Here is a 72,089-nt window from a genome sequence, read left to right as displayed (position 1 = left end):
GTCATAGTTTCTTCGTTACAACTCCGTTTTCGTTGGTTCAACTTACCACTTCCTTGGATCGAGTCCCTCTTTAAGAATATGAACTGTAAATACCTTAGTTTGTATTCGAAATCACAGGTCATAGGTCAAATTTTGGTGAAACTTATGAAGTTAATCATTTTCCATCATGTAAACAACCTTAAATGATTATGTTTCTAAAAATACTTATACTTTGAGTGAAATCATGAAATTTTTATGTGTTAACATATTCATAAGAAATATCATTTTTCCAGAATATAAACCTCCAATTCAAAGTTCAAGATGGTTTTTAATTATCCAACCCAAAACAGCCCCCGGTTGCACTCCGACGTCGTAAATTCAGTTTTTAAGGTGTTCTTTGAAAAACCAAGTTTTACCTTGTTAAGTTAGCATATATTTATGATATATTACAGGTCTTGTAGTATTTTAAAAGTTAAGTTAGAAGGATCTATTTAGTTTGCAAACAAGTTTGAAATCATTCAAACTATGTTCTTGTTGTTAAAATTGTATACCATAAAATAAGATAGCTATATATATATGAATCGAATAAGGTTATGAACAAAGTTACTACCTCAAGTTACTTGGACAAGATTGCTGTAAAAGAGGAGTAAAAACCTAGAACCAAAAGAGTGGTGGAGTTGGATGAAAGATTGGAAGTAAACTTGTGTTCTTGGAAGGATTCTTGAAGTGTTTTTGTAAGGGTTTTCTTATGGTGTTTAAGTGATGTTCTTGAAGCTAGATTTTCATGGTGATAGGCTGAGATGGTTAAGGTGTTTAAGGGTTATGAAAGGGTGTTCCTAACTAGTAAAATGATGTAGCAAAGTTGAAGATGGATGGAGTACTTAAGGTGGTGGTGGTGGCGTGAATGATGAGGAACAAATACATGATCTTTGTTGTATTTTTGTATAATAATTCATGCATGCATCCAAACTCTAATTACCTCTCATCTAGGGCAGTAATAATGGCTAGTTAGGTGGTGATTTGATGTGTATATTCTAATAGTAAATACGTATAGAAGCTAGGTATGATACGAGTACATATACTCTAGATATACGTATAGAAATCTTGTGAAAAATGGAATGAGAATTCAAATATAGCTATCTTTTGTGAATACACTTATATTGTTTTATGTATTTAAGTCCTTAAAAAGTGATTAAATACATTATATATACGATATATGTATAAACATTATAGGTCATAAGTATTTATATCAAAAAAACGTTACGTATGGTTATTGTTTTGAAAACTTAAGTTAGTAGTTTCAAAATATACTTATAACTTATTGTTATTAATACAAAATGAGATATTAAAACATCCATAAATCATGTTAAATATGTATATATACATATATATACACAAACGTATAATTATCATATATTATATAGTTCGTGATATCATCGGTCAAACTAGACGGTCAAACGTTGTGTAAAACTCTTTTCGAAAACATAAGTTTCGACAATTTGGATTGCTTATCATGTTGGTAAGGTTTAATTTATGTAAATATTAATCTTATAAGTATAGATTGATCGAAAAAGTCCGGGTCATTACACATATCTTGACAAGTTTGTCATTGTTTTCATCGATGACATACTTATTTACTCAAAGAATGATCAAGAGCACGAAGAACATTTGAGAAAAGTGCTAGAAGTATTGAGGAAATAAAAACTGTACGCTAAGTTTTCAAAGTGTGCATTTTTGTTGGAAGAAGTTCAATTCCTCGGTCACATAGTGAACAAAGAAGGTATCCAGGTGGACCCGGCAAAGATCGAAACCGTTGAAAAGTGGGAAACCCCAAAAACTCAGAAGCATATACGTCAATTTTTAGGATTGGCTGGTTACTACAGAAGATTCATCCAAGATTTCTCCAAAATAGCAAAACCCTTGACTGCATTAACGCATAAAGGGAAGAAATTTGAATGGAAGGATGAACAAGAGAAGGCGTTTCAATTATTGAAGAAAAAGCTAACTACGGCACCTATATTGTCATTGCCTGAAGGGAATGATGATTTTGTGATTTATTGTGACGCATCAAAGCAAGGTCTCGGTTGTATATTAATGCAACGGATGAAGGTGATTGCTTATGCGTCTAGACAATTGAAGATTCACGAGCAAAATTATACGACGCATGATTTGGAATTAGGCGCGGTTGTTTTTGCATTAAAGACTTGGAGGCACTACTTATATGGGGTCAAAAGTATTATATATACCGACCACAAAAGTCTTCAACACATATTTAATCAGAAACAACTGAATATGAGGCAGCGTAGGTGGATTGAATTGTTGAATGATTACGACTTTGAGATTCGTTACCACCCGGGGAAGGCAAATGTGGTAGCCGACGCCTTGAGCAGAAAGGACAGAGAACCCAATCGAGTAAAATCTATGAATATAATGATTCACACTAACCTTACTACTCAAATAAAGGAGGCGCAACAAGGAGTTTTAAAAGAGGGAAATTTAAAGGATGAAATACCCAAAGGATCGGAGAAGCATTTTAATATTCGGGAAGACGGAACCCGGTATAGGGCTGAAAGAATTTGGGTACCAAAACTTGGAGATATGAGAGAAATGGTACTTAGAGAAGCTCATAAAACCAGATACTCAATACATCCTGGAATGGGGAAGATGTACAAGGATCTTAAGAAACATTTTTGGTGGCCAGGTATGAAAGCTGATATTGCTAAATATGTAGGAGAATGTTTGACGTGTTCTAAGGTCAAAGCTGAACATCAGAAACCATCAGGTCTACTACAACAACCTGAAATCCCGGAATGAAAATGGGAAAACATTACCATGGATTTCATTACTAAATTGCCAAGGACTGCAAGTGGTTATGATACTATTTGGGTAATAGTTGATCGTCTCACCAAGTCAGCACACTTCCTGCCAATAAGAGAAGATGACAAGATGGAGAAGTTAGCACGACTGTATTTGAAGGAAGTCGTCTCCAGACATGGAATACCAATCTCTATTATCTCTGATAGGGATGGCAGATTTATTTCAAGATTCTGGCAGACATTACAGCAAGCATTCGGAACTCGTCTAGACATGAGTACTGCCTATCATCCACAAACTGATGGTGAAATGTCCCGTTCTTATTGATTAAAAACGTTCCATATTAATTGATTTCGTTGCGAGGTTATGACCTCTATATGAGACGTTTTTCAAAGACTGCATTCATTTTTAAAACAAACCATAACCTTTATTTCATAAATAAAGGTTTAAAAAGCTTTACGTAGATTATCAAATAATGATAATCTAAAATATCTTGTTTACACACGACCATTACATAATGGTTTACAATACAAATATGTTACATCGAAATCAATTTTTTTGAATGCAGTTTTTACACAATATCATACAAACATGGACTCCAAATCTTGTCCTTATTTTAGTATGCAACAGCGGAAGCTCTTAGTATTTACCTGAGAATAAACATGCTTTAAACGTCAACAAAAATGTTGGTGAGTTATAGGTTTAACCTATATATATCAAATCGTAACAATAGACCACAAGATTTCATATTTCAATACACATCCCATACATAGAGATAAAAATCATTCATATGGTGAACACCTGGTAACCGACATTAACAAGATGCACATATATAAGAATATCCCCATCATTCCGGGATACCCTTCGGATATGATATAAATTTCGAAGTACTAAAGCATCCGGTACTTTGGATGTGGTTTGTTAGGCCCAATAGATCTATCTTTAGGATTCGCGTCAATTAGGGTGTCTGTTCCCTAATTCTTAGATTACCAGACTTAATAAAAAGGGGCATATTCGATTTCGATAATTCAACCATAGAATGTAGTTTCACGTAACTTGTGTCTATTTTGTAAATCATTTATAAAATCTGCATGTATTCTCATCCCAAAAATATTAGATTTTAAAAGTGGGACTATAACTCACTTTCACAGATTTTTACTTCGTCGGGAAGTAAGACTTGGCCACTGGTTGATTCACGAACCTATAACAATATATACATATATATCAAAGTATGTTTAAAATATATTTACAACACTTTTAATATATTTTGATGTTTTAAGTTTATTAAGTCAGCTGTCCTCGTTAGTAACCTACAACTAGTTGTCCACAGTTAGATGTACAGAAATAAATCGATAAATATTATCTTGAATCAATCCACGACCCAGTGTATATGTATCTCAGTATTGATCACAACTCAAACTATATATATTTTGGAATCAACCTCAACCCCGTATAGCTAACTCCAACATTCACATATAGAGTGTCTATGGTTGTTTCGAAATATATATAGATGTGTCGACATGATAGGTCGAAACATTGTATACGTGTCTATGGTATCTCAAGATTACATAATATACAATACAAGTTGATTAAGTTATGGTTGGAATAGATTTGTTACCAATTTTCACGTAGCTAAAATGAGAAAAATTATCCAATCTTGTTTTACCCATAACTTCTTCATTTTAAATCCGTTTTGAGTGAATCAAATTGCTATGGTTTCATATTGAACTCTATTTTATGAATCTAAACAGAAAAGTATAGGTTTATAGTCAGAAAAATAAGTTACAAGTCGTTTTTGTAAAGGTAGTCATTTCAGTCGAAAGAACGACGTCTAGATGACCATTTTAGAAAACATACTTCCACTTTGAGTTTAACCATAATTTTTGGATATAGTTTCATGTTCATAATAAAAATCATTTTCTCAGAATAACAACTTTTAAATCAAAGTTTATCATAGTTTTTAATTAACTAACCCAAAACAGCCCGCGGTGTTACTACGACGGCGTAAATCCGGTTTTACGGTGTTTTTCGTGTTTCCAGGTTTTAAATCATTAAGTTAGCATATCATATAGATATAGAACATGTGTGTAGTTAATTTTAAAAGTCAAGTTAGAAGGATTAACTTTTGTTTGCGAACAAGTTTAGAATTAACTAAACTATGTTCTAGTGATTACGAGTTTAAACCTTCGAATAAGATAGTTTTATATATATGAATCGAATGATGTTATGAACATCATTAATACCTCAAGTTTAGTAGGTAAACCTACTGGAAGTTACAAGAAATGATCTAGCTTCAAAGGATCTTGGATGGCTTGAAAGTTCTTGAAGTAGGATCATGACACAAAAACAAGTTCAAGTAAGATTTTTACTCGAATTAAGATAGTTTATAGTTATAGAAATTGAATCAAAGTTTGAATATGAATATTACCTTGAATAAGAAAGATAACCTACTGTATATAACAAAGGTTTCTTGATCTTAGATGATTACTTGGAATGGATTAGAAAGCTTGGAAGTAAATTAGTAAACTTGAAGGGATTTTTGAAGTGTTCTTGAAGTGTTCTTCCTATGATGATTATAGCTTGATTCTTGAAGTGATTTTTGATGAAGATGATGATTAACTACTGGAAAAATACGTTCATAATAGTATGTGTGTGTTGAGAGAGAATTAGAAAGAGAATTGGAAGTGAAATGAGTGAATGATGTGTGGTAATTGGTGAGTGGTGAGTGGGGTTAAAAGGAGTTCTAGTTAGTTGACTAGCTCATGGTAGAAGTTAAAATTGATTAGTCATACATGACATAATCAAGAGTGGAATCCCATGCTAGTTCCTATTGGTATATACTCATAGTAAGTACGTTTTGAAGCTGTGTATAATACGGGTAAGAATAGGACTAGAATTCTTGATGAAAGAAAAGAATGGAAAAGTAATTGTAACCATTTTCGTTAAGTATGAGTATTTTGATATATGTCTTGAAGTCTTCCAAAAGTATTTTAATACATCTACATACACTACATGTATATACATTTTAACTGAGTCGTTAAGTCATCGTTAGTCGTTACATGTAAGTGTTGTTTTGAAACCTTTAAGTTAACGATCTCAATTAATGTTGTTAACCCATTGTTTATTATATCTAATGAGATGTTAAATTATTATATTATCATGATATTATGATATATTAATATATCTTAATTTGATATATATATACATTTAAATGTCGTTACAATGATAATCGTTACATATATGTCTCGTTTCGAAATCCTTAATTAGTAGTCTTGTTTATATGTATATAACTCATTGTTAATATACTTATGGAGATACTTACTTATCATAATCTCATGTTAACCATATGTATATCCATATATATATAGTCATGTCGTTTTTACAAGTTTTAACGTTCGTGAATCGCCGGTCAACTTGGGTGGTCAATTGTCTATATGAAACATATTTCAATTAATCAAGTCTTAACAAGTTTGATTGCTTAACATGTTGGAAACATTTAATCATGTAAATATCAATCTCAATTAATATATATAAACATGGAAAAGTTCGGGTCACTACAGTACCTACCTGTTAAATAAATTTCGTCCCGAAATTTTAAGCTGTTGAAGGTGTTGACGAATCTTCTGGAAATAGATGCGGATATTTCTTCTTCATCTAATCTTCATGCTCCCAGGTGAACTCGGGTCCTCTACGAGCATTCCATCGAACCTTAACAATTGGTATCTTGTTTTGCTTAAGTCTTTAACCTCACGATCCATTATTTCGACGGGTTCTTCGATGAATTGGAGTTTTTCGTTGATTTGGATTTCATCTAACGGAATAGTGAGATCTTCTTTAGCAAAACATTTCTTCAAATTCGAGACGTGGAAAGTGTTATGTACAGCAGCGAGTTGTTGAGGTAACTCAAGTCGGTAAGCTACTGGTCCGACACGATCAATAATCTTGAATGGTCCAATATACCTTGGATTTAATTTCCCTCGTTTACCAAATAGAACAACGCCTTTCCAAGGTGCAACTTTAAGCATGACCATCTCTCCAATTTCAAATTCTATATCTTTTCTTTTAATGTCAGCGTAGCTCTTTTGTCAACTTTGGGCGGTTTTCAACCGTTGTTGAATTTGGATGATCTTCTCGGCAGTTTCTTGTATAATCTCCGGACCCGTAATCTGTCTATCCCCCACTTCACTCCAACAAATTGGAGACCTGCACTTTCTACCATAAAGTGCTTCAAACGGCGCCATCTCAATGCTTGAATGGTAGCTGTTGTTGTAGGAAAATTCTGCTAATGGTAGATGTCGATCCCAACTGTTTCCGAAATCAATAACACATGCTCGTAGCATGTCTTCAAGCATTTGTATCGTCCTTTCGCTCTGCCCATCAGTTTGTGGATGATAGGCAGTACTCATGTCTAGACGAGTTCCTAATGCTTGCTGTAATGTCTGCCAGAATCTTGAAATAAATCTGCCATCCCTATCAGAGATAATAGAGATTGGTATTCCATGTCGGGAGACGACTTCCTTCAAATACAGTCGTGCTAACTTCTCCATCTTGTCATCTTCTCTTATTGGCAGGAAATGTGCTGATTTGGTGAGACGATCAACTATTACCCAAATAGTATCAAAACCACTTGCAGTCCTTGGCAATTTAGTGATGAAATCCATGGTAATGTTTTTCCATTTCCATTCCGGGATTTCGGGTTGTTGAAGTAGACCTGATGGTTTCTGATGCTCAGCTTTGACCTTAGAACACGTCAAACATTCTCCTACGTATTTAGTAACATCGGCTTTCATACCCGGCCACCAAAAATATTTCCTGAGGTCCTTGTACATCTTCCCCGTTCCAGGATGTATTGAGTATCTGGTTTTATGAGCTTCTCTAAGTACCATTTCTCTCATATCTCCAAATTTTGGTACCCACATCCTTTCAGCCCTATACCGGGTTCCGTCTTCCCGAATATTAAGATGTTTCTCCGATCCTTTGGGTATTTCATCCTTTAAATTTCCCTCTTTTAAAACTCCTTGTTGCGCCTCCTTTATTTGAGTAGTAAGGTTATTATGAATCATTATATTCATAGATTTTACTCGAATGGGTTCTCTGTCCTTCCTGCTCAAGGCATCGGCTACCACATTTGCCTTCCCCGGGTGGTAACGAATCTCAAAGTCGTAATCATTCAATAATTCAATCCACCTACGCTGCCTCATATTCCGTTGTTTCTGATTAAATATGTGTTGAAGACTTTTGTGGTCGGTATATATAATACTTTTGACCCCATATAAGTAGTGCCTCCAAGTCTTTAATGCAAAAACAACCGCGCCTAATTCCAAATCATGCGTCGTATAATTTTGTTCGTGAATCTTCAATTGTCTAGACGCATAAGCAATCACCTTCGTTCGTTGCATTAATACACAACCGAGACCTTGCTTTGATGCGTCACAATAAATCACAAAATCATCATTCCCTTCAGGCAATGACAATATAGGTGCCATAGTTAGGTTTTTCTTCAATAACTGAAACGCTTTCTCTTGTTCATCATTCCATTCAAATTTCTTCCCTTTATGCGTTAATGCAGTCAAGGGTTTTGCTATTCTGGAAAAATCTTGGATGAACCTTCTGTAGTAACCAGCTAGTCCTAAAAACTGGCGTATGTGTTTCGGAGTTTTCGGGGTTTCCCACTTTTCAACAGTTTCTATCTTTGCCGGATCCACCTTAATACCTTCTTTGTTCACTATGTGACCGAGGAATTGAACTTCTTCCAACCAAAATGCACACTTTGAAAACTTAGCATACAATTCTTCCTTCCTCAATACTTCTAACACCTTTCTCAAATGTTCACCGTGTTCTTGGTCATTCTTTGAGTAAATAAGTATGTCATCAATGAAAACAATGACAAACTTGTCAAGGTATGGTCCACACACTCGGTTCATAAGGTCCATGAACACAGCTGGTGCATTAGTTAAACCAAACGGCATGACCATAAACTCGTAATGACCGTAACGTGTTCTGAAAGCAGTCTTTGGAATATCATCTTCTTTCACCCGCATTTGATGATACCCGGAACGTAAGTCAATCTTTGAATAAACAGACGAGCCTTGTAGTTGATCAAATAAGTCGTCGATTCTCGGTAGTGGGTAGCGGTTCTTGATGGTAAGTTTGTTCAACTCTCGGTAGTCGATACACAACCTGAATGTACCATCTTTCTTCTTGACAAACAAAACAGGAGCTCCCCACGGTGATGTGCTTGGTCGAATGAAACCATGCTCTAAAAGTTCTTGTAATTGGATTTGCAGTTCTTTCATCTCGCTGGGTGCGAGTCTGTAAGGAGCACGAGCTATTGGTGCAGCTCTTGGTACAAGATCTATTTGAAATTCAACGGATCGCTGTGGGGGTAATCCCGGTAATTCTTTCGGAAATACATCGGGAAATTCTTTTGCAATGGGAACATCATTGATGCTCTTTTCTTCAGTTTGTACTTTCTCGACGTGTGCTAGAACAGCATAGCAACCTTTTCTTATTAGTTTTTGTGCCTTCAAATTACTAATAATATGTAGCTTCGTGTTGCCCTTTTCTCCGTACACCATTAAGGGTTTTCCATTTTCTCGTATAATGCGAATTGCATTTTTGTAACAAACGATCTCTGCTTTCACTTCTTTCAACCAGTCCATACCGATTATCACATCAAAACTCCCTAACTCTACTGGTATCAAATCAATCTTAAATGTTTCGCTAACCAGTTTAATTTCTCGATTCCGACATATATTATCTGCTGAAATTAATTTACCATTTGCTAATTCGAGTAAAAATTTACTATCCAAAGGCGTCAATGGACAACTTAATTTAGCACAAAAATCTCTACTCATATAGCTTCTATCCGCACCCGAATCAAATAAAACGTAAGCATATTTATTGTCAATAAGAAACGTACCCGTAACAAGCTCCGAGTCTTCCTGTGCCTCTGCCGCATTAATATTGAAAACTCTTCTGCAGCCTTGTCCATTCGTGTTCTCCTGGTTCGGGCAATTTCTAATAATGTGGCCCGGTTTTCCACATTTATAACAAACTACATTGGCATAACTTGCTCCGACACTACTTGCTCCGCCATTACTCGTTCCGACACCATTTGTTCCTTTCGTTCTATTAACCCCTGGTCCGTAGACCTCACACTTCGCCGCGCTATGACCATTTCTTTTACACTTGTTGCAAAATTTGGTGCAGAACCTCGAGTGATACTTTTCACACCTTTGGCATAGCTGCTTCTGATTGTTGTTGTTGTTGCTGTTATTATTGTTGTTGGGATGATTGTTGTAGTTGCTGTTGTTATTGTTGTTGTTGTTGGGCCGTTTGTTGTAGTTGCGATTGATGTTGCGATTGTTGGGATAATTGTTGCGATTATTGTTGTAATTGCTGTTGTTGTTGTATTGGTGATTCTTATCACCGTTTTCCTCCCACTTTCTTTTGACTTGCTTCACATTGGCCTCTTCAATAGTATGTTCTTTAATTCTTTCTTCAATCTGGTTCACTAGTTTGGGAGCCATTCTACATGCCTGTTGTATGGAGGCGGGCTCGTGTGAACTTATATCTTCTTGGATTCTTTCCGGTAATCCTTTCACAAACGCGTCGATCTTCTCTTCCTCATCTTCGAATGCTCCCGGACACAATAGGCACAATTCTGTGAATCGTCTTTCGTACGTGGTAATATCAAATCCTTGGGTTTGTAACCCTCTAAGTTCTATCTTGAGCTTATTGACCTCGGTTCTGGGACGGTACTTCTCATTCATCAAGTGCTTGAATGCTGACCACGGTAGTGCGTACGCATCATCTTGTCCCACTTGCTCTAGATAGGTATTCCACCAAGTTAACGCAGAACCTGTGAAGGTATGCGTAGCGTACTTCACTTTGTCCTCTTCAGTACACTTACTTATGGCAAACACCGATTCAACCTTCTCGGTCCACCGTTTCAATCCGATCGGTCCTTCGATTCCATCAAATTCCAAAGGTTTGCAGGCAGTGAATTCTTTGTAGGTGCATCCTACACGATTTCCTGTACTGCCAGATCCAAGGTTATTGTTGGTATGTAGCGCAGCCTGTACTGCGGCTATGTTTGAAGCTAGAAAAGTACGGAATTCCTCTTCATTCATATTCACGGTGTGTCGAGTAGTCGGTGCCATTTCCTTCAAAATAGTCAAATGGAACAAGTTAATCATACAGAATATTAAGAGTAGTTAATAGTATTTCGTAGCATAATATGAACTCATTTATAAAAGCTTTTTCTTCATATTAGCGTTTTATAAGTTTAAATTCGGGTAGTACCTACCCGTTAAGTTCATACTTAGTAGCTAATATACAATTCAACTACTACAATTCTATATGAAAAACTGATTGTAATAATATTTCGCGTTCAAACTTTTATACAATATTTTACAAACTTACAATACCGCTTATTTTACATAAAGCATGAAATATAGCACACAATAACTTTGATACAAGATAGTTTTGAAGATAATTCTAGCTAGTACACAAGTCGTTCAGCAAAGGCAATAAAGACACGTAATTCATACGTCCAGAAACAAGTCATGCATTCTGGTTTTACTAGGACTACTTCCCATCCTTGGTCTTGTGGAACATAACCGTTATGGCCGTTGATAAGACAGCGTGTTGTAACGTCGTCAAAGGGACGAGGGTTACGTAATGACCAACAGTCTCGTAATAACCTAAAAACCTCATTTCTTACCCCAATTATCGACTCCGTCACTTGTGGGAACGTTTTGTTTAATAGTTGTAGCCCGATGTTCTTGTTCTCACTTTGGTGAGAAGCGAACATTACTAACCCGTAAGCATAACATGCTTCTTTATGTTGCATGTTAGCCGCTTTTTCTAAATCACGAAGTCCTATATTCGGATATACTGAGTCAAAATAATTTCTTAACCCGTTGCGTAAAATAGCATTTGGGTTCCCCGCAATATATGCGTCAAAGTAAACACATCGTAACTTATGGATTTCCCAATGTGATATCCCCCATCTTTCGAACAAAAGCCTTTTATAAACCAAGGCATTCTTGGAATGTTCTTCGAATGTCTTACAAACTGATCTCGCCTTAAATAGTTGTGCCGAGGAATTCTGACCGACTCTAGACAAGATTTCATCAATCATGTCTCCGGGTAGGTCTCTTAAAATATTGGGTTGTCTATCCATTTTTTGTTTTTATACTGTAAAATAGACAAGAGTTAGATTTATAAAAAAATACTTATTAATACAAGCAATTTTTACATATATCATAAAGCATAAGCACACTATATTACATATATTACACCACACGAATACAACTATCTTATTCCGACTCGCTCGTTTCTTCTTGTTCGGTTTTGGTTTGTTTTGCCAAGTTTCTAGATATATATGATGTTCCCCTAATACGAGCCGTCGTTGTCCACATTGGTTTAGAAAAACCTGGTGGTTTAGAGGTTCCCGGGTCATTGTTACAACTTAAGGACTTCGGGGGTTGACGATACATATAAAGTTCATCGGGGTTGGAATTAGATTTCTCTATTTTTATGCCCTTTCCCTTATTATTTTCTTTTGCCTTTTTAAATTCAGTTGGGGTAATTTCTATAACATCATCGGAATTCTCGTCGGAATCCGATTCATCGGAGAATTGGTAATCCTCCCAATATTTTGCTTCCTTGGCGGAAACACCATTGACCATAATTAACCTTGGTCGGTTGGTTGAGGATTCTCTTTTACTTAACCGTTTTATTATTTCCCCCACCGGTTCTATTTCTTCTTCCGGTTCCGATTCTTCTTCCGGTTCCGATTCTTCTTCCGGTTCCGATTCTTCTTCCGGTTCCGACTCTTCTTCCGGTTCCTCTTCGGGAACTTGTGAATCAGTCCACGAATCATTCCAATTTACATTTGACTCTTCATTATTATTAGGTGAGTCAATGGGACTTGTTCTAGAGGTAGACATCTATCACATAATATCAAACACGTTAAGAGATTAATATATCACATAATATTCATATGTTAAAAATATATAGTTTCCAACAAAATGTTAAGCAATCATTTTTAAAGAAAACACGGTCGAAGTCCAGACTCACTAATGCATCCTAACAAACTCGATAAGACACACTAATGAAAATTTTCTGGTTCTGTAAGACCAATGCTCGGATACCAACTGAAATGTCCCGTTCTTATTGATTAAAAACGTTCCATATTAATTGATTTCGTTGCAAGGTTTTGACCTCTATATGAGACGTTTTTCAAAGACTGCATTCATTTTTAAAACAAACCATAACCTTTATTTCATAAATAAAGGTTTAAAAAGCTTTACGTAGATTATCAAATAATGATAATCTAAAATATCTTGTTTACACACGACCATTACATAATGGTTTACAATACAAATATGTTACATCGAAATCAGTTTTTTTGAATGCAGTTTTTACACAATATCATACAAACATGGACTCCAAATCTTGTCCTTATTTTAGTATGCAATAGCGGAAGCTCTTAGTATTCACCTGAGAATAAACATGCTTTAAACGTTAACAAAAATGTTGGTGAGTTATAGGTTTAACCTATATATATCAAATCGTAACAATAGACCACAAGATTTCATATTTCAATACACATCCCATACATAGAGATAAAAATCATTCATATGGTGAACACCTGGTAACCGACATTAACAAGATGCATATATATAAGAATATCCCCATCATTCCGGGATACCCTTCGGATATGATATAAATTTCGAAGTACTAAAGCATCCGGTACTTTGGATGGGGTTTATTAGGCCCAATAGATCTATCTTTAGGATTCGCGTCAATTAGGGTGTCTGTTCCCTAATTCTTAGATTACCAGACTTAATAAAAAGGGGCATATTCGATTTCGATAATTCAACCATAGAATGTAGTTTCACGTACTTGTGTCTATTTTGTAAATCATTTATAAAATCTGCATGTATTCTCATCCCAAAAATATTAGATTTTAAAAGTGGGACTATAACTCACTTTCACAGATTTTTACTTCGTCGGGAAGTAAGACTTGGCCACTGGTTGATTCACGAACCTATAACAATATATACATATATATCAAAGTATGTTTAAAATATATTTACAACACTTTTAATATATTTTGATGTTTTAAGTTTATTAAGTCAGCTGTCCTCGTTAGTAACCTACAACTAGTTGTCCACAGTTAGATGTACAGAAATAAATCGATAAATATTATCTTGAATCAATCCACGACCCAGTGTATACGTATCTCAGTATTGATCACAACTCAAACTATATATATTTTGGAATCAACCTCAACCCTGTATAGCTAACTCCAACATTCACATATAGAGTGTCTATGGTTGTTTCGAAATATATATAGATGTGTCGACATGATAGGTCGAAACATTGTATACGTGTCTATGGTATCTCAAGATTACATAATATACAATACAAGTTGATTAAGTTATGGTTGGAATAGATTTGTTACCAATTTTCACGTAGCTAAAATGAGAAAAATTATCCAATCTTGTTTTACTCATAACTTCTTCATTTTAAATACGTTTTGAGTGAATAAAATTGCTATGGTTTCATATTGAACTATATTTTATGAATCTAAACAGAAAAGTATAGGTTTATAGTCAGAAAAATAAGTTACAAGTCTTTTTTGTAAAGGTAGTCATTTCAGTCGAAAGAACGACGTCTAGATGACCATTTTAGAAAACATAGTTTCACTTTGAGTTTAACCATAATTTTTGGATATAGTTTCATGTTCATAATAAAAATCATTTTCTCAGAATAAAAACTTTTAAATCAAAGTTTATCATAGTTTTTAATTAACTAACCCAAAACAGCCCGCGGTGTTACTACGACAGCGTAAATCCGGTTTTACGGTGTTTTTCGTGTTTCCAGGTTTTAAATCATTAAGTTAGCATATCATATAGATATAGAACATGTGTGTAGTTAATTTTAAAAGTCAAGTTAGAAGGATTAACTTTTGTTTGCGAACAAGTTTAGAATTAACTAAACTATGTTCTAGTGATTACGAGTTTAAACCTTCGAATAAGATAGTTTTATATATATGAATTGAATGATGTTATGAACATCATTACTACCTCAAGTTTAGTAGGTAAACCTACTGGAAGTGACAAGAAATGATCTAGCTTCAAAGGATCTTGGATGGCTTGAAAGTTCTTGAAGTAGGATAACGACACAAAAACAAGTTCAAGTAAGATTTTTACTCGAATTAAGATAGTTTATAGTTATAGAAATTGAATCAAAGTTTGAATATGAATATTACCTTGAATAAGAAAGATAACCTACTGTATATTACAAAGGTTTCTTGATCTTAGATGATTACTTGCAATGGATTAGAAAGCTTGGAAGTAAATTAGTAAACTTGAAGGGATTTTTGAAGTGTTCTTGAAGTGTTCTTCCTATGATGATTATAGCTTGATTCTTGAAGTGATTTTTGATGAAGATGATGATTAACTACTGGAAAAATACGTTCATAATAGTGTGTGTGTGTGTGTGTTGAGAGAGAATTAGAAAGAGAATTGGAAGTGAAATGAGTGAATGATGAGTGGTAATTGGTGAGTGGTGAGTGGGGTTAAAAGGAGTTCTAGTTAGTTGACTAGCTCATGGTAGAAGTTAAAATTGATTAGTCATACATGACATAATCAAGAGTGGAATCCCATGCTAGTTCCTATTGGTATATACTCATAGTAAGTACGTTTTGAAGCTGTGTATAATACGGGTAAGAATAGGACTAGAATTCTTGATGAAAGAAAAGAATGGAAAAGTAATTGTAACCATTTTCGTTAAGTATGAGTGTTTTGATATATGTCTTGAAGTCTTCCAAAAGTATTTTAATACATCTAAATACACTACATGTATATACATTTTAACTGTGTCGTTAAGTCATCGTTAGTCGTTACATTTAAGTGTTGTTTTGAAACCTTTAAGTTAACGATCTCAATTAATGTTGTTAACCCATTGTTTATTATATCTAATGAGATGTTAAATTATTATATTATCATGATATTATGATATATTAATATATCTTAATATGATATATATATACATTTAAATGTCGTTACAATGATAATCGTTACATATATGTCTCGTTTCGAAATCCTTAATTAGTAGTGTTGTTTATATGTATATAACTCATTGTTAATATACTTATGGAGATACTTACTTATCATAATCTCATGTTAACCATATGTATATCCATATATATATAGTCATGTCATTTTTACAAGTTTTAACGTTCGTGAATCGCCGGTCAACTTGGGTGGTCAATTGTCTATATGAAACATATTTCAATTAATCAAGTCTTAACAAGTTTGATTGCTTAACATGTTGGAAACATTTTATCATGTAAATATCAATCTCAATTAATATATATAAACATGGAAAAGTTCGGGTCACTACAGATGGGTAGAGTGAAAGGACGATACAAACGCTTGAAGACATGCTACGAGCTTGTGTTATTGATTTCGGAAACAGTTGGGATTGACATCTACCGTTAGCAGAATTTTCCTACAACAACAGCTACCATTCAAGCATTGAGATGGCGCCGTTTGAAGCACTTTATGGTAGAAAGTGCAGGTCTCCGATTTGTTGGAGTGAAGTGGGGGATAGACAGATTACGGGTCCGGAGATAATACAAGAAACTACCGAGAAAATCATCCAAATTCAACAAAGATTGAAAACCGCCCAGAGTCGACAAAAGAGCTACGCGGACAGTAAAAGAAAAGATATAGAGTTTGAAATTGGAGAAATGGTCATGCTTAAGGTTTCACCTTGGAAAGGCGTTGTTCGATTTGGTAAACGGGGGAAACTTAATCCAAGGTATATTGGACCATTCAAGATTATATATCGTGTCGGACCAGTAGCTTACCAACTGGAGCTACCTCAACAACTCGCGGCTATACATAACACTTTTCACGTCTCAAATTTGAAGAAATGTTTTGCTAAAGAAGATCTCACTATTCTGTTGGACGAAATCCAAATCAATGAAAAACTTCAATTCATTGAAGAACCCGTCGAAATAATGGATCGTGAGGTTAAGAGACTTAAACAAAACAAGATACCGATTGTTAAGGTTCGATGGAATGCTCGTAAAGGACCCGAGTTCACCTGGGAGCGTGAAGATCAGATGAAGAAGAAATACCCGCATTTATTTCCAGAAGATACATCAACACCTCCAACTGCTTAAAATTTCGGGACGAAATTTATTTAACGTGTAGGTACTGTAGTGACCCGAACTTTTCCATGTTTATATATATATTAAATGAAATTGTTATTTACATGATTAAGTGTTTCCAACATGTTAAGCAATCAAACTTGTTAAGACTTGATTAATTGAAATAGGTTTCATATAGACAATTGACCACCCATGTTGACCGGTGATTCACGAACGTTAAAACTTGTAAAAACTATACGATGACATATATATGGTTATATATATAGTTAACATGATTTTATTATAAGTATGTATCTCATTAGGTATTTTAACAATGAGTTATATACATAAAAATGAGACTATTAATTTAAGAAACTCGAAAACGATATATATAACGATTATCGTTATAACAACGTCTTACTAGGTACATATGAATCATATTAAGATATTGATACACTTAGTTAATTATGTTAAATGATAAGTAAATATATTATTAAGTGTATTAACAATGAAATACATATGTAAAAATAAGACTACTAACTTAATGATTTCAAAACGAGACATATATGTAACGATTATCGTTGTAACGACATTTAACTGTATATATATCATACTAAGATATATTATATATCATAATATCATGATAATATAACAATTTAACATCTCATTTGTTATAATAAACAATGGGTTAACAACATTCAACAAGATCGTTAACCTAAAGGTTTCAAAACAACATTTACATGTAACGACTAACGATGACTTAACGACTCAGTTAAAATGTATATACATGTAGTGTTTTAATATGTATTCATACACTTTTGAAAGACTTCAAGACACTTATCAAAATACTTCTACTTAATAAAAATGCTTACAATTACATCCTCGTTCAGTTTCAACAACAATTCTACTCGTATGCACCCGTATTCGTACTCGTACAATACACAGCTTTTAGATGTATGTAGTATTGGTATATACACTCCAATGATCAACTCTTAGCAGCTCATGTGAGTCACTGAACATATGTGAGAACCATCATTTGGCAACTAGCATGAAATATCTCATAAAATTACAAAAATATGAGTAATCATTCATGACTTATTTACATGAAAACAAAATTACATATCCTTTATATCTAATCCATACACCAACGACCAAAAACACCTACAAACACCTATAAACACTTTAATTCTTCAATTTTATTCATCTAATTGATCTCTCTCAAGTTCTATCTTCAAGTTCTAAGTGTTCTTCATAAATTCCAAAAGTTCTAGTTTCATAAAATCAAGAATACTTCCAAGATTGCAAGTTTACTTCCAAGTTTTCTAAATCCATTCCAAGTAATCATCCAAGATCAAGAAACCTTTGTTACTTACAGTAGGTTATCTTTCTAATACAAGGTAATAATCATATTCAAACTTTAATTCAATTTCTATAACTATAACAATCTTATTTCGAGTGGAAATCTTACTTGAAATTGTTTTTGTGTCATGATTCTGCTTCAAGAACTTTCAATCCATCCAAGGATCCTTTGAAGCTAGATCTATTTTTCTCATTTCCAGTAGGTTTATCCAAGGAACTTGAGGTAGTAATGATGTTCATAACATCATTCGATTCATACATATAAAGCTATCTTATTCGAAGGTTTAAACTTGTAATCACTAGAACATAGTTTAGTTAATTCTAAACTTGTTCGCAAATAAAAGTTAATCCTTCTAACTTGACTTTTAAAATCAACTAAACACATGTTCTATATCTATATGATATGCTAACTTAATGATTTAAAACCTGGAAACACGAAAAACACCGTAAAACTGGATTTACGCCGTCGTAGTAACACCGCGGGATGTTTTGGGTTAGTTAATTAAAAACTATGATAAACTTTGATTTAAAAGTTGTTATTCTGGGAAAATGATTTTTATTATGAACATGAAACTATATCCAAAAATTATGGTTAAACTCAAAGTGGAAGTATGTTTTCTAAAATGGTCATCTAGACGTCGTTCTTTCGACTGAAATGACTACCTTTACAAAAATGACTTGTAACTTATTTTCCTGACAATAAACCTATACTTTTTCTATTTAGATTCATAAAATAGAGTTCAATATGAAACCATAGCAATTTGATTCACTCAAAACGGATTTAAAATGAAGAAGTTATGGGTAAAACAAGATTGGATAATTTTTCTCATTTTAGCTACGTGAAAATTGGTAACAAATCTATTCCAACCATAACTTAATCAACTTGTATTGTATATTATGTAATCTTGATATACCATAGACACGTATACAATGTTTCAACCTATCATGTCAACACATCTATATATATTTCGGAACAACCATAGACACTCTATATGTGAATGTTGGAGTTAGCTATACAGGGTTGAGGTTGATTCCAAAATATATATAGTTTGAGTTGTGATCAATACTGAGATACGTATACACTGGGTCGTGGATTGATTCAAGATAATATTTATCGATTTATTTCTGTACATCTAACTGTGGACAACTAGTTGTAGGTTACTAACGAGGACAGCTGACTTAATAAACTTAAAACATCAAAATATATTAAAAGTGTTGTAAATATATTTTGAACATACTTTGATATATATGTATATATTGTTATAGGTTCGTGAATCAACCAGTGGCCAAGTCTTACTTCCCGACGAAGTAAAAATCTGTGAAAGTGAGTTATAGTCCCACTTTTAAAATCTAATATTTTGGGATGAGAATACATGCAGGTTTTATAAATGATTTACAAAATAGACACAAGTACGTGAAACTACATTCTATGGTTGAATTATCGAAATCGAATATGCCCCTTTTTATTAAGTCTGGTAATCTAAGAATTAGGGAACAGACACCCTAATTGACGCGAATCCTAAAATAGATCTATTGGGCCTAACAAACCCCATCCAAAGTACCGGATGCTTTAGTACTTCGAAATTTATATCATATCCGAAGGGTGTCCCAGAATGATGGGGATATTCTTATATATGCATTTTGTTAATGTCGGTTACCAGGTGTTCACCATATGAATGATTTTTATCTCTATATATGGGATGTGTATTGAAATATGAAATCTTGTGGTCTATTGTTACGATTTGATATATATAGGTTAAACCTATAACTCACCAACATTTTTGTTGACGTTTAAAGCATGTTTATTCTCAGGTGAATACTAAGTGCTTCCGTTGTTGCATACTAAAATAAGGACAAGATTTGGAGTCCATGTTTGTATGATATTGTGTAAAAATTGCATTCAAGAAACTGATTTCGATGTAACATATTTGTATTGTAAACCATTATGTAATGGTCGTGTGTAAACAGCTAATTTTAGATTATCATTATTTGATAATCTACGTAAAGCTTTTTAAACATTTATTTATGAAATAAAGGTTATGGTTTGTTTTAAAAATGAATGCAGTCTTTGAAAAACGTCTCATATAGAGGTCAAAACCTCGCAACGAAATCAATTAATATGGAACGTTTTTAATCAATAAGAACGGGACATTTCAGGTTATTGTCACGATATTGAAAATATGGGTGTTGACGGTACATATAAAGTTCATCAGGGTCGGAATCAGATTTCTCTATTTTGATGCCTTTTCCCTTATTATTTTCTTTTGCCTCATTAAATTGGGTCGGGGTAATTTCTATAACATCATCGGAATCCTCATCAGGATCCGATTCATTGGAAAATTGGTAATTTTCCCAATATTTTGCTTCCTTAGCGGAAACACCATTGACCATTATTAACTTTGGTCCATTGGTTGAGGATTTTCTTTTATTTGACCGGTTTTCTGTGGTTCCTACTATTCCCCCTCCGGAACCTCTTCTTCTTCCAGTTCCTCTTCTTCCGGTTCCGTTTCCTCTTGTTCCAGTTCTTCGGGAACTTGTGAACCTTGCCAATATATATTCGACTCTTCGTTATTATTAGGTGAGTCAATGGGATTTGTGCTAGAGGTAGACATCTAACACACAATATCAAACATGGTAAGAGATTAATATATCACATAATATTTACATGTTAATAATATATAGTTTCCAACAAAAATGTTAAGCAATCATTTTTAAAGAAAACATGGTCGAAGTCCAGACTCACTAATGCATCCTAACAAACTCGATAAGATACACTAATGCAAATTTTCTAGTTCTCTAAGACCAACGCTCGGATACCAACTGAAATGTCCCGTTCATATTGATTATAAACGTTCCATATTAATTGATTTCGTTGCGAGGTTTTGACCTCTATATGAGACGTTTTTCAAAGACTGCATTCATTTTTAAAACAACCATAACCTTTATTTTATAAATAAAGGTTTTAAAAACATTACGTAGATTATCAAATAATGATAATCTAAAATATACTGTTTACACACGACCATTACATAATGGTTTACAATAGAAATATATTACATCGACATATGTTTCTTGAATGCAGTTTTTACACAATATCATACAAACATGGACTCCAAATCTTGTCCTTATTTTAGTATGCAACAGCGGAAGCTCTTAGTATTCACTTAAGAATAAACATGCTTTAAACGTCAATAAAAATGTTGGAGAGTTATAGGTTTAACCTATATATATCAAATCGTAACAATAGACCACAAGATTTCATATTTCAATACATATCCCATACATAGAGATAAAAATCATTCATATGGTGAACACCTGGTAACCGACATTAACAAGATGCATATATAAGAATATCCCCATCATTCCGGGACACCCTTCGGATATGATATAAATTTTGAAGTACTAAAGCATCCGGTACTTTGGATGGGGTTTGTTAGGCCCAATAGATCTATCTTTAGGATTCGCGTCAATTAGGGTGTCTGTTTCCTAATTCTTAGATTACCAGACTTAATAAAAAGGGGCATATACGATTTCGATAATTCAACCATAGAATGTAGTTTCACGTACTTGTGTCTATTTTGTAAATCATTTATAAAACCTGCATGTATTCTCATCCCAAAAATATTAGATTTTAAAAGTGAGACTATAACTCACTTTCACTGATATTTCCTTCCTCGGAAATAAGACTTGGCCGCGGATCGATTCACGAACCTATACAAATATGTACATATATATCAAAGTATGATCAGAATATAATTACAACCATTTTTATTATGTTTTAAAGATTTGAGTGTATTAAGTCAGCTGTCCTCGTTAGTAACCTACAACTAGTTGTCCACAGTTAGATGTACAGAAATAAAGCGATATATATTATCCTGAATCAATCCACGACCCATTGTATACACGTCTCAGGCTAGATCACAACTCAAAGTATATATATTTTTGGAATCAACCTCAACCCTGTATAGCTAACTCCAACATTACTGCATATAGAGTGTCTATGGTTATTCCAAATAATATATATACATGGGTCGATATGATATGTCAAAACATTTGCATACGTGTCTATGGTATCCTAAGATTACATAATTTATTAGAATACATGTATAATACAATATAAGTTAGCTCGGATATGATTTGTATAGATTTGTTAAACATTTCCCGTAGCTAAAAAGATCAAAAATATCCAATCTTGTTTTACCCATAACTTCTTCATTTTAAATCCGTTTTGAGTGAATCAAATTGCTATGGTTTCATATTGAACTCTAATTTAAGAATCCAAACAGAAAAATTATAGGTTTATAGTCGTAAATTTAAGTTACATGTCAATTACTAAAGAGGTAGTCATTTCCGTCGAAAGAACGACATCTTGATGACCATTTTGAAAAACATACTTTCACTTTGAGTTTAACCAAGATTTTTGGATATAGTTTCATGTTCATATTAAAAATCATTTTACCAGAAGAACAACTTTTAAATCAAAGTTTATCATAGTTTTTAATTATCCAAACCAAAACAGCCCCCGGTTTCACTACAACGGCGTATATCCGATTTTATGGTGTTCATCGTGTTTCCAGGTTTTAAATCATTAAGTTAGCATATCATATAGATATAGAACATGTGTTTAGTTGATTTTAAAAGTCAAGTAAGAAGGATTAACTTTTGTTTGCGAACAAGTTTAGAATTAACTAAACTATGTTCTAGTGATTACAAGTTTAAACCTTCGAATAAGATAGCTTTATATGTATGAATCGAATGATGTTATGAACATCATTACTACCTCAAGTTTTCTGGATAAAACTACTGGAAATGAGAAAAATGGATCTAGCTTCAAAGGATTCTTGGATGGCATGAAAGTTCTTGAAGCAGAATCATGACACGAAAACAGTTCAAGTAAGATTTTCACTCGAAATAAGATTGTTATAGTTGTAGAAATTGAATCAAAGTTTGAATATGAATATTACCTTGAATTAGAAAGATAACCTACTATAAATAACAAAGGTTCCTTGATCTTAGATGATTACTTGGAATGGATTAGAAAGCTTGGAAGTAAACTTGCAAACTTGGTAGTATTCTTGATTTTTATGAAACTATACTTATGGAATTTATGAAGAACACTTAGAACTTGAAGATGGAACTTGAGAGAGATCAATTAGATGAAGAAAATTGAAGAATGAAAGTGTTTGTAGGTGTTTTTGGTCGTTGGTATATGGATTAGATATAAAGGATATGTAATTTTGTTTTCATGTAAATAAGTCATGAATGATTACTAATATTTTTGTAATTTTATAAGATATTTCATGCTAGTTGCCAAATGATGGTTCCCACATGTGTTAGATGACTCACATGGGCTCCTAAGAGCTGATCATTGGAGTGTATATACCAATAGTACATACATCTAAAAGCTGTGTATTGTACAAGTACGAATACGGGTGCATACGAGTAGAATTGTTGATGAAACTGAATGAGGATGTAATTGTAAGCATTTTTGTTAAGTAGAAGTACTTTGATATGTGTCTTGAAGTCTTTCAAAAGTGTAAGAATACATATCAAAACACACCATGTATATACATTCTAATGGAGTCGTTAAGTCGTCATTAGTCGTTACATGTAAGTGTTGTTTTGAAACCTTTAATTTAACGATCTCAATTAATGTTGTTAACCCAATGTTTATTATATCAAATGAGATGTTAAATTATAATATTATCATGATATTATGATGTATGAATATCTCTTAATATGATATACACATTAAAATATCGTTACAACGATAATCGTTACATATAAGTCTCGTTTCGTAATTCTTGAGTTAGTAGTCTTGTTTTTACATATGTAGTTCATTGTTAACACACTTAATGATATATTTAAATATCATTTTATCATGTTAGATATAGTGTATCAATATCTTAATATGATACATATGTATTTAGTAGACGTTATCATAACGATAATCGTTATATATATCATTTCGAGTTTCATAACTTAGTAATCTCATTTCTTATGTATATCACACATTGTTAATATATTTAGTGAGATAATTACTCATCATAATCTTATGTAAACCATATATATATGTCTATATATACCACAACATGTAGTTTTTACAATTTTGTAACGTTCGTGAATCGCCGGTCAATTTGGGTGATCAATTGTCTTTATGAAACTTATTTCATTTAATCAAGTCTTAACAAGTTTGATTGCTTAACACGTTGGAAACATTTAGTCATGTAAATATCAATCTCAATTAATATATATAAACATGAAAAACTTCGGGTCACTACAGCCGACCCTGTTGACTTTGACTTTGACCAAGTACGACTTCTAGTCAAACTGAACCAAAATACTTATGCAATCATTCTAACATGCTTTTATACTTATATCTTCTTGACTCACATGCTATATAATCGAGTCATAACGAGCCATAGGACTAATTGAACAACTTTGACCAACCGTGTTTTACCGGTATTGATACAACCTACTTGTTTAGGTCAAGACTAGCATTCGTTCTTGCACACGTTTACTTTGTAAAGTACCTTTATACTCGTGCACTCAAGGTGAAATCATAGTCCCACTTTTACTCTTTTATGCTTATACTTGGGATGAGAAAACATAAACGTTTCTTTTTACAAAGTGAACACATGTACGAAAACAAACAATCTACGTACGAGTTAGAACAAAAATCCTCAAGTTCAATTATCATTAGTTACACTTGTAGGGTGTAAGCGCAAACTTATGTTGTGTGGATCCATACGGGCTTGACGAGCCCTCATTCGGACGGTTCGCTACCGTTAGCTTATGAAATATATTTTCAGGTATAGTGTAGGTTCTAACACTATGATTCAGAGCTACCATTCAGTTAAGCCTTGATAATTGGGTGCTTGTTATACAAATAATAACTTTTGGAATGTAAACGATTTGGATAATCAACTTATACTAAATCTTGTGGTTCAATACAACATACTTATTAAACCTATGATTTCACCAACGTTTTCGTTGACAGATTTTCTATGTTTTTCTCAGGTCCTTGAATGCTAAGTGATACATGCTTTCGCACACTATTTTGATACTTGCTTGGATGTCGAGTATACATGCATACATGGAGCGTCTTTTGATTTTAAATTGTGTCGCATAGATTTCATTTGTACTTTAAACGTTGTAACGTAACTAGTTGTTAAACTACTTTTGTAAACTTTGAAACATCCATACATTTGAAATGAATGCGGCATATTTTTGTCAAACTCTATTTTAAAGACTTATGACCACGTAACGGGACCTAAGTTGACGGCGCCGTCAAAGGACGATTTTGACGGGTCATCACATGTGGTATCAGAGCGTTGGTTATAGGGATTTAGAGTTCATTGGTGTCAACCCCGAGTCATAGGGTGCATTAGTGAGCCTAGACTACAACCGGCATATAGACTTGAAGTAGGACTTGCTTGACTACTTGTACATTTATACTTGAACTCTTCTATTCGTATCTAACTCTTAATTCATCTTAATCTCATGTGGTTTAATTTGATTGACATGCCATCTTGACCTTATGAGGTAATGTCGAATGCACATGTGAATTAGGGTAATATAATTTTCGAGATTATATTACGGTGACTCATGTGGACATTCCGACATTATGGCATAAAGAATTTAGGGCGGGTCAAAGAAAATTTTCTCTCTATCTTTATTCCATATCACGATTAGTATTATTGAGAATACTAATCAACGATATTCTTGTGTTTTCAAGGAACAATGGCTCGCCGAGGTCAACGCAATACTCCTCCTGAAACTCCCGAACAAGCTCTTCAACGAATGATAACCACCGCCGTAGATGCGGCCATGGTCGGTCACTCCTCCAACAACAATAACAACAACCACAACAACAACCATGGAGCCAATAATTCAAACGAGGGATGCTCCTACGAGAATTTCATGGGGTGCAAACCTCACACTTTCGATGGAACCGGGGGACCGGTTGCTCTCACCCGATGGTTCGAGAAAACGGAAGCTGTTTTTAGCATAAGCGGTTGCCGGGACCAAGACAAAGTCAAGTATTCCACCCACACTTTCGTCGGTATCGCTCTCACATGGTGGAACACGTATGTGCAATTGGTGGGTATTGATGACGCCCACGAACTCTCTTGGGCCGATTTAAGAGAAAAGATGATCATCGAATACTTCCCACGTGAGGAGACTCGAAGGCTCGAAAATGATCTAAGAAGTTTAAAAGTGGTCCGAAATGACCTTAACGCTTATAATCAACGGTTTGCCGACCTAGCCTTAATGTGTCTAAACCTCGTGACTCCCGAGTTCCTAAGAGTTGAACTTTACATGGATGGCCTCCCTAAGAGCATTAAACACGGGGTAATGTCAACCAAACTCGCTAACCTACAAGTGGCTTTAAATATGGCCCGCTAATTGATAGAAACGGTGGATGAAATTGATGTGCCGGCACCAAAGGCAGATGACAAATCTGGTGGCAACAAAAGAAAGTGGGAAGCCTCTCAATCAAGTAACTACAACAACAATTTCACCAAGAAGCCTTTCACCTCTGGCGAAAAGAAAGGTTATGCCGGACATCTACCTTTTTGTAGCAAGTGCCACAAACATCATTTGGGTGAATTTGGTAAGCCATTTTGCAAGAAATGTCAAAGAAGTGGCCATATGGCCAATGAGTGTAGAAATACCGCTCCCGTCGCTCTAAAGGGGCCCAATGTACTAAAAACGGTTGTTTGTTACGAATGTGGCCAACCGGGTCATTTTAGAAATGCATGCCAAAAGAAGAAAGCTAACCCCAATGCACGTGGCCGAGCTTTCAACATTAACACCGAGGAAGCCCGAGATGACAATGAACTAGTCACGGGTACGTTTCTTCTCAACAACTGTTATGTTTCTTGCTTATTCGATTCGGGTGCCGATAAGAGTTTTGTATCCAAGACCTTGATGATGGAATTTAACAAGTTTCATAAACAACATGTTCATAAAGTTAACTTGATCATTAAACCAATTTAATGTAGTTAAAACAAGCAGAAGCATTATGTAAAGTTCATTTTAACATGTTAAGTAATTAAGTTAAATTTCATGATACTATCAAGTCTTGGATAAATGCTTACATATATGTATATAGAGAAGGAAGTAAGATGCAATACCTCCTCAACCTAGTTGAGGATTGTTTGATACAAGAAGATGATGAACAAGTGTGTTAAAACCCCAAGCTTTTGATGCACCAACACCACCCTTGAACTTGATTATGTTTTAGACACTTAATCACCTTAAAACCAAGCTAGAAACCTACTTCCTTTGAACCCAAAATTCTAGACAGCAGCTAGTTATAAGAATGATGATGAATGAAGCTTCAAAACTATGAAACCCTAAGAGATAATACGCCAAACTTATCACCAACACCCTAGCCTTTAGTTAGGATTTAATTAGACACTTGATATGAGCTTGAAAAACAATTTTGAACCCCCTTTGAGTCCAAAATTGGCCACGGCCAGCAGCTACTGCTCAAGTGTGTTATGCAGTTTTTTTCTTGCTTAAAATGTGAAGATACACTTGATAGATAATGGTCAAGCCTTGGTTCAAGTAATATGCCATGCACCTATGAAGTTGTGTATGTTGGAAGTAACAAAATGAGCATGGGTTCTTGTCTTGAAGACCAAAATTATGCACACTCTTTATATTAAATAATAATGTTATATATATATATATATATATACATAAACTTGATATATATATATTCACATTTTATAAATATTTTTATAAAATATAACACAACATAATCATTTAAACCTATAAACAATTATATATAAATTATCCAAATAATTTATCTCAAGTGATTACATTTTAGAAAACCGATTTTCTAAAATTCAAGTGTCGCGTATTTATTTAACGATCCAATCGTTAAGATTAAATACATATAAGGTGTCGGTAAGTTTGTTATTGGGTATGACCCGACTTGGATCATAACATATTAGCCACATTAATTTAATATGTCTCTCAGGCATACGAAATACCATCAATCTCCCACTTGCACGAGAAACATAAGAAATTAATGCAAGTGACGGATACCACCTAACGACCGTCCATCACCCCCAATATGTTATGACTTTTACCATTCAATAACATCATCCCTTTCGAGTTCCCATCTCGAATATGAATAGGTGAATCTTTTTATTACATCCTTTCATCCTAGATGTCATGCTAATTCCAAGAGATACAGAGTGATCACTCTCTTTTAGATATAACTTTATCAGGCCTTAGACATCTGACTCTCAACGAATAAGAGGGACAAATTCCATCTTGACTACATACGTCCTAAATATACACCTTGCATTATACCTGAGCTCTTCCTTATGAACTACCATATTTCAGAATAGCAAAGGAAAGAATCAAGGCACAATGCTTGGCAAATATCCGAACCCAATATGTATCTCAGGTCAGAGGATACAATGATATTCGCCTTTGCTCAAGATTACATGTGATCAACCACAAAGGTTCCATTTAGTGAATCTTGAGGGCGGGTCTTCTAATATTTGTATCCCACAAATATCTATGAACCTTGGTAGCAACCTTTGTCATAACCCGACCTTAACCATAAGGACGAATACAATAACATATGATTTCATCGCGAGGTATTGACCTCTATATGCGACGTTTTTCAAAAACTGCATTCGTTTTTATAATACAAACCATAGCTTTTATTACAAATACAAGGTTTAAACAACATAATAATGATTATCGTTTAGCGATAATCTTAGCCTTACAAATTTTACATGTAATGATAACAACACGATTTCCAACGTATTTTACATTACAAATTCTCCGATATGCAGTTTTATTTTTGACACAAATATGCATACTCAAGATCTTGCTTAAATTCAACATGTTGCAGCGGAAGCTTTTAGTTATCACATGAGAATAAACATGCTTAAAACGTCAACATAAAGTTGGTGAGATATAGGTTTAATGCCGGCAGCGTTATAAATATAGACCACAAGATTTCGTATATAAACGTTTTAATAAAAAATATATAAGTTGTTGAGCACTTGATAACCATACTTAACATTTAATCAACGTCGAATATTCCCTTTATTATGAAATCTTACTACACCGTACCAAGTGTAGTCACCGAAACGAAGTACTGTGCAACCGTTGAATACTGGTCGTCCAGTCCGATTGGGGTTGTCAGGCCCGATAGATCTATCAACAGGATTCGCGTTTACAATACCTATGTAAATAGTAGTTACCAAGCTACAGGGAAATATGCCAGTGGTACAACTCAACGTAGAATATATTTTTAATCACTTGTGTCCATAACGTAAATCATAAAATGCATGTATTCTCATCCCGAAATATTTAGAGTTTAAAAGTGGGACTATATACTCACTTTTGCCTTGAAGATATATAACACGACTTGGTCTCCGATTGATATCACGAACCTAACCATATATATAATATATCAACATATTTTCTTTTCAAGTAATCGTTACATATATATATACTTATAATACTTTTAATATTTTCTTAGTCCGTAGTTAGCAGTCTGTTGTTAATGGTCCACAATTAGTTGCTCAATAAAATAAATATTCGTATTGATCAGAATTAATCTCGAGCAATGGTACCATGTTGTCAAATGACGTGTTGCGTATATAAAGTACTGTGTTGTCAAATGACGTGTTGCGTACAATCATGAGGTCTTATGATTAATCTTCTCGTGTTGTTTACGGGTGGTCCTGAAATATATAAAATCAAATCATAAGTAAATATATATAAAATATCATATTAATTAGCAAAGATATGATTAGTTTAGTTTTACTCTAATTAATTTCGTAGCTAAACTAGCTTTGGATACCCAATTTTGTTTTAAAAGTTAAGTTAGAATGATCTATTTAGTTTGCGAACAGGTTTGAAATCATTCAAACTATGTTCTTGTTGTTAAAAATTTTATAACACAAAATAAGATAGCTATATAAATATGAATCGAATATGATTATGAATAAGGTCACTACCTCAAGTTACTTGGATAAGGCTACTGGAAAAGATAGGAAATAATCTTGATTAAACTTTCTTATGATGATTATAGGTTGTTCTTGAAGCTAGTTCTTCATGAGTATTTGCTGAGATTGTGAAGAACACTTAGAGTTCCTAAGAGTGTGTTTTTGGTTAGAGAAAAATGGTTGTAAAAATGAAATGAAAAACTAAGGTGATGGTGATACTTATAGGACAGTCTGGTTGTTGAGGGAACAAGAAAAAATTTTTGTGTTGAATTTTTGAGTAATAATGTATGCTAGCTTACAAATAAGATTCCCTCTTATTTAGGGCAGATCTAAGGCTGATAAGGATGTGGATTTGATGTGTATTTACCAATAGTAAATACGTATAGATGCTGGGTATGATACGGTAAAAGAAGCTCAAAATCGGGCTTTTATTCTGGGTCAAACAGGGCCGAAAATAAAATTTTAAGACATTTTTAATAAAGCAATGTTAAACCATCCTTAAATCAGGTTAAATATGTATAGATATGTATATATACATAATCGTATAATTATCGTGTGTTATATAGTTCGTGATATCATCGGTCAAATTGAACGGTCAAACGTTGTGTAAAACTCTTTTCAAAAAAAAAACATAAGTCTCAACAAATTGGGATTGCTTATCATGTTGGTAAGGTTTAATTTATGTAAATATTAGTCTTATAAGTATAGAATGATCGGAAAAATCCGGGTCATTACAACCTTGCCCCACATTCAGTCTGTGAATGTATACCAATCCAAGTTCATAATAGTCTAAACCTCACATTTGCTCCCACAAATGTGATTGACTACGTAATTTAGAATAATTACTTATTCATGGATAAAATATGCAAGATAGGAACATAACTAAAAATAAATTAATACCATAATTATATTAATGAGTTTGAACAATTTCGTTCCGTTACAATTGAAGGTATTTCGTATGCCCGAGAAACATATTAAATTAACGTGGCTAATATGTTTTGATCCAAGTCGGGTTATACCCAATAACAAACTTACCGACACCTTATTTGTATTTGATTTTAACGATTGGTTCATTGATCAAATACGCGACACTTGAACTTTAAGAAAAATGGTTTTCTTAAATATTACATGATGTGTATATATATATATATATATATATATATATATATATATATATATAAATAAATTATGGAATAATTTATATATCATGAATTTAATTATTTATAGGTTGAATAATTAATAATGTTATGTTACATTTTATAAAATGGGTTTTATAAAAAAATATGTACATAACTAAATATGGAAATTTATAAAAATGGTTTTATAAATCTAATTCTTTTATAAAACTTATTTTATAAAATAATTAGAAGTGGCATTGGGACTTAGGTTCACATGCTAGGATTCTTTCTTAAAAGGAGACAATTCCAATTCCATATACATGACCAAGACTCCTTGAGAGAAAATACACATGCAACTACATTTCAAGTAAAAGAAAAAAAATTATGCACTCCTCATTAGAGTGTGCTGCTGCCGTGAGCTTCTTGGCACCAAAAGGAGTTCTTAATTTTTTTTTTTGAGCCATATTCAAGTGTTATCAAATCCTAACCTAAGTACTAGGTGTTGGTATCAAGTTTGGGGTATAATCTCTTGAGGTTTCATGCTTTTGGAACTTGCATTCAGCATCATTTCTTGAGGGCTGCTGTCCAGAAATTTTGGGTACAAAAAAAAAGGGGTTTCAAGCTAGATTAACAAGGGTGTTAAGGTTATAAAGTCTAGCTAACTTAAGGGTGGTGTTGGAGGATCAAAGGCTTGAAGTTCTACACTTTTGTTCATCATCTTACCACCATTTTGGACAGCCCTTAAACTTGTTTTAAGGAGGTAAATAACTCTTCCTTTTCTTGTTAATTGTAAGCATGATTTCATAACTTGATCCTTGTGGGATTTAACTTTAATTGGTTTAAAGATTAAACAAGTTTAATTGGTAATTACACGCTTCCGTTTATTAAGATTCTCAAAAAGGTTTTAAGAGTTTCAAACTTGTTAAATCCCAAAAACAATACCTAAAACAGATCATGACCAATCACTAGAATATCGAAGCCCTAAAGCACAAACATGTCCTGCATGTTTTGATCCATGTAAGAGTTTCGTGAGTGGATCCGCTATGTTAAGATCTGTGTGAACTTTGCGAATACATATCTTTCCCTTTTCAACTTCATCCCTTATGTAGTTGAATCTCCGCTCAATGTGACGGGTCTTTTGGTGAGCACGAGGTTCTTTGATTTGAGCAATCGCACCCTCGTTGTCACAAAATATCTCAAGAGGGTCCTGAATGGAAGGGACTACTCCTAAGTCGTCGATGAATTTATTCATCCATGCAGCTTCCTGAGCTGCCAATGAGGTGGCAATGTACTCCGACTCTGAAGTGGATAATGCAACAACATCCTGTTTTGAACTCTTCCAGGAGACCGCACCTCCATTTAATGTGAAGACATAATCGGATTGTGATCGAGAATCATCTCGATCAGTCTGGAAACTCGCGTCCACGTAACCTTTTACAGCGAGTTCCTCCTCACCAGACCCATATATTAGAAACATATCCTTAGTCCTCCTAAGGTATTTCAATATACTTTTGACAGCAATCCAATGACTGTTTCCTGGGTTATTCTGATATCTACATGTCAAGCTAAGAGCGCATGACACATCCGGTCTAGTGCATATCATTGCATACATGATTGACCCAATAGCAGATGCGTATGGGACTTTCTTCATTCTCTCTTGTTCATCTTTCGTGGTAGGACACTGAGATAAACTGAGAAGCGTTCCCTTTTGAATAGGTACCAAACCTTTCTTAGAGTTGTCCATCTTGAACCTTTTCAAGATCTTTTCAATGTATGCACTTTGATTCAAACCTATCAGTTTCTTGGATCTATCCCTGTAGATCCCAATCCCCAAAACGTATTGTGCTTCTCCAAGATCCTTAATGGAGAAGCATTTACTTAGCCAAGTTTAAACACCTTCCATTGCTGGAATATCATTCCCAAATAATAATATATCATCCACATATAATACAAGGAACATGATAGTGCTCCCACTAGCTTTCTTGTATACACAAGCTCCATCACCATTTTTAATGAAGCCAAATTTCTTGGCCTCCTCATTAAAACGATGATTCCACATTCTAGATGCTTGTTTCAATCCGTAGATTGACTTCTTTAACTTGCATACCTTTTTAGGATATTTAGGATCAACAAAACCTTCAGGCTGAACCATATAGACATCTTTCTCAAGATGTCCATTTAGGAAAGCGGTCTTGACATCCATTTGCCATATTTCATAATCATAATGAGTAGCAATGGCGAGTAATATCCTAATAGACTTTAGCATTGCCACTGGCGAAAAAGTTTCATCATAGTCAACCCCTTGAGTTTGAGTGAAACCTTTTGCTATAAGTCTAGCTTTATATGTATCCAAGTTTCCATGTATGTCGATTTTCTTCTTGAAAAGCCATTTACAATCAACTAGCGTGGAGCCATTGGGTTGTACAACAAGTTCCCAAACTTGGTTGTCATACATGGATTGCATCTCAGCGTTCATGGCTTCCTGCCATTTATCCTTATCAATCCTTGATAAAGCATATTGGTAGTTTGTTGGTTCATCCAAATCAACTACATAGCAACCATCCATGAGAAACCCATATCTTTCAGGAGGATTACTAATCCTACCAGATTTGCAAACGTCTTGTGTATTTTGATCATCCATTTGATCACTCTCAACATTTTCATGTTGAGTGCTAGTGTCAGCCAATTGTGTATCATCTACTTGATCTTGAACCTCTTCAAGATCTATCTTCCTTTCACTATTTTCTTCCATTAAGAACTTAGTTTCAAGGAATTCAGCCTTTCGAGCAACAAATACATTTTGCTCGGTTGGATCATAGAAATAGTATCCCATATCATCCTTGGGATATCCTATGAAGATACACTTCGTGGATCGAGCATTCAACTTATTAGGGACGTAACACTTAGGATAAGCTTCACATCCCCATACCTTTAAGTATGATAGAGATGGAGGTTTTCCAAACCATATCTCATGAGGTGTTCGTTCCACTTTCTTGGTTGGGGCCATATTTAAAATACGAGCCGCGGAGCATAGACAATAACCCCAAAATGATAGAGGTAACGAGCTTCTAGCCATCATAGATCGAACCATATCCATTAGGGTTCGGTTCCTCCTTTTGGAAACTCCATTAAGTTGTGGTGTCCCGGGTGGAGTAAGTTGCGAGATAATCCCACAACTTCTAAGATGATCTTGGAAAGCATCGCTTAGGTATTCACCTCCTCTATCGGTACGAAGTACCTTGATTGTCTTATTAAGTTGATTTTTTACTTCGTTTTGATATTCCTTGAATGCTTCAAAAGTTTCATCCTTGTGTCTTAATAAGTAGACATATCCGAAACGACTAAAGTCATCAATGAAAGTGACGAAGTATCTTTCACCATTCCTAGTTATGGGCTTAAAGGGTCTACATGCATCTGAATGTATTAATCCCAATAAGTCTTTTGCCCTTTCATAGGTCCCTTTGAAAGGTGCTTTAGTCATTTTTCCTTGTAAACAAGATTCACATACATCAAACGAGCCTAGATCATTTGATTTCAAAAGTCCATTCTTTTGAAGTGTATGCATTCGGTTCTTGTTTATGTGACCAAGGCGACAATGCCATAAGTAGGAATCACTCAAATCCCTTTTGAGTTTCTTGGTGTTTGCTTGGAACATTGAGCTATTGTATGATGTGTCATCATGAACCAATTCATAAATACCATTTGAAGGTGAAGCCTTAAAATAGAACACATTATCTAAAGAAACATGGATATCATCATTAATGAAATTAAGATTAAAACCATATTGTTTCAAACGGGATACAGAAATAATGTTTCGCGATAAATCGGGTGCATACAAAACATTTTTCAAAATAAGTTCCAAACCACCTGGAAGCTTTAGAATAAAGTCTCCTTGAGCTACTACGTGCACCTTAGCTCCATTACCCATTTAGAGACTTGATGTTCCCGCTTCTTGTTTACTTCTTTTGAACCCCTGCATAGAATTGCAAATGTGAGTTCCACATCCTGTGTCTAATACCCATGTATTAGTAGAAGTAATACTAAGCTCAATGTATACCATATATACATTACCTGAGGTTTTTCCTGCATCCCTCTTTTCTTTCAACTCCTTTAGGTAGACCGGGCAGTTGCGTTTCCAGTGACCCATTTCACCGCAACCAAAACACGGATCTTCCTTGGGGTTAGCTTTACCGGCAACCTTTTGCTTCTTATTATTATTGGTTGGGGTAACCACTTTCCCTTTTCCCTTGCCCTTGCCATGGTAGGTGGGTCCTTTCCTCTTAGCCACCTTTGGCTTAGAAGTGTTATTGTTTTTGGACCCGCCTTCATTGATCATAAACATGGGTGAAGCCCTTTTACCCATGCTCGCTTTGGCCGTCTTAAGCATGGCATGTAATTCGCCAATGCTTTTATCCCAACCATTCATGTTATAATTTAACACGAATGTGTCAAACCTCTTTGACAATGAGTTAAGGATAAGGCCCGTAGCTAATTCATTAGACATGTTGCAATTTAGACGGTTCGTTCGATCAATCAGGCTTTTCATCTTAAGGACATAAGATGAAACGGATTGGGTGTCGTCCATCCGACATGCATGAAGCGCTCGGACAGTTTCAAAGCGCTCGACACGAGCTTGTTGAAGGAACATCTCCTTCAACTGTGTGATCATGTCATATGCACTATGATGCTTAAAATCCTTTTGGAGTTCGGGTATCATAGTCCTAAGCATGAGGCAAGAAACTTGCAACGAATCGGTGTAATATTTCTCCCAATAAGTCATGCCTTCTGTATCATCCTCGTCCGGTTGATCGGGAATGGGGTCTTCCAACACATACGCCCTGTCCTCTAGTTTGAGGACAATTCTTAGATTGCTGAACCAATCCATGAAGTTTGTATGGTTGAGTTTTTCCTTTTCGAGGATTGACCTCAAAGATAGGTTGTTAAAGTTTATTGGTGCGTTTGGAATGTTGTTGTTATTGGCGGCCATCTACAAAATTTAACAAAGTTGTTTAAGTATCAATTTTAATTTAATAATCAATACCCTTTAAATCCAACGGTAAGCCAAATTTTGGTTAGGTGACCTTTATCCAGTCATTTGATTTAGCTAGGTAGTCATTATATGAGGATTGCAATCCTTTTGCAACTTCTAAGTTATGGGATCATGCAATCCTTTTGCATGGCATATTTATCCCATCAACGCCTATTTGTTCCTCATGCTTCGGTGACCCTAAGTTCATGATTCCCAAATCAAGTTGTCCTACTTGTGTAAACGTGTAATTTTAACATACAAGTGGTTAGGTGACCTTTATCCCACAAGTGTGCGAAATTTACCTAAATCATATTAGTTTGCTCATAACGGTTAGGTAACCTTTATCCCATTATGAGTTCCCTAATATTTTCAAGTGTCACACAAAAGGATGGCGTTTAACTTGTTTGCCTTGATAATAAGGGATTTTAAGTTTTCATTAATTCTAGTTTGAGAAAACTTTCATGCCATACACCAACATGCATTTAGTGTATGGTTCATTTGAAATCCATTTTCAAGTCTTGTAATTTTAGCCAATTACTTGATATAAACCATTTTATATATATGATCCTTATCATGTTGTTAATAGCCGTTTATTAATGTCCTTTTAGTCGTTTATTATTTAACCATTTAAATTGACGTTTTGCATGTCGTTAATAATGTTTAATTTAACCAATTAAATTGTCATTTTTCTTGTTGTTAACTTGTGTGATTAACTTGTAGCATACAAACATACAATCCACAATCATACAATAAACAACCAAGCATGCAAAATTAATGTGTTCACAATCAAGCCATTTTGGTAGTCATTTGTTTAGCCGAAACCAAATGTCACCGGTTAAGGGGTTATAACACAAAGTAGGAGCTTTCAAATCTCCCAGTTAATCTTGAATCCAAATGCATCTTCTTGTGTTCTTCATTTGCCTCTTCTTGTATCTTCATCTTGTTACAAAATATATCCTAATACATTTGTCTAGAAAATGAAAATACAACCTAATCTATTTTACATACCAAATATAAAATAAATTACATAACCAAATGAATAATTATTACAAACCAAATTGAATAAATTAATACAAACCAAATGAATGAATAAATCAACCAAACAAACATCCATTCAAACTCAAGGTCTAGGCATTGATTGTGAACAACAACATGGAATAAAATTGACCAAATGGCAAGTTCCAAACCCTTTTGGAACCTCCAAGAATTCGGCCAACATATCAAACCCACCCAAACCCGACAATTTTTGTATTCCATTTTCATGCATGTACTTGGAATGCAAATATAGTGGGTTTAAAGACAATATAAGAAGCATAATCCATAGACCTCGGCTCTGATACCATTGATGGAATTTAACAAGTTTCATAAACAACATGTTCATAAACTTAACTTGATCATTAAACCAATTTAATGTAGTTAAAACAAGCGGAAGCATTATGTAAAGTTCATTTTAACATGTTAAGTAATTAAGTTAAATTCCATGATACTATCAAGTCTTGGATAAATGCTTACATATATGTTTATAGAGAAGGAAGTAAGATGTAATACCTCCTCAACCTAGTTGAGGGTTGTTTGATACAAGAAGATGATGATGCACCAATACCACCCTTGAACTTGATTATGTTTTAGACACTTAATCACCTTAAAACCAAGCTAGAAACCCACTTCCTTTGAACCCAAAATTCTGGACAGCAGCTAGTTGTAAGAATGATGATGAATGAAGCTTTAAAACTATGAAACCTCAAGAGATAATACCCCAAACTTATCACCAACACCCTAGCCTTTAGTTAGGATTTAATTAGACACTTGATATGAGCTTGAAAAACAATTTTTGAACCCCCTTTGAGTCCAAAATTGGCCACGGCCAGCAGCTACTGCTCAAGTGTGTTATGCAGTTTTTTTTCTTGCTTAAAATGTGAAGATACACTTGATAGATAATGGTCAAGCCTTGGTTCAAGTAATATGCCATGCACCTATGAAGTTGTGTATGTTGGAAGTAACAAAATGAGCATGGGTTCTTGTCTTGAAGACCAAAATTCTGCACACTCTTTATATTAAATAATAATGTTATATATATATATACATAAACTTGATATATATATATATATATATATATATATATATATATATATATATATATATATATATATATATATATATATATATATATATATAAACATGTATTTATTTTGTTACTTTCACATTTTATAAATATTTTTATAAAATATAACACAACATAATCATTTAAACATATAAACAATTATATATAAATTATCCAAATAATTTATCTCAAGTGATTACATTTTAGAAAACCGATTTTCTAAAATTCAAGTGTCGTGTATTTATTTAACGATCCAATCGTTAAGATTAAATACATATAAGGTGTCGGTAAGTTTGTTATTGGGTATGACCCGACTTGGATCATAACATATTAGCCACATTAATTTAATATGTCTCTCGGGCATACGAAATACCATCACTTGACTCATTCTTTTTGCACTCCACCACTCCCACTAGATACTACTTATACCATTGAAGTGGCCAATGGGAAACTATTGAGTGCCGATAATTTTATCGGGGGTGTACGTTAAACTTATTGGGTAAAGACTTCGAAATTGACTTGATACCTATAGAACTAGGGAGCTTCGATGTAATATTTGGTATGGATTGGTTAGCCAAAACAAAATCTCACATCCTTTGCGATCTTAAAGCAATTCAAATTCCTATCGAGAACGGTGAACCCTTGATTGTCTATGGCGATAAGAGTTGCACCGGACTCAACCTCGTCTCGTGCCTTAAAGTTGAAAAATATATACGTAAGGGTTGTTTTGCAATCCTAGCCCATGTTAAGAAATTCGAGACCGATGAGAAGCATATTGATGATGTGCCAATTATTAGTGACTTTTCCGATGTATTTCCCGAAGAATTGCCGGTTCTTCCACCTCATCGACCGGTCGAATTCCAAATCGATCTTATCCCGGGAGCCGCACCCATAGCACGCGCACCTTATAGACTTGTTCCATTCAAAATGCAAGAATTACAAAGTCAAATTCAAGAACTACTTGACCGTGGTTTTATCCGACCTAGCCATTCACCATGGGGTGCTCCGATTTTATTTGTTAAGAAGAAAGATGGATCCCTACGAATGTGCATCGATTATCGTGAACTAAATAAATTGACGCTTAAGAACCGATATCCTCTTCCTCGCATCGATGACCTCTTTGATCAACTACAAGGGTCTTGTGTTTATTCAAAGATCGTTCTCCGCTCGAGTTATCATCAACTAAGGATCAAGGGGGAAGATGTCTCCAAAATCGCTTTCCGGACTCGTTATGGTAGTTATGAGTTTCTTGTAATGCCATTCAGGTTAACTAATGCACCAGTGGTATTCATGGATCTTATGAACTGTAATGACCCAATACATCTATAAATCATATACGGGGAAAACGGGGTGTTACAACTCTCCCCCACTTAGACTCGATCACGTCCTCGTGATCCTCGTCACTTAACCAAACGGACCATACTTCACGGTCCTCAAACATAAGTCCCAACCGACTTTCCTAAGAAATTCTTCCCAATGAATTGCCTTTACCAACTAAATCGTCACCCGCGATTTATCAATTCCACAATCCGAGCACTAAAACTTGCTCAATCCCTCACATCGGGAAACTCAACCAATCTCTTACTAAGATATCGATCCCTTAGTGTACCCTTACCGAGTACAACGCTAAAAGCAACCAGTCTAAACCTAAGGTTAACAACCTGAAACGATGAAGACCGAACCAAACGAATCCTTACGGATAACACCAATCACTAAGCATCCCTTGTAATGCGCAATACGACCAATACGCAACTACCGTACAACATCACAAGCAACGGCTAAAATCGTTAGCGCCCAAAACGACCATGGCAACGCTAACCAAAGGTGTACAAAATCGACTATCGTCACACCCGTAGCAACAGGTGGGCGAATCACCGCTATCGCATCATAAATCATACAACATGGTCCTCACGACCCCACCATTGGCGTATAAAACACCCAATAGATCACACATCAACAACAATACGCAATGTCGACATTCGACTCGATGTTGGTCGATGAAGAGCGGTAGGTCAAATACGTTAACCACTCACTAACCATCGCAACGCGCACGTGACCGACGAGGCTGACAAAAAGTGCCACCGTGACGTTAACACTTACCTCAATCACACATGTGGCTGACGAAGAGCGATAGGTCAAACGTTAATCACTCGCGACATACCTCACACATGGCCAAACCAAAGCGATTCCTAATGGAAAACGCATTCCACATACCAATAAGTAGCCAACGAAAAGTGAATCCTAACGGATAACACTTACTACTTATCACATTCCAACCGTGGTCAACGAAAAGTGAATCCTCGCCATTGGATAGCACTTGCCACAATACAACAAGCAAACTAAGTATATACGCATACATAGAATCATTCCACTCAACTTGGAATCTCCCGCACACGAACCATACGTAGGCATAAAACATTGCTAACAAGATCGAGCAAGAACCACCTATCACGCCCATAGGTACAAAACAATATTTCTTTTAGAAGAGAACCCGACACACACATCCCTTAATCGAGGGATTTCACCTTGCTCGTCAAATACGCCCATTATCTCCCAACGAGATTCACCACATTACCACCCCGGTGATATTTCAAATCCAAATTCATAAGTACAAATTAACCAAAATTGTACTCTACTACAAATCGACCAAAACTAGGTCCCGACACGAATTTCGGATCTATCAAAAGCATCATCCGCAATCTCACACTAAAATTTCCTCGTGCGGGAGTGTAACTCCCCTACTTGGAACTACGTTCCATAAGCGCATTTTGTATAACCGTACATTACTACCAAAGGTAGACTTTACCAACAATTGGGTTCACACGACCCATCACTACATCTCGCTCCAATCTTCAGCACATGAAGGATTTCAACCAATCCTTAACACTTCGAACAAAAAGTGTACCGCAAATTACATAACTCTACCCTCGCAATCATCTAATTGCTATAGCTTGTCAAACTTCACCCAGTCACTCATGTAACTACGGGTTTCACTTCGGTACCCTGAGTACAATGTAACCACAACATAATCGGAGTCGAACACCACACTAGTAGGTATAAAAGAGGCACCTAATGTCGCGTCACGTAGACTCCTTTACCAACATACATCGAGACCCAAAACATTCGATTTCTCGGGTTTCATCTCACCCGTCGAACCTCATGGTTCATCAACTTCAACAAAAAATCGAACACGCCCTTCACTCGACAATCAAACGTTACCATAGGGTACTTCCATTAGGAACGTCACCCATAACAACAATATGCACAACTCAATGCATTTAACAACTCAAACTCACCGGCACTTAATAAATAATCAAACACATATTTATTAAAATGAAACGTACCTTAACATCTCCTTGCCGCACCCGTCCCCGCTAACTTGGGACATTCCGACTTACGATGTCCTTCCTCTTGGCAAATAAAACACACCATGCCATCACCCCTCGGCACCGAACATTCCCAAGACTTGTGACCCCTTACACCACAATTATAACATCTGGACGCACTAGAATCCGATATACTCGTCCGTGTACCACCCGTGCTCACACTCGGACCCTTAGTCCTCTTACTCGGAGCACCATACGAAACAACCCTTCTCTCACTTGAAGGTTCACCCTTCTTCGATCGTGAATATGACTCGAAACCTCTAGCCAAGTCGAATAATTCCGCAAACGATTTCGCTTGACCCCGGCTAATTTTATTCTTCAAGTCATCATTCAAAGTCCGATAGAAATCTTGCATCAACAAATGATCATTCCCCAAATACTCCGGGCAAAAACGAGCCTTCGCCATAAAGGTCGTCTTGAGAGTATTCAAGTCCATAGAACCTTGTTGCAAATTTCGCAACTCATTACGCATTTCCGACAAATCGGTTGAAGTCCGGAACTCCTCGAAGAATTCCTTCTTAAACTCGTCCCATGATAACGCCATAAACGTTCCGCCACAGACAAGATCAATCTTACCATCCAACCAATCCTTTGCCCTACCCCACAACAAACTAGTAGCGAGTCTTGTCCTCTTCTCAGGAGGGCATTCAATAGTACGAAAACACCCTTCGACATTCGAGATCCAAGTTGTGCTTATCAAAGGATCCAGTTTTTCGTCGTACATCGGGGGTTTAGTCCTCATGAAGCTCTTAAGACAATGCTCCATTTCACCACTAGTTCGGGATTCGAAATACTTCCTATCCATTTCTTCTCGAAACGCACTCATTTGCTTCGCAACGGCGGCCGCAACTCTAGCGTTAAACTCCAAATCGTTCATCTCGATCCCATTTCCCGTCGCCATTCTAAGGAATACAAAGCGATTAGATCACGAACGTATAAAACACACACTCCGCACCGCCCCATCTTGCTAAACACTCGTCGTACATCACTTGTTAGACACGATTTGCACCCATAATAAGGTTTGCAAGTCCTTATTACGCACACATGCCGTATCGACTTGTTAGTACAACGACCGTCTTCCTCGATGTTATAAACAAACACAAATAAAATTCTACGCGATATAAACACACGCGAGAATTATAATCACAACATAATAATATATTAATAATATCCGCATTACTAATATAAACGTTAGTCCACCTATAAACAAGCCACTAACTATAACCCATTCTGACCCGTACACCTACAAGTCCAGCAACAAATTAAGCACACACAAAAGTCTAAGTCTAGGCACCTATCTCAAGTCACCTAAATCCCTTAGACCATGCTCTGATACCACTTGTAATGACCCAATACATCTATAAATCATATACGGGGAAAACGGGGTGTTACATGAACAGCGTGTGCAAGCCGTATCTAGACAAATTCGTTATCGTATTCATAGATGATATCTTAATCTACTCAAAAAGCGAAGAAGAACACGAACAACACCTCTGACTCGTGATTGACCTCTTGAGACAAGAACAACTCTATGTCAAATTCTCCAAGTGTGAATTTTGGTTAAAGGAAGTTCAATTTCTTGGTCATGTTGTAAGCGACCAAGGTATTAAAGTCGATCCCGCAAAAATCGAAGCCATTAGTAAATGGGAAAGCCCCACTACTCCTACTCATATTCGTCAATTTTTAGGCCTCGCCGGTTATTATCGTAGATTCATCGAAGATTTCTCTTTGGTTGCACGTTCTTTAACCGCGTTAACTCACAAGGGAAAGAAATTCGTTTGGGTAACCGAACAAGAGTCGGCGTTTCAAATTTTGAAGAAAAAGTTAACTACCGCTCCTATCTTATCCCTTCCCGAAGGCAATGATGATTTTATTGTATATTGCGATGCCTCGAAAAATGGTTTTGGGTGTGTATTGATGCAACGAAAGAAAGTTATTGCTTATGCCTCTCAAAAATTGAAAATTCACGAACGAAACTACACGACACACGATCTCGAACTTGGAGCCGTTGTATTCGCACTCAAAATGTGGAGACACTATCTTTACGGAACCAAAAGTACCATCTTCACCGACCACAAAAGCCTCCAACACATCTTCGATCAAAAACAACTAAACATGAGACAATGACGGTGGATTGAAACATTAAACGATTATGATTGTGAACTTCGTTACCATCCCCGGAAGGCAAATGTAGTAGCCGATGCCTTAAGCCGAAAGGAAAGAATGGTGCCTCTTCGTGTCCGTGCCTTAAACATCACCATCCACACGAATCTCAATAGCCAAATTCGTGCAGCCCAAGACGAAGCTCTCAAGGATGAAAATATTTCTCATGAACACTTGAATATTCTCGTCTCTCGATTCAAGGTTAAGGAGACCGAACTCCCATATTTCGCCGAAAGAATTTGGGTGCCTAGTTATGGGGATTTACGAAGCCTTATTCTAGACGAAGCCCATAAGTCAAGGTATTCGATTCATCCCAGTGTCGGTAAGATGTACCACGATCTCAAAGAGCAATATTGGTGGCCAGACATTAAAAAGGACGTTAGTTAGAAAGTGTTTAACTTGTTCCAAGGTCAAAGCCGAACATCAAAGGCCATCCGGGTTACTTCAACAACCCAAAAATCCTACAATGGAAGTGAGAAAGAATAACGATGGACTTTATCACAAAACTGCCAAAAACGGTGGGCGGTTATGATACCATTGGGGTTATTGTTGACCGTCTCACTAAATCCGCTCACTTCCTAGCCATGAAAGAAACTGACAAAATGGACAAACTTGCACAATTTTATATAAAGGAAATTGTATCCCGTCACGGTGTACCCTTATCGATTATTTCCGACCGAGATGCCCGTTTTGCTTCTAGATTTTTGGGTGCCTTGCAAGAAGCCTTAGGAACATGTTTAGACATGAGTACCGCATATCATCCACCAACCGACGGACAAAGCGAATGCACAATTCAAACCTTGGAAGACATGTTACGGGCTTGTGTTATTGACTTCGGAAAAGCTTGGGAAAAGGATTTGCCTCTAGCCGAATTCTCTTACAACAATAGTTATCACTCGAGTATTAACGTCGCACCTTTTGAAGCTTTATATGGCCACAAAATGTCATTCTCCTATTTGCTGGGCTGAAGTAGGTGACAAGCAAATCACCGGACCCGAACTCATCCATGAAACAATCGAGAATATCGTTCAAATCTGAGAAAGGCTCAAGACAGCCCGTAGTCGTCAAAAGAGCTATGCTGACGTTTGGCGTAAAGATCTCGAATTCCAAGTGGGTGACTGCGTAATGTTAAAAGTCGCACCTTGGAAAGGTGTAATCCGTTTCGGGAAACGTGGAAAACCAAATCCGCGGTATATTGGTCCTTTTGAAATCTTAGAGCGTATTGGACCCGTTGCTTACTGTTTAGATCTGTAGCGACCCGAAAAAATCGTCATTGACGGCGCCGTCTACTTAGGTCCCGTTACGTGGTCATAAGTCTTTAAAACAATGTTTGACCAAAATATGTCGCATTCATTTCAATTATAAAGATGTTTCAAGGTTTACAAAGTAGGTTCGACGACCAAACATGTTACAACGTTTTAAGTACAATTGAAACCTATGCGACACAAATTAAGTTAAGTCAAAAGACGCTCCACGTATGCATGTATACTCAACATCCAAGCAAGTTTCAAAAGTAATGAGCAGAAGCATGTATCACAAAACGTTCAAGGACCTGAGAAAAACATAGAAATCTGTCAACGAAAACGTTGGTGAAATCATAGGTTTAAGTAAGTAAGTAAGTACAAATGAACCACAAGATTTATATCATTGAAATAGTAGTAAACCATTCTAAAATTTGTTAACACGAGAACCCAATTATCAAGGCTTAACTTTCCTTCCATAAAACCCCATCACAATAGTGTTAGAACATACACTATTTCTCGAAAATATATTTCATCCGAATAACGGTAGCGAACCGTCCCAATGAGGGTTTGTCAAACCCGTATGGCCATACAACATAAGTTCTCGCTTACACCCGGTAAGTGTAACTAATGATAATCGAATTGAGGATTTTTGTTCTAACTCGTATGTAGAATGTTTGTTTTCGTACTTGTGTTCACTTTGTAAAATGAAACATTTATGTTTTCTCATCCCAAATGTAAGTTTAAAAGAGTAAAGGCGGGACTATGATCTCACCTTGGTTGCACGAATAGTAAAATGTACTTCACAAAGTAACGTGTGCAAGAACGAATGCTAGTATTGACCTAAACAAATAGGTTTGTATCAATATCGGTAAACACGATCGGTTAAAGTGTTCAACTAGTCCTATGGCTTGTTACGACTCGAATATATAGCATGTGAATCAAATTGTCAAGTTTCATGCAAGATACAAGTATAAAAGCATGTTAGAACGATTGCCTAAACATTTGGTTAAGTTTGACTAAAAGTCAAACTTGGTCAAAGTCAAAGTCAACGGGGTCGGGTATTCAAAAATTTTCCCATGATGAGAAATTGTATATGAGCATGTTATCCAAATTTCATATTAATCGGAGTTGCGGTTAAGCGGAAAAAGTTTGTGAAAAATAAAACAACAAAAGGAATTTTGGTCTGGGGAAGTGCGCGGCGCACGCAAGTATTTGCGGCGCGCGCTAAAGTGTGGAATCAGGTCAGGAATTGTCTAAAGGGGGTAAGCATCTGGGTCTTCACATTTGTGCGGCGCGCGAAATAATGCGCGGCACGCATTACTACTTAAAAGGTGGTGTTTGCTGAAATTTTGTTAAGTCTCGAACCAAACATCAAACAAACATAACTCATGAACCGAAAACATTCAAAATGCATGCCATACACCGTTGGAAAGGTAATTTAACGAGGAACACAACTAAACACATTTCATCAACCAAAATTATAATTTACAATAATCAAATCCAAGTTGAAAACTCATTAAATGCCCACCATAAATGCTTTCAAGTTCATAAATGCACTTTGATGATTCGGGAATTAAATGCACACATACTGAAATGTCCCGTTCTTATTGATTAAAAATGTTCCATATTAATTGATTTCGTTGCGAGGTTTTGACCTCTATATGAGACGTTTTTCAAAGACTGCATTCATTTTAAAACAAACCATAACCTTTATTTCATCAATAAAGGTTTAAAAAGCTTTACGTAGATTATCAAATAATGATAATCTAAAATATCCTGTTTACACGCGACGATTATATAATGGTTTACAATACAAATATGTTACAACGAAATAAGTTTCTTGAATGTAGTTTTTACACAATATCATACAAGCATGGACTCCAAATCTCGTCCTTATTTAAGTATGCGACAGCGGAAGCTCATAATAATCACCTGAGAATAAACATGCTTAAAACGTCAACAAAAATGTTGGTGAGTTATAGGTTTAACCTATATATTATCAAATCATAATAATAGACCACAAGATTTCATATTTCAATACACATCCCATACATAGAGATAAAAATCATTCATATGGTGAACACCTGGTAACCGACATTAACAAGATGCATATTTAAGAATATCCCCATCATTCCGGGACACCCTTCGGATATGATATAAATTTCGAAGTACTAAAGCATCCGGTACTTTGGATGGGGTTTGTTAGGCCCAATAGATCTATCTTTAAGATTCGCGTCAATTAGGGTGTCTGTTCCCTAATTCTTAGATTACCAGACTTAATAAAAAGGGGCATATTCGATTTCGATAATTAAACCATAGAATATCGGTTCACGTACTTGTGTCTATTTTGTAAATCATTTATAAAACCTGCATGTATTCTCATCCCAAAAATATTACATTTTAAAAGTGGGACTATAACTCACTTTCACAGATTTTTTTACTTCGTCGGGAAGTAAGACTTGGCCACTGGTTGATTCACAAACCTATAACAATATATACATATATATCAAAGTATGTTTAAAATATATTTACAAAACTTTTAATACATTTTGATGTTTTAAGTTTATTAAGTCAGATGTCCTCGTTAGTAACCTACAACTAGTTGTCCACAGTTAGATGTACAGAAATAAATCGATAAATATTATCTTGAATCAATCCACGACCCAGTGTATACGTATCTCAGTATTGATCACAACTCAAACTATATATATATTTTGGAATCAACCTCAACCCTGTATAGCTAACTCTAACATTCACATATAGAGTGTCTATGGTTGTTCCGCAATATATATATATATATATATATAGATGGGTCGACATGATAGGTTGAAACATTGTATACATGTCTATGGTATCTCAAGATTACATAATATACAATATAAGTTGATTAGGTTATGGTTGGAATAGATTTATTACTAACTTTCACGTAGGTAAAATGAGTAGTTTTTATCAATCTTGTTTTACTCGCCATTGAGTGATTCCAGTGGCCACGGTTTCGTATTGAACTTAACTTTATGAATCTAAACAGAAAAAGTATAAGTTTATAGTCGAAATTACAAGTTAGAAGTCATTTTTGAAAGAGGTAGTCATTTCCGTCGAAAGAACGACATCTTGATGACTATTTTGAAAAACGTACTTTCACTTTGAGTTTAACCATGATTTTTGGATATAGTTTCATGTTCATAAGAAAAATCATTTTTATAGAAGTATAGCTTTTAAACCAAAGTTCTTCTTAGCTTTTAATTATCCCAACCAAAACAGCCCCCGGTTTTACTACGACGGCGTATATCCAGTTTTATGGTGTTTATCGTGTTTCTAGGTTTTAAATCATTAAGTTAGCATATCATATAGATATAGAACATGTGTTTAGTTGATTTTAAAAGTCAAGTTAGAAGGATTAACTTTATTTGCGAACAAGTTTAGAATTAACTAAACTATGTTCTAGTGATTACAAGTTTATAACGTTGAATAAGACAGCTTTTTATGTATGAATCGAATGATGTTATGATCATCATTACTACCTCATGTTCCTTGGATAAACCTACTGGAAATGTGAAAAATGGATCTAGCTTCAAAGGATCCTTGGATGGCTTGAAAGTTCTTGAAGCAGAATCATGACACGAAAACAATTTCAAGTAAGATTTCCACTCGAAATAAGATTGTTATAGTTATAGAAATTGAATTAAAGTTTGAATATGATTATTACATTGTATTAGTAAGATAACCTACTGTAAGTAACAAAGGTTTCTTGATCTTGGATGATTACTTGGAATGGATTTAGAAAACTTGGAAGTAAACTTGCAATCTTGGAAGTATTCTTGATTTTATGAAACTAGAACTTTTGGAATTTATGAAGAAAACTTAGAACTTGAAGATAGAACTTGAGAGAGATCAATTAGATGAAGAAAATTGAAGAATGAAAGTGTTTGTAGGTATTTTTGGTCGTTGGTGTATGGATTAGATATAAAGGATATGTAATTTTGTTTTCATGTAAATAAGTCATGAATGATTACTCATATTTTTGTAATTTTATGAGATATTTCATGCTAGTTGCCAAATGATGGTTCCCACATGTGTTAGGTGACTCACATGGGCTGCTAAGAGATGATCATTGGAGTGTATATAACAATAGTACATACATCTAAAAGCTGTGTATTGTACGAGTACGAATACGGGTACATACGAGTAGAATTGTTGATGAAACTGAACGAGGATGTAATTGTAAGCATTTTTGTTAAGTAGAAGTATTTTGATAAGTGTCTTGAAGTCTTTAAAAAGTGTATGAATACATATTAAAACACTACATGTATATACATTTTAACTGAGTCGTTAAGTCATCGTTAGTCGTTACATGTAAGTGTTGTTTTGAAACCTTTAGGTTAACGATCTTGTTAAATGTTGTTAACCCAATGTTTATAATATCAAAAGAGATTTTAAATTATTATATTATCATGATATTATGATGTACGAATATCTCTTAATATGATATATATACATTAAATTTCGTTACAACGATAATCGTTATATATATGTCTCGTTTCAAAATCATTAAGTTAGTAGTCTTGTTTTTACATATGTAGTTCATTGTTAATATACTTAATGATATGTTTACTTATCATAATATCATGTTAACTATATATATATAACCATATATATGTCATCATATAGTTTTTACAAGTTTTAACGTTCGTGAATCACCGGTCAACTTGGGTGGTCAATTGTCTATATGAAACCTATTTCAATTAACCAAGTCTTAACAAGTTTGATTGCTTAACATGTTGGAAACATTTAATCATGTAAATATAGTTTTCATTAAACATATAATCATAGAAAGGTTCGGAAAAGTTCGGGTCACTACAGTACCTACCCGTTAAATAAATTTCGTCCCGAAATTTTAAGCGATTAGAGGTGTTGGCTCATCTTCTGGAAATAAGTGCGGGTACTTCTTCTTCATCTGATCTTCTCATTCCAGATGAACTTGAATCCTCTACGAGCATTCCATCGAACCTTAACAATTGGTATCTTATTTTGTTTAAGTCTTTTAACCTCACGATCCATTATTTCGACGGGTTCTTCGATGAATTGAAGTTTTTCGTTGATTTGGATTTCGTCTAACGGAATAGTGAGATCTTCTTTATCAAAACATTTCTTCAAATTCAAGACGTGGAAAGTGTTATGTACAGCCGCGAGTTATTGAGGTAACTCAAGTCGGTAAGCTACTGGTCCGACACGATCTATAATCTTGAATGGTCCAATATACCTTGGATTTAATTTCCCTCGTTTACCAAATCGAACAACACCTTTCCAAGGTGCAACCTTAAGCATGACCATCTCTCCAATTTCAAATTCTATATCTTTTCTTTTAATGTCAGCGTAGCTCTTTTGTCGACTTTGGGCGGTTTTCAACCTTTGTTGAATTTGGATGATCTTCTCGGTAGTTTCTTGTATTATCTCTGGACCAGTAATCTGTCTATCCCCCAATTCACTCCAACAAATCAGAGACCTGTACTTTCTACCATAAAGTGCTTCAAACGGAGCCATCTCAATGCTGGAATGGTAGCTATTGTTGTAGGAAAATTCTGCTAACGGTAGATGTCGATCCCAACTGTTTCCGAAATCAATAACACATGCTCGTAGCATGTATTCAAGCATTTGTATCGTCCTTTCGCTCTGCCCATCAGTTTGTGGATGATAGGCAGTACTCATGTCTAGACGAGTTCCTAATGCTTGCTGTAATGTCTGCCAGAATCTTGAAATAAATCCGCCATCCCTATCAGAGATAATAAAGATTGGTATTCCATGTCTGGAGATGACTTCCTTCAAATACAGTCGTGCTAACTTCTCCATCTTGTCATCTTCTCTTATTGGCAGGAAGTGTGCTGATTTGGTGAGACGATCAACTATTACCCAAATAGTATCAAAACCACTTGCAGTCCTTGGCAATTTAGTGATGAAATCCATGGTAATGTTTTCCCATTTCCATTTCGGGATTTCGGGTTGTTGAAGTAGACCTGATGGTTTCTGATGCTCTGCTTTGACATTAGAACACGTCAAACATTCCCCTACGTATTTAGCAACATCAGCTTTCATACCTGGCCACCAAAAATATTTCTTGAGATCCTTGTACATCTTCCCCGTTCCAGGATGTATTGAGTAGCTGGTTTTATGAGCTTCTCTAAGTACCATTTCTGTCATATCTCCAAATTTTGGTACCCAAATCCTTTCAGCCCTATACCGGGTTCCATCTTCCCGAATATTAAGATGCTTCTATGATCCTTTGGGTATTTCATTCTTTAAATTTCCCTCTTTTAAAACTCCTTGTTGCGCCTCCTTTATTTGAGTAGTAAGGTTATTGTGAATCATTATATTCATAGATTTTACTGGAATGGGTTCTCTGTCCTTTCTACTCAAGGCGTCGGCTACCACATTTGCCTTCCCCGGGTGGTAACGAATCTCAAAGTCGTAATCATTCAACAATTCAATCCACCTACGCTGCCTCATGTTCAGTTGTTTCTGATTAAATATGTGTTGAAGACTTTTGTGGTCGGTATATATAATACTTTTGACCCCATATAAGTAGTGCCTCCAAGTCTTTAATGCAAAAATAACCGCGCCTAATTCCAAATCATGCGTCGTATAATTTTGCTCGTGAATCTTCAATTGTCTAGACGCATAAGCAATTACCTTCATTCGTTGCATTAATACACAACCGAGACCTTGCTTTGAGGCGTCACAATATATCACAAAATCATCATTCCCTTCAAGCAATGACAATATAGGTGCCGTAGTTAGCTTTTTCTTCAATAACTGAAATGCCTTCTCTTGTTCATCCTTCCATTCAAATTTCTTCCCTTTATGCGTTAATGCAGTCAAGGGTTTTGCTATTTTGGAGAAATCTTGGATGAATCTTCTGTAGTAACCAGCCAATCCTAAAAATTGACGTATATGATTCGGAGTTTTTGGGGTTTCCCACTTTTCAACAGTTTCTATCTTTGCCAGATCCACCTTAATACCTTCTTTGTTCACTATGTGACCGAGGAATTGAACTTCTTCCAACCAAAATGCACACTTTGAAAACTTAGCGTACAATTCTTCCTTCCTCAATACTTCTAACACCTTTCTCAAATGTTCACCATGTTCTTGGTCATTCTTTGAGTAAATAAGTATGTCATCAATGAAAACAATGACAAACTTGTCAAGGTATGGTCCACACACTCGGTTCATAAGGTCCATGAACACAGCTGGTGCATTAGTTAAATCAAACGGCATAACCATAAACTCGTAATGACCGTAACGTGTTCTGAAAGCAGTCTTTGGAATATCATCTTCTTTCACCCGCATTTGATGATACCCGGAACGTAAGTCAATCTTTGAATAAACAGACGAGCCTTGTAGTTGATCAAATAAGTCGTCGATTCTCGGTAGTGGGTAGCGGTTCTTGATGGTAAGTTTGTTCAACTCTCGGTAGTCGATACACAACCTGAATGTACCATCTTTCTTCTTGATAAACAAAACAGGAGCTCCCCACGGTGATGTGCTTGGTCGAATGAAACCACGCTCTAAAAGTTCTTGTAATTGGCTTTGCAGTTCTGTCATCTCGCTGGGTGCGAGTCTGTAAGGAGCACGAGCTATTGGTGCAGCTCCTGGTACAAGATCTATTTGAAATTCAACGGATCGATGTGGGGGTAATCCCGGTAATTCTTTCAGAAATACATCAGGAAATTCTTTTGCCACGGGAACATCATTGATGCTCTTTTCTTCAGTTTGTACTTTCTCGACATGTGCTAGAATAGCATAGCAACCCTTTCTTATTAGTTTTTGTGCCTTCAGGTAACTAATAAGATTTAACTTTGCGTTGCTCTTTTATCCGTAGACCATTAAGGGTTTTCCTTTTTCTCGTATAATGCGAATTGCATTTTTGTAACAAACGATCTCTGCTTTCACTTCTTTCAACCAGTCCATACCGATTATCACATCAAAACTCCTTAACTCTACTGGTATCAAGTCAATCTTAAATGTTTCGCTAACCAGTTTAATTTCTCGATTCCGACATATATTATCTGCTGAAATTAATTTACCATTTGCTAATTCGAGTAAAAATTTACTATCCAAAGGCGTCAATGGGCAACTTAATTTAGCACAAAAATCTCTACTCATATAGCTTCTATCCGCACCCGAATCAAATAAAATGTAAGCAGATTTATTGTCAATAAGAAACGTACCCGTAACAAGCTCCGGGTCTTCCTGTGCCTCTGCTGTATTAATATTGAAAACTCTTCCGCGGCCTTGTCCATTCGTGTTCTCCTGGTTCGGGCAATTTCTAATAATGTGGCCCGGTTTTCCACATTTATAACAAACTACATTGGCATAACTTGCTCCGACACTACTTGCTCCACCATTACTCGTTCCGACACCATTTGTTCCTATCGTTCTGTTAACCCCTGGTCTGTAGACCTCACACTTCGCCGCGCTATGACCATTTCTTTTACACTTGTTGCAAAATTTGGTTCAGAACCCCGAGTGATACTTTTCACACCTTTGGCATAGCTGCTTCTGATTATTGTTGTTGTTGCGGTTGTTATTGTTGTTGGGATGATTGTTGTAGTTGCTGCTGTTGTTGTTGTTGTTGTTGTTGGGCCATTTGTTGTAGTTGCGATTGATGTTGCGATTGTTGGGATAGTTGTTGCGATTATTGTTGTAATTGCTGTTGTTGTTGTATTGGTGATTCTTATCACCGTTTTCCTCCCACTTTCTTTTGACTTGCTTCACCTTGGCCTCATCAGCCGCCTGTTCTTTAATTCTTTCCTCAATCTGGTTCACTAGTTTGTGAGCCATTCTACATGCCTGTTGTATGGAGACGGGCTCGTATGAACTTATATCTTCTTGGATTCTTTCCGGTAATCCTTTCACAAATGCTTCGATCTTCTCTTCCTCATCCTCGAACGCTCCCGGACACAATAGGCACAATTCTGTGAATCATCTTTCATACGTGGTAATATTAAATCCTTGGGTTCGTAACCCTCTAAGTTCTGTCTTGAGCTTATTGACCTCGGTTCTTGAATGCTGACCACGGTAGTGCGTAAGCATTATCTTGTCCCACTTGCTCTAGATAGGTATTCCACCATGTTAACGCAGTACTTGTGAAGGTATGCGTAGCGTACTTCACTTTGTCCTCTTCAGTACACTTACTTATGGCAAACATCGATTCGACCTTCTCGGTCCACCGTTTCAATCCGATCGGTCCTTCGGTTCCATCAAATTCCAAAGGTTTGCAGGCAGTGAATTCTTTGTAGGTGCATCCTACATGATTTCCTGTACTGCTAGATCCAAGGTTATTGTTGGTATGTAGCGCAGCCTGTACTGCGGCTATGTTTGAAGCAAGAAAGGCACGAAATTCCTCTTCGCTCATATTCAAGGTGTGTCGAGTAGTTGGTGCCATTTCCTTCAAAATAGTCAAATGAAACAAGTTAATCATACAGAATATTAAGAGTAGTCAATAGTATCTCGTAGCATAATATGAACTCATTTATAAAAGCTTTTTCTTCATATTAGCATTTTATAAGTTTAAAGTCGGGTAGTACCTACCCTTTAAGTTCATACTTAGTAGCTAATATACAATTCAACTACTATAATTCTATATGAAAAACTGATTATAATAATATTTCGTGTTCAAACTTTTACACAATATTTTACAAACTAACAATACCGCTTATTTTACATATAGCATGAAATATAGCACACAATAACTTTGATACAAGATAGTTGTGAAGATAATTCTAGCTAGTACACAAGTCGTTCAGTAAAGGCAATAAAGACACGTAATTCATATGTCCAGAAAGAAGTCATGCATTCTGGTTTTACTAGGACTACTTCCCATCCTTGGTCTTGTGGAACATAACCGTTATGGCCGTTGATAAGACAGCGTGTTGTAACGTCGTCAAAGGGATGCGTGTTGTAACGTCGTCAAAGGGATGAGTGTTACGCAATATCCAACAGTCCCTTAACAATCTAAAAACCTCATTTCTTACCCCAATTACCGACTCCGTCACTTGTGGGAACGTTTTGTTTAATAGTTGTAGCCCGATGTTCTTGTTCTCACTTTGGTGAGAAGCGAACATTACTAAGCCGTAAGCATAACATGCTTCTTTATGTTGCATGTTAGCCGCTTTTTCTAAATCACAAAGTCCTATATTCGGATATATTGAGTCAAAATAATTTCTTAACCCGTTGCGTAAAATAGCATTTGGGTTCCCCGCAATATATGCGTCAAAGTAAACACATCGTAACTTATGGATTTTCCAATGTGATATCCCCCATCTTTCGAACGAAAGTCTTTTATAAACCAAGGAATTCTTAGAACGTTCTTCGAATGTCTTACAAACTGATCTCGCCTTAAATAGTGCCGAGGAATTCTGACCGACTCTAGACAAGATTTCATCAATCATGTCTCCGGGTAGGTCTCTTAAAATATTGGGTTGTCTATTCATTTTGTGTTGTTATACTGTAAAATAGACAAGAGTTAGATTCATAATAAAAAAAATACTTATTAATACAAGCAATTTTTATATATATCATAAAGCATAAGCACACTATATTACATATATTACACCACACGAATACAACTATCTTATTCCGACTCGCTCGTTTCTTCTTCTTCGGTTTTGGTTCGTTTTAACAAGTTTCTAGGGATATATGATGTTCCCCTAATACGAGCCGTCGTTTTCAACATTGGTTTAGAAAAACCTGGTGGTTTAGAGGTTCCCGGGTTATTGTCACAACTTAAGAAATATGGGTGTTGACGATACATATAAAGTTCATCGGGTTTGGAATCAAATTTCTCTATTTTTATGCCCTTTCCCTTATTGTTCTCTTTTGCCTTATTAAATTGTGTTGGGGTAATTTCTATAACATCATCGGATGCCTTGTCAGGATCCGATTCATCGGAGAATTGGTAATCCTCCCAATACGTTGCTTCCTTGGAGGAAACACCATTGACCATAATTAACTTTGGTCGGTTGGTTGAGGATTTTCTTCTACTAAACCGTTTTATTATTTCCCCCACTGGTTCTATTTCTTATTCCGATTCTGACTCTTCTTCCGGTTCCGATTCTTCTTCCGATTCTGACTCTTCTTCCGATTCCTCTTCGGGAACTTGTGAATCAGTCCACGAATTATTCCAATTTACATTTGACTCTTCATTATTATTAGGTGAGTCAATGGGACTTATTCTAGAGGTAGACATCTATCACATAATATCAAACACGTTAAGAGATTAATATATCACATAATATTTACATGTTAATAATATATAGTTTCAAACAAAAATGTTAAGCAATCATTTTTAAAGAAAACACGGTCGAAGTCTAGACTCACTAATGCATCCTAACAAACTTGATAAGACACACTAATGCAAATTTTTTTCTGGTTCTCTAAGACCAACGCTCGGATACCAACTGAAATGACCCGTTCTTATTGATTAAAAACGTTCCATATTAATTGATTTCATTGCGAGGTTTTGACCTTTATATGAGACGTTTTTCAAAGACTGCATTCATTTTAAAACAAACCATAACCTTTATTTCATCAATAAAGGTTTAAAAAGCTTTACGTAGATTATCAAATAATGATAATCTAAAATATCATGTTTACACGCGACCATTATATAATGGTTTACAATACAAATATGTTACAACGAAATAAGTTTCTTGAATGCAGTTTTTACACAATATCATACAAGCATGGACTCCAAATCTCGTCCTTATTTTAGTATGCGACAGCGGAAGCTCTTAATAATCACCTGAGAATAAACATGCTTAAAACGTCAACAAAAATGTTGGTGAGTTATAGGTTTAACATATATATTATCAAATCATAATAATAGACCACAAGATTTCATATTTCAATACACATCCCATACATAGAGATAAAAATCATTCATATGGTGAACACCTGGTAACCGACATTAACAAGATGCATATTTAAGAATATCCCCATCATTCTAGGACACCCTTCGGATATGATATAAATTTCGAAGTACTAAAGCATCCGGTACTTTGGATGGGGTTTGTTAGGCCCAATAGATCTATCTTTAAGATTCGCGTCAATTAGGGTGTCTATTCCCTAATTCTTAGATTACCAGACTTAATAAAAAGGGGCATAATCGATTTCGATAATTAAACCATAGAATGTAGTTTCACGTACTTGTGTCTATTTTGTAAATCATTTATAAAACCTGCATGTATTCTCATCCCAAAAATATTACATTTTAAAAGTGGGACTATAACTCACTTTCACAGATTTTTTTACTTCGTCGGGAAGTAAGACTTGACCACTGGTTGATTCACAAACCTATAACAATATATACATATATATCAAAGTATGTTTAAAATATATTTACAAAACTTTTAATACATTTTGATGTTTTAAGTTTATTAAGTCAGATGTCCTCGTTAGTAACCTACAACTTGTTGTCCACAGTTAGATGTACAGAAATAAATCGATAAATATTATCTTGAATCAATCTACGACCCAGTGTATACGTATCTCAGTATTGATCACAACTCAAACTATATATATATTTTGGAATCAACCTCAACCCTGTATAGCTAACTCCAACATTCACATATAGAGTGTCTATGGTTGTTCCGCAATATATATATATATATATATATATATATATATATATATATATATATATATATATATATATATATATATATATATATAGATGGGTCGACATGATAGGTTGAAACATTGTATACGTGTCTATGGTATCTCAAGATTACATAATATACAATATAAGTTGATTAGGTTATGGTTGGAATAGATTTATTACTAACTTTCACGTAGGTAAAATGAGTAGTTTTTATCAATCTTGTTTTACTCGTCATTTCTTCGTTTCTAATCCGTTTTGAGTGATTCCAGTGGCCATAGTTTCGTATTGAACTTAACTTTATGAATCTAAATAGAAAAAGTATAAGTTTATAGTCGAAATTACAAGTTACAAGTCGTTTTTGAAAGAGGTAGTCATTTCCGTCGAAAGAACGACATCTTGATGACTATTTTTAAAAACATACTTTCACTTTGAGTTTAACCATGATTTTTGGATATAGTTTCATGTTCATAAGAAAAATCATTTTTCCAGAAGTATAGCTTTTAAATCAAAGTTCTTCTTAGCTTTTAATTATCCCAACCAAAACAGCCCCCGGTTTTACTACGACGGCGTATATCCAGTTTTATGGTGTTTATCGTGTTTCTGGGTTTTAAATCATTAAGTTAGCATATCATATAGATATAGAACATGTGTTTAGTTGATTTTAAAAGTCTAGTTAGAAGGATTAACTTTATTTGCGAACAAGTTTAGAATTAACTAAACTATGTTCTAGTGATTACAAGTTTATAACGTTGAATAAGACAGCTTTTTATGTATGAATCGAATGATGTTATGAACATCATTACTACCTCAAGTTCCTTGGATAAACCTACTGGAAATGAGAAAAATGGATCTAGCTTCAAAGGATCCTTGGATGGCTTGAAAGTTCTTGAAGCAGAATCATGACACGAAAACAATTTCAAGTAAGATTTCCAGTCGAAATAAGATTGTTATAGTTATAGAAATTGAATTAAAGTTTGAATATGATTATTACATTGTATTAGAAAGATAACCTACTGTAAGTAACAAAGGTTTCTTGATCTTGGATGATTACTTGGAATGGATTTAGAAAACTTGGAAGTAAACTTGCAATCTTGGAAGTATTCTTGATTTTATGAAACTAGAACTTTTGGAATTTATGAAGAACACTTAGAACTTGAAGATAGAACTTGAGAGAGATCAATTAGATGAAGAAAATTGAAGAATGAAAGTGTTTGTAGGTGTTTTTGGTCGTTGGTGTATTGATTAGATATAAAGGATATGTAATTTTGTTTTCATGTAAATAAGTCATGAATGATTACTCATATTTTTGTAATTTTATGAGATATTTCATGCTAGTTGCCAAATGATGGTTCCCACATGTGTTAGGTGACTCACATGGGCTGCTAAGAGCTGATCATTGGAGTGTATATACCAATAGTACATACATCTAAAAGCTGTGTATTGTACAAGTACGAATACGGGTACATACGAGTAGAATTGTTGATGAAACTGAACGAGGATGTAATTGTAAGCATTTTTGTTAAGTAGAAGTATTTTGATAAGTGTCTTGAAGTCTTTCAAAAGTGTATGAATACATATTAAAACACTACATGTATATACATTTTAACTGAGTCGTTAAGTCATCGTTAGTCGTTACATGTAAGTGTTGTTTTGAAACCTTTAGGTTAACGATCTTGTTAAATGTTGTTAACCCAATGTTTATAATATCAAAAGAGATTTTAAATTATTATATTATCATGATATTATGATGTACGAATATCTCTTAATATGATATATATACATTAAATGTCGTTACAATGATAATCGTTACATATATGTCTCGTTTCAAAATCATTAAGTTAGTAGTCTTGTTTTTACATATGTAGTTCATTTTTAATATACTTAATGATATGTTTACTTATCATAATATCATGTTAACTATATATATATAACCATATATATGTCATCATATAGTTTTTACAAGTTTTAACGTTCGTGAATCACCGGTCAACTTGGGTGGTCAATTGTCTATATGAAACCTATTTCAATTAACCAAGTCTTAACAAGTTTGATTTCTTAACATGTTGGAAACATTTAATCATGTAAATATAGTTTTCATTAAACATATAATCATATAAAGGTTCGGAAAAGTTCGGGTCACTACACATATAATACGCCGTTTTGTAGGTAATCATGCATACAATGCTAATAAACACTTACAATTAACATTGCAAAGCATTTAATGTATCAAAAATCCATTTTACTTCTATCAAACCCTAATTCAAAATCACAAATTTAGCAATTAAGTTTATGGAGTCTTTCTAAGTCAACCTACACATCAAATTGAAGCTAGTGATGTTAGTAACACATTTAATACATGCACTTTTAGCATCTAACAACATTTAAGCAATCAAATCACTAGATTAAACACACCAAAATTCAAGTTCATGCTAGTTACTCAAAATAACAAGATCGAGCATATAAATCACATATGCATGTTAGACTCGAGCCATAGACACTAACTAACACTTTTATAAGTTAAAATCATCAAGAACATAAAATCTAGTATTTTTAGAAAGTTACCCAAATGCAATAAAGTTGGTATAGATTTGAAGAGGAAGATGCAAGGATTCCGATTATGTACTTTGTTTTGAAGAACGCTTGATAGATTTAAAATGGATGATGATTCTTTGATTGAGGGTTTGAGAGTAAAAAGTGGAAGTGTTAGGAAAGAGGTGTGTGAATGAATGGAGGTGGTGAAGTGGTTGACTAGTTGATCTAGTCACCACTTTGGCCACTAGTCAAGATTAGTCCCTAAAGTTTCAAAGCGGTTGCGTGAATTACCTAAACGAAACATTTTAAAACGCGTATTAACGGAAGATGTTATAATTATATAACGGACTTTAAAATAGTATAACGGAAGGTAAACGAAAAAAGGCATGATGTTACTTTACCTACTCCTTAAAAGAAATTTCGTCCCGAAATTTAAGTAGGCGTAGTAGTCGTTGTTTCTTCCTCGAGATTTTGCGTTTCTAAATCCGTGAATAGATGAGGGTATTTCCTTTGCATTTGATCTTGTCTTTCCCAAGTAAACTCGTGTCCTCTTTTGGCATTCCAACGGACCTTAACGATCGGTATTCTACTTTGTTTTAGCGTCTTGACGGAGGTGTCCACAATTTCAACCGGTTCCTCTACAAAATGAAGTTTGTCATCAATAGTAAGCTCTTCGAGAGGAATGACGAGTTCGGGTTAGGCAAAACACTTATTTAAATTTGACACATGGAAAGTAGGATGAACGGAGCTCAGTTGAGGCGGAAGATCTAAACGATAAGCCACGGTTCCAACACGCTCCAAGATTTCGAAAGGACCGATATACCACGAATTTAACTTCCCACATTTTCCGAAACGAATTACACATTTTCAAGGTGCGACTTTTAACATTACTCGATCACCGACTTTGTAGCGACCCGCCAAAATCGTCATTGACGGCGCCGTTAACTTAGGTCCCGTTGCGTGGTCATAGTCCCTAAATGAGACACGTTTGACCAAAATTATGTCGCAATCATTTGAAACGTACAAGACTTACAAAGTTTAGTTTACCAAACGGTTCGACAACAAGTTTAAGTTTACAAAAGTATGAAGTATTAATGAAATAACTTGCGACATAATAAGTTGAAAATCACGGTTACTATAAATAGAGTAAATACGTAAACAATATGCTTGAATCCAAAGGTGCTATCACTAGCGTATGTATGTATGCTTGACCCCAAGCAAGAAATCAGAGTGTATGCAGAAGCATGTATCAAATAGCCATTCATGAACCTGAGAAACATATAGAAAACTGTCAACGAAAAACGTTGGTGAAATCATAGGTGTTTGTAAACGTTGTTTTTGAACCACAAGATTTTGTATTTCCATAACGTTGATTATCCAAATCGTTTGCATTCCAAAAGTTATTGTTTGTATCGCGAGCACCCAATTATCAAACTTAACTGTTTTGTACCCTGTTACGTAGTGTTAGAACATACACTATACTTGAAAATATATATCATCCGCTAATGGTAGCGAACCGTCCGAATGAGGCTCGTCAAGCCCATGTGATCACATAATATAAGTTCACGTTTACACCCTGCAAGTGTAACTAATAATAATTGAATTGAGGCTTTTTGTTCTAACTCGCACGTGGAATGTTTGTTTTCGTACTTGTGTTCAATGTATAAAGTATGTAGTATAAAACTGTATATGTTTCTCATCCCATGATTTAAAAGTATAAAAGTTGTTGAAAGATGGGACTATGATCTCACCTCGAGTGCACGAGTATAAATGTACTTCATAAAGTAAATGTGTGCATGATAGTTGCTTAGCCTTGACCTAAACAAGTAAGTTGTATCAATCAACCGGTTACGACACAAGGTCGGGTGAAATGTGTTCAATTAGTCCTATGGCTCGTTACGACTCGATTATATAGCATGCGTGTCACGTTGTCAAGTTTCATGCAAGAATCAAATATAAAATAAGATTAGAACGATCGTATAAGTGTTTTGTTAAGTTTGACTAAAAGTCAAACTTGGTCAAAGTCAAAGTCCATGGGGTCGGGTCGGGTATCCGACAATTTTTCTTCAATTAGTAGTCATATATAAACATGTTGGCCAAATTTCATGTTAATCGGAGTTGCGAGTAAGCGGGGATGAATTTGTGAAAACACAAAATAAGTTGGTCTACTTTTTCAGCACAGGAGCGGCGCACCAAAACTAGGAGCGGCGCTCTTGAGGACCAGAAGCGGCGCTCTTGTTTTCAGGAGCGACGCTCCTGATGTCTGATGGAAAACTCCACAAAAAGGCCTACCAGGAGCGGCGCTCTTAGTTCAAGAGCGTCGCTCCTGTACCTGGGAAATGCTGTTTCTGAGTTTTATCAAGTGCACGAATAAACTTTAAACAAGCATAACTCATGAACCGTAAACATTCAAAATAAGTATATTATATCGTTGGAAAGGTATTTCGACAAGGAACATAAATAAACACATTTCATGAATCAAATCCATTATTAACCATAATGAAAACCTCATCAAATGATCATTAAATGTTCAAAATCAAAGTTTCAAGTTCATAAAATGCATTTCTTGACTCGGGAATCCAATTTACAAATACGATACGCCATTTTGAAGGTAATGAAATATACATTACAACTAAGCACTTACTAATAACATTTCATGGCATTCAAAGCATCAAAAGTTCATTTTAAAGGGTATCAAACCCTAACCAAGAATCACAAAATCGATAATCATGTTAGTGATGTTTTCCAAATCAATCTACACATCAAATTGAAGCTAATGATGCTAGTAACACTTTTAATACATGAACTTTAACATTTAATCAATATTTAATCATCCAAAATCAAAGATTAAGCACACCCATTTCAAGTGTTCATGCTAGTTACTCAAAACAACAAATCGAGCAAACCAAACACATATTCATATTAGACTTGAGCCATAGACACTAATTAACACCATTTCAAGTATATAAAATGAATTTAGAGAAATCTAGTGTTTTAGAAACGTTACCCAAAAGAGATGAAATTGGTACCAAAATGTAGAGGATGAAGAGAGGATCACGAAAATGTAATTTGTTTTGATGTTTACTTCTTGATTCGGATTTGGATGATGAATTAATGGAGAAGATGAAAATGGTGTTCTTGAGTTTGAGAGGATAAGGGATGAGGAGGTGCAAGTATCAAATGAATGGGTGGTGGAAAGTGGGTTGACTAGTTGACCTAGTCAACTAGTTTGCCCACTTGGCAACCTCGGTCCCTCGAGTTTAAAGCGGGTGCGAGAATTAACCAAACGAATATTTTAAAAATGCTCGAGTAAATGAGTGATGTTATAATTAAATAACGGGAATATTATGAACGTTAGTCAACAGAAACTATGAATTTATATAATGAAAGGTATTATTTTTTAAAAAAAGACGGTGTTAAAAATAAATTTAACAGAAAAACGCGGGATGTTACAGACTTGGAATTCGAGGTCGTTGCGTCTTTTGTCGGTATAGCTCTTTTGACGACTTTGAGCCGTCCGGAGCCTATCTGGGATTTGAACGATCTTCTCGGTTGTTTCATGAATGAGTTCGGTTTCTGTAACGACCCGGATTTTTTTGCTAATATATTGATGATTAATATTTACATAATTAATGTTTCCAACATGTTAAGCAATCAAACTCATTAAGAATTGGTTATTTGCAATGAATTTTATACAAACATTTGGCCACCCAGTCTGTCTAACGATTCACGAACGTCATAAATTGAAATAATTATATAATGATGTATATATGGATATATATATATATATATATATATATATATATATATATATATATATATATATATATATATATATATATATATATATATATATATATATATATATCTATATATATATATATACTTATGATTTGTTAAAATGATATTTAAGTATCTCATTATATATAATAACAATCGGTTATATACATAAAATGAGATTACTAACTTAAACACTTCAAGACTATATACATATATATAACGATGAACGTTGTAATAACTTCTAAATTAAAATGTATATATATGTATTGTATTAATATGTATTAATACACTTTTGAAAGACTTAATAATATATATCAATATATTTATACCCAATAAATATAGCTATACTCATTTTCTCATTCAATTTTATCAAGAATCCTATTCGTATTCATACGGTATTTATACCCGTATCATACGCAGCTTCTATACGTATTTACTATGGGTATATACATACCAAATCATTGATCTTAGAAGCCCTCAATCAGTTGTGAGACATGTATAAACATGATGTAGACTTGTGGGAACCATGGCTTCGAAACTAGTATGACTAAATGCATAAAATTACAAACCATGGAGCCATGTTGTTGCCCCCATTTTGATGCCAACATGTAGGATAAATAACCATCCATTTCATTCCAATTAACTATATCATTTTACTCTCTAAACATATACTCAAACACTTTCTCAAACCTCCATTCAATTCAGCAAGTATTGGTCTCATAATCCAAGTTATAATCATCATAACAAAGCTTGATCAAGAACACTTCAAGAATTCCAAGCCATCAAGGGTATCTTTGAACTCAAGATATTCTCCTTATTTCTCCAGCAACTTTACTCATTTGATTTGAGGTAGTAACCTTATTCATGATCTTATACGATTCATATTCATATATCTATCTTATTTTGAGTTATAACTAATAACAACAAGAACATAGTTTAGATTATTTCTAAACTTGTTTGCAAATAAACTTAATCCTTCTAACTTGACTTTTAAAACACTTCAACACATGTATTATGACAGTATGTCAAGCTAACATAAGGATATAAAACTTTTAAACACGAAGAACACCTTAAAATCGAATATATGCCGTCTTAGTCGAACGGGGGCTGTTTTGGGTTTAATTTTAAAAACCTATCTTAAACTTTGAATTAAAAGATTTCCTTTGGTGAAAAATATTATTTTATATGGATATGAAATATATCCAAAATCCATGGTTAAACTCTAAGTGGAAGTATGTTTTTCAAAAGGGTCATCAAGATGTCGTTCTTACGACGGATATGACTATCTTCTCTTATTTGACACCTAAGATGTATTTTCAACTATAAACCTATACTTTTTCTATTAGGATTAATAATTTTGAGTTCGATACGAAACCATGGCAACTCGGATCACTCAAAACGGATTTGTAACGAAGAAATTATGGGTAAAACAAAATTGGATATTTTTCTTAATTTTTAGCAACGGACATGATTTATAAAAATGGATGCTAACCTTATCCTAGCTAACTTACCTAATATCCTACATGTATTTATACATGTATTGTTCCCAAACTTATGGAAATACAATTTATAATAGTCGTGATTAAGTTCTACGACAATATATTATAGTCTTAATAAAGATTGTAAGGCACCATATATATATATATATATATATATATATATATATATATATATATATATATATATATATATATATATATATATATATATATATATATGACTTGATCACCGTGGATTCGTATACAAAGTTTTGACATATCTTTTTGACTTCTTCTATATATATTATTGGAACGAACTATTAGACACCATTGGCAGTAATCTCGAGTTAGTTGTGGGTCGAAGTGGATTCCAAAATATTATATACTTTGAGTTGTGATCGAGCCTGAGACATGTATACAATGGGTCGCGGATTGCTTCAGACAATATACATATTGTGTGTCTTATTATATTAAGACAATATATTATAGTATTAGTGAATTCTAACACAATATACGCATTTATATTTATATATATATTTATACTGTTGGACTATTGGACTACGAACGTTGGACTACTAACAATGGACAATTAAAATTATCACAAGTATCATAAGTATAGAATATTAATTATATATATATATATATATCTTGACACAAGAATATTATTATTAGGTTCGTGAATTTGTCAAAGGCCAAGTCTTACCACCATCTATTTGAAAATCATCACAAGTGAGTTATAGTCCCATTTTTACTATCTAAATTATTTTGGGATGAGAATACATGCAAAATTTATAAATGTTTTACAAAATAAGCACAAGTTCATGGAACTACATTCTACGATTATTTTGTTATACCGGATATCTGTACTTATTATTATTATGCATGGTAACCTAAGATTTAGTGAAAAACACTAATTGACGCGAATCCTAAAGGTAGATCTACGGGCACCAACCACCCCCATTTTCGAATAGTGGAAATGCTTTAGTACTTCGAAGGGTTCTTGTCATACATTTGAATAGTGGAATGTATGATGCCAGATATCTTAAGCGCTCTATGTTAAGGTCGGTTACCAGGCGACTCATCGTATGAATGATTTTTGCAGTTGTAATGATCCTGCGCATTTAATTAAATGAAATCTTGTGGCTTATTAAATGTTATGATTATTATATAGAAATTAAACCTATGACTCACCAATATTTTTGTTAACGTTTTAAGCATGTTTATTCTCAGGTGGATATTAAAAAAACTTCCGCTGTCATATGCCAACTCAAGGTCAAGATTTGGAGTTGGCATAATTGTTTATATTGTTTAAACTTACATTCGGAGTATTTGTTGTAATATATTTGATCATATTGTAATGAGTTATGTAAAAACTTATTTATTTGAGGAGATTGTCTTTGATAGACAATCTAAATTATGTCATTAAGACCTTTATTCAATAATAAAGGTTATGGTTGTTTTTAAAAACGAATGCAAGATTTGAAAAACGTCTCATATAGAGGTCAAAACCTCGCAAAGAAACCAATTAATATGAAGCGTTTATAATTAATATGAACGGGGCATTTCAGTTGTTATCCGAGCGTTAGTCTTAGAGAATCAGAAAATTTTTCATTAGTGTGTCTAACTGATTTTTGATGCATTAGTGAGTCTGGACTTCGACCGTAATTATTTTAAAAATGATTGCTTAATATAATTGTTGGAAACATAAGATTATTAACATATAAATATTATAAGATATATCATTCTCTTAACGTGCCTGCTATTATGTGATAGATGACTTCATCTGATCATATAAGCATCTCTAGTGATTCAGATTTCATTTACTTATCAAGTTATTCGGAGGCTGAGTCAAAGCATACGACTTATGAACCAACGGAAAAATTTAACTTTTGGTGCTACCATTAAAGTGGAAAATTGTTGGGAAAATTGGGAAGATTCACAATTGCCAGTAGAGGTTCCAGAAGAGGATCCAGAAGAAGATCCCGAAGAGGAACCCGAAGAAGAGGATCCTGAAGAAGTTGTGGAAATTACCGAACCACAACGTGATTTTGGAAAATATTTGGCTGTTATACCCGATCTCAAACCCGATGAACCTATTATGACCCAAAATGTTTGTGATCATCCACCTGAACCACCTAAGAGACCAGTTTATAAAATGACCGCTCGTATAACGACTGTTGGTTTTGCTCCCAAACAATTAGCTGAAAGAACCAATTGAGAGGAATTGGAAAAAGAACTATCCAAACAAAAATCTAAACGTTTGGCCGAGAAAGAAACAACGTCAACATCTAAGAAATCTCGCCGTTCTTGAACCATCGGCAGCTATCCTGTATTCCATGCATTGTGAAATATGTATTATATTGTGTGTTTAAGTTTGTAAGAAAATCCGCAATGTAATTTTCCTTATGATTGTATAATAATAAGAATAAGCATGGAAGGTTTATTATTATTATTACAACTTATTATTACGTAGTAACGTAATAACTTACCATAGTTTTTCATATTAGAATTTTAGTAGTTAATTTATGTGTTAGCTGCTAAGTATGAACATTATTACAGTTATAAAATGCTAATATGAAGAAAAGGCTTTTATAATAATAAGTTCATATTAAGCTACAAAATACTTTTTGGCTACTTCTAAAATTCTATATGATTAACTCAGTTGGCTATTTTTGAAGGAAATGGCTCCTCCAGCTACTAGACAACAACAATTGAACACAGAAGAACTTCAAGCTTTCGCTGCAAATATGGCTGCAGCGGTGAACGCAATAAACAACAATAACCAATCGGGTTCTAGCAGTGGAGGAAACAATGGCAACCGGGTAGGATGTTCCTACAAAGATTTTATGGCCTGCAAACCCAATGAGTTTGAAGGAACTGAAGGACCCGTTGGACTAAAGTGGTGGACAGAGAAGGTTGAAGTCGTGTTCGCAATCAGCAACTGTGCAGAAGAGGATAAAGTTAAGTATGCCACACATACTTTCAGGGGTACTACTTTGACATGGTGGAATACCTACATGGATTACGTAGGATAAAATACCGCCTACGCACTTCCATGGTCCGCTTTCAAGCACATGATGACGGAAGAGTACCGTCCCAGAACCGAAATCAACAAGCTCAAGGAAGAGGTTAAAGCACTGACAACCCAAGGGTTAGACGTCATTACCTACGAGCGACGTTTCAATGAACTGGTTTTAATGTGTCCTGGAGTATTTGAGGATGAAGAGGCAAAAATTGAAGCGTTCATAAAAGGGTTGCTGGAACGAATCCAAGAGCATGTAGGTGCTAATGACCCTGCAACAATGTAGAAAGCGAGTCGTATAGCCCACAAATTGATAGGCTAAATTACAGGAAGGATAAAGAAAGAGGCGGCCGAGGAGGCCATAATGAAACAGGGAAAGAGAAAGTGGGAGGAAAGAAGTGATCAGGGTCACCAGTCCAACAACAACAATAATCGCAACAACCATTCCAATAACAATTACAACAACAACAACCGCAACCAAAAATACAACAACAACAACCTCAATCCTAACAATAACAACAACAACCGTCTCAACAACAATAACCCTAACAACAACAACAACAACAACGACAACAACAACGACAACAAAAAGCAAAGAACTATATGCCCAAGGTGTGATACGTTTCATCCGGAGTGGTTTTGTAGAGAGTTATGTACCAGGTGCAATAGGAATGGCCATATTGCGGCAAAGTGTGAAGTCTACGGACCAAATAGAAACAAAGGAGCAAATAATGCCGGAACAAATAATAACGGCGTTGTTTGCTATAGATGTGGAAAACCGGGTCATACCATAAACCGGTGCCGGAATGGAAATAGGCAAGGTCGTGGGAGAGCCTTCAACAATAATGGGGAGAAAGCACAGGAAGACCCGGAACTTGTTACGGGTACGTTTCTTATCAACAATACACCTACTTATGTTTTATTTGATTCGGGTGCCGATAGAAGTTATATGAGTAGAGAATTTTGTGCCAAATTAAATTGCACATTAACGCCTTTGGATAAAAAGTGTATAGTTGAAGTAGCAAATGGTAAACTAATTAAGGTTGATAAAATTTGCCGAAATCGAAAAATTAGTTTAGTTAGCGAAACATTTGCAATTGATTTAATACCGGTGGAATTGGGAAGCTTCGACGTAATTATTGGAATGGACTGGATGTCCAATGTGAAAGCCGAAGTTGTTTGTCATGAGAAGATGATTCGCATTTCGAGAGAAAACGGGTTACCCTTAATGGTGTACGGAGAAAAGGGTAATGCCAAATTAAATCTTATTAGTAGTTTGAAGGCGCGCAAACTAATAAGAAAAGGTTGCTATGCCATACTAGCACACGTCGAGAAAGTTGAAAAAGAAGAAAAGAAAATCGATGACGTTCCTGTTGCAAGAGAATTTCCTGAGGTGTTTCCGGACGAATTACCGGGACTACCTCTACACCGATCCGTTGAATTTCAAATAGATCTTGTACCAGGAGCCGCACCAATAGCTCGTGCTCCATATAGACTTGCGCCCACCGAAATGAAAGAATTACAAAGTCAGCTACAAGAATTATTAGAACGTGGTTTTATCTGACCGAGTACATCACCATGGGGAGCTCCGATTTTATTTGTTAAAAAGAAATATGGGTCTTTTCGCATGTGTATAATTACCGTGAGCTGAACAAAGTAACCATCAAAAACCGATAGCCTTTACCCCGAATCGACGACCTATTTGATCAACTCCAAGGTTCGAGCGTATACTCCAAAATCGACTTAAGGTTGGGTTATCATCAACTGAGGGTTAAAGAAGCTGATATACCAAAAACAGCCTTCAGAACTCGTTATGGCCATTACGAATTCATGGTTATGCCATTCGGCCTAACCAATGCACCCGCAGTTTTCATGGATCTCATGCACCGAGTATGTAGTCCATATTTAGATAAGTTTGTTATTGTCTTTGTTGATGACATTCTTATCTATTCGAAGAATAACCAAGAACACAAACAACACTTGAGACTTGTTTTAGAGTTGTTAAGAAAAGAACAACTTTATACAAAATTCTCTAAGTGCGCTTTTTGGTTAAATGAAGTACAATTTCTTGGCCACGTAGTCAGTAGTAATGGAATCAAAGTTGATCCCGCCAAGATCGAAGCCATCAAAAATTGGGAAACCCCGAAAACTCCAACGCAAATACGTCAATTTTTAGGTTTAGCCGGTTATTAAAGGAGATTTATTCAAGATTTCTCCCGAGTAGCCAAACCTTTAACCGCATTGATACATAAGGGGAAGAAGTATGAATGGACTTCCGAACAAGAGGGTGCCTTCCAATTGTTGAAAAAGAAGTTGACTACGGCACATATTTTATAGTTACCTGATGGAATGGAAGATTTTTTTTATCTACTGCGACACATCAAGAATGGGTTTTGGGTGGGTTCTTATGCAAGGTGATTGCATATGCTTCTCGACAACTCAAAATTCATGAACAAAACTACACCACACACGATCTGGAATTGGGCGCCGTTGTTTTTGCATTAAAGATGTGGACACATTATCTATATGGGGTCAAGTTCATCATATAAACTGACCACAAAAGTCTCCAACGTATTTTAAATCAAAAGCAACTAAATATGAGGCAGCGTAGGTGGGTTGAGCTGCTAAATGATTATGATTGTGAAATCCGTTACCACCCGGGAAAAGCAAATGTGGTAGCCGATGCCTTGAGTCGAAAGGAAAGAGAACCTATTCGAGTAAAAGCTATGAACATGATTATTCATACTAATCTTACTACTCGAATAAAAGAGGCACAACAAGAGGTTTTGAAGAAAGGAACTTTTGGAAGGGAAATACCCAAAGGATTAGAAAAACAGCTTAATATTCGGGAAGACGGAACCAGGTATTTAGCTGAAAGAATTTGGGTACCAAGGAATGGGGATTTGAGGAAAGTGGTACTAGATGAAGCACATAAAACCAGATATTCAATACATCGCAGAGCGGGGAAAATGTACCAAGACCTCAAGAGAAACTTTTGGTGGCTAGGAATGAAGGCCGATATAGCCATATATGTAGGAGCATGTTTGACTTGTTCTAAAGTCAAAGATGAGCATCAGAAACCATCGGGTCTACTCCAACAACCTGAAATCCCAGAATGGAAATGGGAAAACATTACCATGGATTTCATTGCTAAGTTACCGAGAACTGCGGGTGGTTATGATATGATTTGGGTAATAGTCGATCGTCTTACTAAGTCAGCAAAGTTTTTGCCAATAAAAGAAGAGGATAGTATAGAGAAA

This window comes from Rutidosis leptorrhynchoides, chromosome 10 (genome assembly GCF_046630445.1).
Source record: "Rutidosis leptorrhynchoides isolate AG116_Rl617_1_P2 chromosome 10, CSIRO_AGI_Rlap_v1, whole genome shotgun sequence".
Taxonomy (NCBI): domain Eukaryota; kingdom Viridiplantae; phylum Streptophyta; class Magnoliopsida; order Asterales; family Asteraceae; genus Rutidosis; species Rutidosis leptorrhynchoides.
Note: the sequence above shows the minus strand (reverse complement) of the source record.